General features: G+C 39.6%; 9 protein-coding genes and 1 long non-coding RNA gene across 40 annotated transcripts in view; 7 read left to right on the top strand and 3 right to left on the bottom strand.

Annotated features, from left to right (window-relative positions):
• The first annotated feature begins 9,108 nt into the window (after positions 1-9,108).
• On the top strand, positions 9,109-11,970 carry eIF6 (eukaryotic translation initiation factor 6). 2 transcript variants are annotated; one of them, XM_011146023.3, is made up of 6 exons: positions 9,109-9,396; positions 10,151-10,236; positions 11,009-11,184; positions 11,305-11,481; positions 11,556-11,737; positions 11,832-11,970. In XM_011146023.3, exons 1-6 carry the CDS (start codon positions 9,290-9,292, stop codon positions 11,839-11,841), a joined length of 738 nt encoding a protein of 245 aa, XP_011144325.1. In that variant the 5' UTR covers positions 9,109-9,289; the 3' UTR covers positions 11,842-11,970. The 2 variants fall into 2 exon arrangements, with proteins under 2 accessions (XP_011144325.1, XP_011144326.1); XM_011146024.3 differs by lacking the exon at positions 9,109-9,396 and adding an exon at positions 9,860-9,894.
• A 1,056-nt stretch (positions 11,971-13,026) lies between these two features.
• Positions 13,027-17,172, bottom strand: LOC105186072 (hypothetical protein). Of its 2 annotated transcripts, none has more exons than XM_011146026.3 (10): positions 16,673-16,858; positions 15,624-16,551; positions 15,277-15,528; positions 14,908-15,175; positions 14,527-14,804; positions 14,301-14,444; positions 13,985-14,228; positions 13,759-13,901; positions 13,534-13,669; positions 13,027-13,435 (listed from the first exon to the last, which is right to left on the bottom strand). In XM_011146026.3, the coding sequence occupies exons 2-10, from the start codon at positions 16,548-16,550 to the stop codon at positions 13,254-13,256; spliced, it is 2,574 nt and encodes an 857-aa protein (XP_011144328.1). In that variant the 5' UTR covers position 16,551; positions 16,673-16,858; the 3' UTR covers positions 13,027-13,253. The 2 variants fall into 2 exon arrangements, with proteins under 2 accessions (XP_011144328.1, XP_025156362.1); XM_025300577.1 differs by lacking the exon at positions 16,673-16,858 and adding an exon at positions 17,155-17,172 and having other exon boundaries at positions 13,248-13,435.
• Positions 17,173-17,332: 160 nt separating this feature from the next.
• amx (TM2 domain-containing protein 3 almondex) lies at positions 17,333-19,239 on the top strand. Of its 2 annotated transcripts, none has more exons than XM_011146028.3 (6): positions 17,333-17,838; positions 18,091-18,161; positions 18,277-18,420; positions 18,516-18,637; positions 18,714-18,857; positions 18,947-19,239. In XM_011146028.3, exons 1-6 carry the CDS (start codon positions 17,748-17,750, stop codon positions 19,080-19,082), a joined length of 708 nt encoding a protein of 235 aa, XP_011144330.1. In that variant the 5' UTR covers positions 17,333-17,747; the 3' UTR covers positions 19,083-19,239. The 2 variants fall into 2 exon arrangements, with proteins under 2 accessions (XP_011144330.1, XP_011144331.1); XM_011146029.3 differs by having other exon boundaries at positions 18,534-18,637.
• Positions 19,240-19,810: 571 nt separating this feature from the next.
• IntS14 (integrator complex subunit 14) lies at positions 19,811-22,302 on the top strand. Of its 2 annotated transcripts, XM_011146031.3 has the most exons (7): positions 19,811-20,342; positions 20,414-20,603; positions 20,703-20,738; positions 20,824-21,035; positions 21,101-21,349; positions 21,425-21,754; positions 21,869-22,301. In XM_011146031.3, exons 1-7 carry the CDS (start codon positions 20,166-20,168, stop codon positions 22,094-22,096), a joined length of 1,422 nt encoding a protein of 473 aa, XP_011144333.1. In that variant the 5' UTR covers positions 19,811-20,165; the 3' UTR covers positions 22,097-22,301. The 2 variants fall into 2 exon arrangements, with proteins under 2 accessions (XP_011144333.1, XP_011144332.1); XM_011146030.3 differs by having other exon boundaries at positions 20,166-20,342; positions 20,414-20,738; positions 21,869-22,302.
• A 96-nt stretch (positions 22,303-22,398) lies between these two features.
• On the bottom strand, positions 22,399-23,348 carry LOC105186092 (pyroglutamyl-peptidase 1). Of its 2 annotated transcripts, none has more exons than XM_011146064.3 (2): positions 22,873-23,348; positions 22,399-22,800 (listed from the first exon to the last, which is right to left on the bottom strand). In XM_011146064.3, exons 1-2 carry the CDS (start codon positions 23,089-23,091, stop codon positions 22,411-22,413), a joined length of 609 nt encoding a protein of 202 aa, XP_011144366.1. In that variant the 5' UTR covers positions 23,092-23,348; the 3' UTR covers positions 22,399-22,410. The 2 variants fall into 2 exon arrangements, with proteins under 2 accessions (XP_011144366.1, XP_025156361.1); XM_025300576.1 differs by having other exon boundaries at positions 22,573-22,784.
• A 949-nt stretch (positions 23,349-24,297) lies between these two features.
• LOC112589010 (uncharacterized) lies at positions 24,298-25,660 on the bottom strand. Of its 2 annotated transcripts, XR_003113186.1 has the most exons (3): positions 25,418-25,642; positions 25,184-25,333; positions 24,298-24,477 (listed from the first exon to the last, which is right to left on the bottom strand). It is a non-coding gene; the product is annotated as an uncharacterized LOC112589010 (long non-coding RNA). The 2 variants fall into 2 exon arrangements; XR_003113185.1 differs by lacking the exon at positions 24,298-24,477 and having other exon boundaries at positions 25,214-25,333; positions 25,418-25,660.
• Positions 25,661-26,997: 1,337 nt separating this feature from the next.
• On the top strand, positions 26,998-31,320 carry LOC105186076 (uncharacterized). Of its 2 annotated transcripts, XM_025300574.1 has the most exons (6): positions 26,998-27,140; positions 27,757-27,887; positions 28,971-29,175; positions 29,523-29,781; positions 29,948-29,963; positions 30,982-31,320. In XM_025300574.1, exons 1-4 carry the CDS (start codon positions 27,069-27,071, stop codon positions 29,754-29,756), a joined length of 642 nt encoding a protein of 213 aa, XP_025156359.1. In that variant the 5' UTR covers positions 26,998-27,068; the 3' UTR covers positions 29,757-29,781; positions 29,948-29,963; positions 30,982-31,320. The 2 variants fall into 2 exon arrangements, with proteins under 2 accessions (XP_025156359.1, XP_025156360.1); XM_025300575.1 differs by having other exon boundaries at positions 29,601-29,781; positions 29,948-31,320.
• A 56-nt stretch (positions 31,321-31,376) lies between these two features.
• On the top strand, positions 31,377-45,533 carry magu (SPARC related modular calcium binding-like protein magu). Of its 4 annotated transcripts, none has more exons than XM_011146034.3 (10): positions 31,378-32,379; positions 38,353-38,512; positions 39,142-39,516; positions 39,980-40,204; positions 41,826-41,906; positions 43,036-43,116; positions 43,397-43,627; positions 43,793-43,965; positions 44,292-44,457; positions 44,738-45,532. In XM_011146034.3, exons 1-10 carry the CDS (start codon positions 32,290-32,292, stop codon positions 44,818-44,820), a joined length of 1,665 nt encoding a protein of 554 aa, XP_011144336.1. In that variant the 5' UTR covers positions 31,378-32,289; the 3' UTR covers positions 44,821-45,532. The 4 variants fall into 4 exon arrangements, with proteins under 4 accessions (XP_025156358.1, XP_011144336.1, XP_011144337.1 ...); XM_011146035.3 differs by having other exon boundaries at positions 41,856-41,906; XM_011146036.3 differs by lacking the exon at positions 41,826-41,906.
• A 2,971-nt stretch (positions 45,534-48,504) lies between these two features.
• On the top strand, positions 48,505-58,315 carry DNApol-alpha73 (DNA polymerase alpha subunit B). Of its 2 annotated transcripts, XM_011146038.3 has the most exons (7): positions 48,505-48,652; positions 49,223-49,451; positions 49,564-49,618; positions 55,751-55,857; positions 56,506-57,297; positions 57,502-57,717; positions 57,861-58,315. In XM_011146038.3, exons 1-7 carry the CDS (start codon positions 48,574-48,576, stop codon positions 58,177-58,179), a joined length of 1,797 nt encoding a protein of 598 aa, XP_011144340.1. In that variant the 5' UTR covers positions 48,505-48,573; the 3' UTR covers positions 58,180-58,315. The 2 variants fall into 2 exon arrangements, with proteins under 2 accessions (XP_011144340.1, XP_011144341.1); XM_011146039.3 differs by lacking the exons at positions 48,505-48,652; positions 49,223-49,451; positions 49,564-49,618 and adding an exon at positions 51,544-52,421 and having other exon boundaries at positions 57,861-58,312.
• A 727-nt stretch (positions 58,316-59,042) lies between these two features.
• ERR (estrogen-related receptor) overlaps positions 59,043-68,297 on the top strand; it is a 24,708-nt gene continuing 15,453 nt past the window's right edge. For 12 of the 20 annotated variants that reach the window (XM_025300579.1, XM_025300580.1, XM_025300581.1 and 9 more), the window contains exon 1: positions 59,043-59,213. In XM_025300579.1, the coding sequence (XP_025156364.1) occupies positions 59,058-59,213 (156 nt within the window). In that variant the 5' untranslated portion in view covers positions 59,043-59,057. Of the gene's footprint in view, positions 59,214-60,048; positions 60,066-60,136; positions 60,194-62,618; positions 63,928-68,297 lie in introns of those variants that run through there. The other 8 variants (XM_025300589.1, XM_025300596.1, XM_025300590.1 and 5 more) reach the window with 7 other exon arrangements.

Below are 68,297 nucleotides of genomic sequence, written 5' to 3' on the forward strand. Positions count from 1 at the left end.
TGTCCAAAATGTAGGGTTTTGAAAGGCTTAATTGGTACCTGTCCGAAGCACCTGTATCTCTAAACCGTTAGAGAAGATATCGAAGGTTAAAGTTTTCCAACCTTTCTCGTCGATATCCAAGCCTTCATCGTCGATATCTCCGCTTCTACTGGGAGTAGAGGGTCGTCCATGTAGTCCAAAATGTAGGGTTTTGAAAGGGCTTTAATTTGAGTACCTGTCCGAAAGCCTGTATCTCTAACCGTTTAGGAGATATCGAAGGTTAAAGTTTTCCAACCTTTCTCCGTCGATATCCAGCTTCATCCGTCGATATATCTCCCGCTTCTACTGGGGAGTAGAGAGAGTCGTCCATGCAGTCCAAAATGTAGGGTTTGAAAGGCTTTAATTTGGTACCTGTTCGAAGCCTGTATCTCTAACCGTTTAGGAGATATCGAGGTTAAAGTTTTCCAACCTTTCTCCGTCGATATCCAGTCTTCATCCGTCGATATCTCCGCTTCTACTGGGAGTAGAGAGTCGTCCATGTAGTCCAAAATGTAGGGTTTTGAAAGGGCTTTCATTTGGTACCAGTCCGAAGCCTGTATCTCTAACAATTTAGGAGATATCGAAGGTTAAAATTTTCCAACCTTCTCCGTCGATATCTCCGCTTCTACTGGGAGTAGAGAGTCGTCCATGTAGTCCAAAATGTAGGGTTTTGAAAGGGCTTTAATTTGGTACCTGTCCGAATCCTGTATCTCTAACCGTTTAGGAGATATCGAAGGTTAAAGTTTTCCAACCTTTCTCCGTCGATATCTCCGCTTCCACTGGGAGTTGAGAGTCGTCCATGTAGTCCAAAATGTAGGGTTTTGAAAGGGCTTTAATTTGGTACCAGTCCGAAGCCTGTATCTCTAACCGTTTAGGATATATCGAAGGTTAAAATTTTCCAACCTTTCGTTGATATCTCCCGTTCTACTGGGAGTAGAGAGTCGTCATTTATGGCAAAATGTAGGGTTTTGAGAGAACTTTATTTTGGTGCCAGAAACATGCCTGTATCTCTAACCGTTTAAGATATATCGAAGGTTAAAGTTTTCCAGCCTTTCGTTGATATCTCCGCTTCTACTGGGAGTAGAGATTCGTCATTTGCGGCAAAATGTAGGGTTTTGAGAGGACTTTATTTTGGTGCCAGAAACAGGCCTGTATCTCTAGCCGTTTAGGAGATATCAAAGGTTAAAATTTTCCAACCTTTTACCGTTGATATCTCTGCTTCTACTAGTAGTTGAAAGTCGTAATTTACGGGAAAATGTAGTGTTTTGAGAGGACTATATTTTGGTGCAAGAAACAGGCCTGTATCTCTAGCCGTTTAGGAGATATCGAATGTTAAATTTTTCCAACTTTTTCCGTTCCAACAAATTAACTTGAATAAACGTATGATTAGTATCAATTTTTCTTCTCTTATAAAGAAATGAAAGAATAAATCAGTACCGAAAATTGAAGACCGATCAATATTTAATTGTATGTATACTTTGTTGATTCCCCTGGCGGGGTTACAATTTCCAATACAACTTCTCCTTACTTCCTATTACGCTCGCCCCTATCCTCTTGCACACGCACACACACACACACACACACACTCCCATCCCCTGCCCCTCCTTATAACTACTTTACAAATATCTTATATCTACTCGCTCGCTTATCTCTTATAATTAATTGTTCGCTTGTCATCTATTCTTATACATATGTATATATATATATTTCTATGCCGCTGTTACTCCTATAATTCTTATATCCTAACGCCGATTTTCGCTTTCCTCCATTCATTACATTCCTTCACAGTTTCTCCCTCGCTCTCTCTCTCTCTCATCCTTTTAATCCTCTTCGTCCTCCCTCTCGCCCCCTCCTTTCCTTCACCTCTCTCATCCCCCTCTCCCTCCCCCTCCTAGCAGCCTTTCTACCACCTATCCCCATCCCTCTCCCTCACCCCCCATCCCATAAACGAACGACCCGTCCACGATCAATATTTAATTTATTCAGCAAATTAACGCGGATAAATGAACGATTCGTATCAATTTTTTCTTTTCTTATACAGAAATGAAAGAGTAAAACAGTATCGAAAATTGAATATTGATTAATACCATAAATCAGTGTCAGAAAATTGTTTAAGTGCAATGACAATTTGTTCTTATTTTTCACGTACTTACCCCTCTAATTTAATCAACAAATTAACTCTGCTAACGAACGGTCCGTATCAATTTTTCTTTTCTTATAAAGAAATGAGAGAATAAATCAGTACCGAAAACCGAAGATCGATCAATACGTAATTTTTCCATCAAACTAACGCGGATAAATGAACGATTCGTGTTAATTTTCTGTTTTCTTAGAGAAATGAAAGAGTAAATCAGTACCGAATATCGAATATCGATTAATACCGTAAATCAGTGTCAGAAAATTGTCCAAGTGCAAAGACAATTTGCTCACATTTTTCAGGTACTTACCCGTCTAAACTTATTCAACAAATTAACGCGGATAAACGAACGATTGGTATCAATTTTTTTGTCTTATAAAAATGAGAAAATAAATCAGTACCGAAAACCGAAGACTGATTAATATCATAAATCAATGTCAAGAAAATTATCCAAGTGCAATGACAAGTTGTTTTCATCTTGCAGGTACTTACCCCACTAATTTATTCAACAAATTAAGTCGGATAAAAGAACGATTCGTATCAATTTTTATTCTCTTATAAAGAAATTAGAGAATCAGTCAGTACCGAAAATTGAAGACCGATCAATATTTAATTTATTCATCAAATTAACGCGGATAACTGAACAACGCTCCGTATGAATTTTTTTTTCTTATAGAGAAATGAAAGAGTAAATTAGTACCGAAAATCGCATATCGATTAATACCGTAAATCAGTGTCAGGAAATTGTCCAAGTGCAATGACAATTTGTTCTCATTTTCCAGGTACTTACCCCTCTAAACTTATTCAACAAATTAACTCGGATAAACGAACGATTCGTATCAATTTTTTTTGTCTTATAAAAAAATGAGAAAATAAATCAGTACCGAAAACCGAAGACTGATCAATACCATAAATCAATGTCGAGAAAATTGACCAAGTGCAATGACAATTTGTTCTCATTTTTCAGGTACTTACCCCTCTAATTTACTCAACAAATTAACTCGGTTAAACGAACGGTCCGTATCAATTTTTCTTTTCTTATAAAGAAATGAGAGAATAAATCAGTACCGAAAACCGAAGACTTATAAATACGTAATTTTTCCATCAAATTAACGCGGATAAATGAACGATTCGTATTAATTTTCTGTTTTCTTATAGAGCAATGAAAGAGTAAATCAGTACCGAAAATCGAATATCGATTACTACCGTAAATCGGTGTCAGAGAATTGTCCAAGTGCAATGACAATTTGTTCTTATTTTTCAGGTACTTACCCCTTTAATTTACTTAACAAATTAACTCTTTAAACGAACGATCCGTATCAATTTTTCTTTTCTTATAAAGAAATGAGAGAATAAATCAGTACCGAAAACCGAAGACCGATCAATACGTAATTTTTCCATCAAATTAACGCGGATAAATGAACGATTCGTATTAATTTTCTGTTTTCTTATAGAGAAATGAAAGAGTAAATCAGTACCGAAAATCGAATATCGATTAATACCGTAAATCAGTGTCAGAGAATTGTCCAAGTGCAATGACAATTTGTTCTTATTTTTCAGGTACTTACCCCTTTAATTTACTTAACAAATTAACTGTGTTAAACGCACGATCCGTATCAATTTTTCTTTTCTTATAAAGAAATGAGAGTATAAATCAGTACCGAAAACCGAAGACCGATCAATACGTAATTTTTCCATCAAATTAACGCGGATAAATGAACGATTCGTATTAATTTTCTGTTTTCTTATAGAGAAATGAAAGAGTAAATCAGTACCGAAAATCGAATATCGATTAATACCGTAAATCAGTGTCAGAGAATTGTCCAAGTGCAATGACAATTTGTTCTTATTTTTCAGGTACTTACCCCTTTAATTTACTTAACAAATTAATTCTGTTAAACGAACGATCCGTATCAATTTTTCTTCTCTTATAAAGAAATGAGAGAATAAATCAGTACCGAAAACCGAAGACCGATCAATACGTAATTTTTCCATCAAATTAACGCGGATAAATGAACGATTCGTATTAATTTTCTGTTTTCTTATAGAGAAATGAAAGATAAATCAGTACCGAAAATCGAATATCGATTAATACCGTAAATCAGTGTCAGAGAATTGTCCAAGTGCAATGACAATTTGTTCTTATTTTTCAGGTACTTACCCCTTTAATTTACTTAACAAATTAACTCTGTTAAACGAACGATCCGTATCAATTTTTCTTTTCTTATAAAGAAATGAGAGAATAAATCAGTACCGAAAACCGAAGACCGATCAATACGTAATTTTTCCATCAAATTAACGCGGATAAATGAACGATTCGTATTAATTTTCTGTTTTCTTATAGAGAAATGAAAGAGTAAATCAGTACCGAAAATCGAATATCGATTAATACCGTAAATCAGTGTCAGAGAATTGTCCAAGTGCAATGACAATTTGTTCTTATTTTTCAGGTACTTACCCCTTTAATTTATTAACAAATTAACTGTGTTAAACGAACGATCCGTATCAATTTTTCTTTTCTTATAAAGAAATGAGAGTATAAATCAGTATCGAAAACCGAAGACCGATCAATACGTAATTTTTCCATCAAATTAACGCGGATAAATGAACGATTCGTATTAATTTTCTGTTTTCTTATAGAGAAATGAAAGAGTAAATCAGTACCGAAAATCGAATATCGATTAATACCGTAAATCAGTGTCAGAGAATTGTCCAAGTGCAATGACAATTTGTTCTTATTTTTCAGGTACTTACCCCTTTAATTTATTTAACAAATTAACTGTGTTAAACGCACGATCCGTATCAATTTTTCTTTTCTTATAAAGAAATGAGAGTATAAATCAGTATCGAAAACCGAAGACCGATCAATACGTAATTTTTCCATCAAATTAACGCGGATAAATGAACGATTCGTATTAATTTTCTGTTTTCTTATAGAGAAATGAAAGAGTAAATCAATACCGAAAACCGAATATCGATTAATACCGTAAATCAGTGTCAGAGAATTGTCCAAGTGCAATGACAATTTGTTCTTATTTTTCAGGTACTTACCCCTTTAATTTACTTAACAAATTAACTGTGTTAAACGCACGATCCGTATCAATTTTTCTTTTCTTATAAAGAAATGAGAGTATAAATCAGTACCGAAAACCGAAGACCGATCAATACGTAATTTTTCCATCAAATTAACGCGGATAAATGAACGATTCGTATTAATTTTCTGTTTTCTTATAGAGAAATGAAAGAGTAAATCAGTACCGAAAATCGAATATCGATTAATACCGTAAATCAGTGTCAGAAAATAGTCCAAGTGCAATGACAATTTGTTCTTATTTTTCAGGTACTTACCCCTTTAATTTACTTAACAAATTAATTCTGTTAATCGAACGATCCGTATCAATTTTTCTTCTCTTATAAAGAAATAAGAGAATAAATCAGTACCGAAAACCGAAGACCGATCAATACGTAATTTTTCCATCAAATTAACGCGGATAAATGAACGATTCGTATTAATTTTCTGTTTTCTTATAGAGAAATGAAAGAGTAAATCAATACCGAAAACCGAATATCGATTAATACCGTAAATCAGTGTCAGAGAATTGTCCAAGTGCAATGACAATTTGTTCTTATTTTTCAGGTACTTACCCCTTTAATTTATTTAACAAATTAACTGTGTTAAACGCACGATCCGTATCAATTTTTCTTTTCTTATAAAGAAATGAGAGTATAAATCAGTATCGAAAACCGAAGACCGATCAATACGTAATTTTTCCATCAAATTAACGCGGATAAATGAACGATTCGTATTAATTTTCTGTTTTCTTATAGAGAAATGAAAGAGTAAATCAATACCGAAAACCGAATATCGATTAATACCGTAAATCAGTGTCAGAGAATTGTCCAAGTGCAATGACAATTTGTTCTTATTTTTCAGGTACTTACCCCTTTAATTTACTTAACAAATTAACTGTCTTAAACGCACGATCCGTATCAATTTTTCTTTTCTTATAAAGAAATGAGAGTATAAATCAGTACCGAAAACCGAAGACCGATCAATACGTAATTTTTCCATCAAATTAACGCGGATAAATGAACGATTCGTATTAATTTTCTGTTTTCTTATAGAGAAATGAAAGAGTAAATCAGTACCGAAAATCGAATATCGATTAATACCGTAAATCAGTGTCAGAGAATTGTCCAAGTGCAATGACAATTTGTTCTTATTTTTCAGGTACTTACCCCTTTAATTTACTTAACAAATGAATTCTGTTAATCGAACGATCCGTATCAATTTTTCTTCTCTTATAAAGAAATAAGAGAATAAATCAGTACCGAAAACCGAAGACCGATCAATACGTAATTTTTCCATCAAATTAACGCGGATAAATGAACGATTCGTATTAATTTTCTGTTTTCTTGTAGAGGAATGAAAGAGTAAATCAGTACTGAAAATCGAATATCGATCAATACCATAAATCAGTGTCAGAAGATTGTCCAAGTGCAATGACAATTCGTTCTCATTCCCGAGTCTTTCCCAAGTCGAAATATTAATTCTACATTGATCCTGCAAATTGCATCCAATTTGAAAAATCATTGCAGAATATCTAGATGCGCAATAGTGAACAAGCTTTGTCTTACCTGAACGTTACATCTGGCTACTCTCGCAGTCTCGCCCATGATGAGTCTTCAACAGCGACGTATTCCGCAGTTTAATACTCGTTTATCTCGATAATGTATATGTACTTAATCCTTATATTCTTAATTTAAATGAGCAATTTTTGTTGATATTGATTATATATTTGCTTAACAGCGCAAGAAAGAGAACAAAGATAAACACGTAAATAGAACTGTCTTTGTTAGAACTGCGCGTGAGATAAATATATAAGGATTAAATAATCATATAAGAATTAGAGGAAATGGGAGATGAAAAACACTTTTTATTCTCATCATTCTTAAAGTTCTTTTTTCTTTTTTCTTCTCTTTTTTTTTTCTTTTTTCTAATGAGAATGATGAGAATTGTAGCTCTCAAAAGAGCTGAAGCTGCAAAAAGACAACGGTTATGTCTAATAATGCTGTTTCACTAATAGAGATTTTAATTCTAATTCGGTACAATAAGAAAGATAAACAAGAATGAGAAACGGACATTCTAGCAGATTCTAAAGGGAAACAGCAATCTGAGCATTATTAGGCGAATAAAAATCAATACTTGTAAAATTTATATCAGATTCTAAGATCATTATTCATAGTTTTTTAAATTATGTGCAATTTTTCATTGAGAACATAATTATAAATTTGTATTCATAAACCTTAGCTTGCCTTAGCAACCTTGCTTGAATAGACATTCATATTTTATGAGAAAAGAAAAGTAGAACTCATGTTACGTGAAATTAGTTTAACGAATAATCAAATTTCAAACTATTTTTCAGATGATAAACTATGAATGATGATCTAATTTCGACTCGGGTATGTCCTTACTTCGAATAAGGTCCGTTAAAATCAGAAAAATCTTGAGTAATAATAATGACTCGAGATACCTCGAATACCATATATGATGTATCGCTGTCCACGTCTCTCGGCGCGCTCCAAGTCCTCTGCATCCTGACTTCTCGATCCGACGTCCTCCTTCTGGTTACTCCGTCGCAGCACCCCCGGATACTCCATCGTAGCACTGGCGACGACACTGACTCTAGCTCTAACACTCGCGCAAGTAAGATTCGGACAAAGAAACGCGTATTAACCGATACGACTACCGACACTCGTACTCTGCGTCGCGGTATGCGCGTCGTTCGTCGGCCCGAGGCGCAATGTCCTTTCCGCAATCACGGAGTCATGTATAAGCGTATGAAAACAAACAATCGGGAAGGCACGGTTACCCCCCACTTTGCCGATCAGTGTTGATGCCTGCGTCGTCCGTTAGCTGAAAATGAAAACAACTCGTATTTTCAAAGCATGCCTGTGAGAGATTCGCTTCAAACTTCGTAATACTTTACGTCTGTCCCAAGAATCATATTACGCCGAATTTAAACCGTCTCTATTGACATGCGAATTTTGTCTCGTTCTTATTAAATGTTAGATTATCCGCTGCGGACAATAAGTCTTCTACTTTTCATCTAATATTCAATGATAATAAATAACATTTAATTGCATTCGTTTGGCTTTTTTTATTTCGAAAATAAGAAAATATATACTGGGGTGAGATTTTTACCCATGACAACATTAACGTGATTTTCTTTGATGCTTTTTTTAAAAGTTCAAATATTTCGTCGACTCGCGGGATATTTATAATCGGAGTCTTGTCACGTTAATTACGTGAATAACACATGCTCCTCCAAGCGGATCGAATGCTCACCGACGGCCACTGTCAGTGTCACGAGTGAATGTCCGGAGCGGACGGGATGCTGAATTAAAAAACAAGACAAAGTGAACGGGACGCGGACAACGATACATCATGCGTCTCCATACATGTCAAATTGTTTATTATAGAAGAGACTTTGATACGGCAATATATATTCGAAGATTTAACATTTAATATGTACTTTTATTTTTTCTGCTCCTCCCCCCTCTCCCCCGCTCTTTTTAGACCACCGGGCATAGTCTGGCATAGGCCGGTATTCATAGTCAAGTCTTATATTTAAGACCGTCTTAAGTTCACGTTCAGATATTCTGTAGCCAATGAAATGATCTGTACAGCATCTGAAGATGAACTTAAGACGATCTTAAATATAAGACCGGACTATGAATACGGCCCATAGAGATGGCAACTGTCATTGTAGCACGGATATAAACCGCCTGAAAGTGGATGTAGCATGGACTTCCACCATATGCAGATTTTACCACCGAGACCTGAAAGTGGATGTACTATCGTAGTTCCCCTCTCAAAATGGATGCAGATGGCGTCCTTTCCCAGTGCGGAAAGTCGGTGTCGCAAAAAATGTCGTATTGGCCGCTCTCAGGTTACTCTCTGATACTAGCTTGACACTAACATCGTCGCGCATGCACGTCCAACCTACCCAATTTTCCATCACTGGTAATAACTAGACGTGGAAGTCTCGTGTTAACGGGTACCGCAAACACACCGAAACGTTTAAAGGTAAAACGCCGAAGTTTGAAGTAAAAGCTTGTCCATTTATAATCATGGCGGTACGTGTACAATTTGAGAATAATAATGAGATCGGTGTTTTTTCAAAATTGACAAATTCCTATTGCTTGGTAGCAATTGGTGGTTCCGAAAATTTTTACAGGTGAGCATGACGTAATTGATAACGTAATTTTACGAAATTGCTGTTAAGAATGACTCGTCTATTCGTATTGGATAATTTTTACATATATATAGATAATCTTCATGCACGTGGATATTTTCAATATAACCCTAAAGATACGTCTCTAAAGATATTAATCGTATAGTTAAGAAATATAAACCATGCGTTCATATAAAAGGCACGAAATGCAATGTAGGAAGATGAAGTCGACTTTCTAATTTAATTAGCGGAGGAAAACTTTCTTTTTTCCATTCTTGCTATCCCTATATTATTCCCTTTAAGAGCTTTATGGGACAAAAAGAATATTTAACCTCGTATACATTCGTCCTTCAGTTTAGTTATGATCTGACTGAAGCAGAGAGAGGAAGGTTATATTTTAATCTTTAATTTTTGGAAATATATTTCCAATAATTTTCATGTTCTGGACGATGTTTAACAAAACGAGTAGTTATGGACGAGAATGATTAATTGTCATAAAAGGTTTATAAGAATCCCGTGTCATAACCTTTTTATCCTGTAGGAATGGCGCGGCTGACTATGACAAAATCGCTAAACCTTAAAAAAAATCTTTCATGTTGTTTTATCAATTTTCGCATAATATATATATATATTTTTTAATTAGATGGATACAATTCTAATCATTGATTTAATATGAATATAAATTTCAATGTTATGTTCTTATCATCATTTGATTACAATTGCTAAGTATTTCACTGTTATATTAATATAATTGCAGTGTATTTGAAGCAGAATTATCGGAGACAATTCCAGTTATTCATGCATCAATTGCAGGGTGTCGTATTATTGGTCGACTATGTATTGGTAAGAATATAATAAAAATTTTTTCATGTAATCAAACTGGAGAGTTACTTTTTAAAAATGATTTTCTGATGTTATGCATTATTATATATAAACAAAAATTTATAAGACATAATGAAACAAAAAAAAATTATGCAATATATACACTGCTCAAAAGAATTATGGCATAGATAATTTATTGTTGAAAATTAGCCAACTTTGACTAGCGATTACTTAGCGGAAAATGATTGTAGACTAATTATTTTTTTCAAAAATGAAGCTTGAAGTCTCTACTTTAAGAATGTATCTCCATTTTTTGCATGCAATGTACCCCCACCCCTGTAATCCCTGACATCTGAGGGCATGTTTGCTACTGTTTGATACTGAAAATTGCAAAATTTGACGGAATGCACGGACATGGACAATTTTTTTTCGGGGACGCCGTTTGCATCGTCATAAAGTTCAAATCTTCCCGTTCAATATGAAAAAAAATGAAATCGCTACAATTTTTTTTCGCAAAGTTACAGCCCTTCAAAAATATCGTTGTTTTTAGCCTTCGGGTCAAGTGTGCACGCATGTGTGTGTGTGTCCGTGACAGAAGAGATAAGGACCCCGTGATTCGTCATTTCCACAGTCAATAATTACTGTGGAAGTGACGAACCACGGCGATCCGTCAGTCAAAGATCCGATCAGTCAAAGTTGGCCAATTTTCGGCAATAAATTATCTATGCCATAATTCTTTTGAGCAGTGTATATATACATAATATATATGAATATTTGATTAATTATAATACAGGAAACAAAAGTGGGCTGTTAGTACCAAATACTACAACAGACATAGAATTACAACATATTCGGAATTCTCTGCCAGATAATGTGAAAGTTCAAAGAGTAGAAGAGAGACTATCTGCTCTTGGAAATGTTATAGCATGCAACGATTATGTTGCTCTTGTTCATCCAGATTTGGATAGGGTAAATCTCCAATACATCTTTTTATATTGGATTTTATGTGAACAAGCAAATATTTATAACTAGAATATATATATATTAATTTAATAAGTTTAAACATATTTTTACAATTTTAACTCTTAGGAAACTGAGGAAATTTTAGCTGACACACTGAATGTAGAAGTATTTAGACAAACAATTGCGAGTAATGTTCTCGTCGGATCATATTCAGTTTTGTCAAATCAAGGTGGCATGGTACATCCAAAGACTTCTATACAGGACCAAGATGAGCTTTCATCTCTTTTACAAGTACCACTTGCGGTAAGATAAATTCAGCCTAACAATATGAAGAAGTTCAACAATACCCTGTTTCTTAATTGATAATTATATTTTAGGCTGGTACTGTAAACAGAGGTAGTAATGTAATTGCTGCTGGTATGGTTGTAAATGATTGGGTATCTTTCTGCGGTATGGAAACTACTTCAACAGAACTGTCGGTTATCGAAAGTGTTTTTAAACTTAACGAAGCTAATCCGGCTGCAATTACATCAAGTATGCGTGCGTCTCTTATAGAAAGGTATGATTCTGATAAAACAAATTTAGTAATGTAGTGTGACATACATAATTATATCGATATATTTTTATGTAACAAGACCTTTTTTATTCCTTAGTATGTCATAAAAATACAAAGACATCCCTGATAAACTGGAAAGTTTGTGCTGGACTCTAGATTGCATACATGTACATAAACCGAATATTTATTCAACATACACGATTGCACAAGATTTATGCCATGCTTACGTCTGACATCCAGAACAAGCACTTCACAATTCCGACATAGGACAGAGCTCGGCAAAATGTGCACGCGACGGCCGATTTTTGACTATCTCCGCCCACCGCTATTCCCTTTACCTCGCCGCTCTGCGCGCTGCCTGCAAGCCGCTCGAGCCTCAGGAACGTGTTTCCAATAGTTTTCACATCACCCATGAGGTACTATTGTTGGCATTTTTTTTAAGTGGTATCCCCAGAGGCCTCTTCATTTTTCAAAAATAAAGTTTATAAAAAATGAGAAGTGTTCTTCTTTAAGCGACGATTCCTTACCATGTCTTATGCGGCTCGCTACATACAATATCCAAATTGACGTTTCCACTCTTACCAATAAAAGACGCCGAAAATCGAATTGAATATTCTTCATTTAACATATTTTATTTCGCTTCTTCATTTAACATATTTTATTTCGCTTCTGTTCAATTACGTTAATAGTTACGGGTTGTTACAGTCATCAGTGGATTAGGCTTACTGGGCATACCACTTACAAAAAAACGCGTCAACAATAGTATTTCATGGGTGACGTGGAAAACTATTGGAAACATGCTCCTGAGACTCGAGCGGCTTGTAGGCAGCGCGCGGAGCGGCGAGGTAAAGGGAATAGCGGTGGGCGGAGATAGACGGAAATCGGCCGTCGCGTGCACATTTTGCCGAGCTCTGACATAGGATATACAACATATAGTGTAATAAAATATTGAAATTCATAAATATAGTGACATACTTTCTGTTTGTTACAGTTCAATTTCTAGAGTACTACTGTGAAAAAAATGTAATTGTATTTTTTTAAATAAAAATGTATATCCATTTTTATTAAAACAATAAATAGAAATAAGAGTAACAAAATGAATGGAAAACCAACCCAAAATTTTTAATGAATTTTACAATGCGAAATATCTCAAATCTCTTTATATTACCTCTTTGTAGACGTAATTATACACCCAAGTATTGCTACTGAAACACAAATGTAGAGAATTCGTAGAGAAAATTCAATACCTTTTTTCTTAATTAATAGATGTTGCTGTATATAAAACAGAAATACTCTATTGAAATATATTTTAATCAATATTTTCTGGAAATACAAACGTGTCTCGTATGTCGAAAATATAAATAATTTTTGTCCCGTTTCAAGTCTGTTTAACGTTCTGTCTGTACCGTAGTAAATAAACTATAAATATGATCATTACCGCGAGCCGGTCTGCTAATAAAATTCACTGTAGATCAAATCGACCGATCTATACTTGTTTATTGGTTTTAGATTAACAGGACTAGAGTAGTGGTAGTTGTTCGGCGTGTAACAACTCTGTGGCGGCGGCAGAATCCGCGCACATGACCAACGTAATGCCCGCTTGATAAGACGCCGGTATGCGAATGTGAGTGGTTCCTGTAGTCGTACTGTTAGGTTGCTGTCTCTCGCTCATTGCCCCACGCACCATATTTACAACTTGCCCTGTTACCCACGAATATTTTGTCAAAATTGTTGTAGAACAAATACTTTCAACGTTTAGACCGAAAAAGATGGAAGTGTATTACTTTATTTGTACGTACCGAGAACATTAAGTTTTCGCCATTTCTGATCCATCATTGCGAGTGGAGTTAGATCCGTATTTGCATTCCAATGTGCTAAAACATCTGTCCTTCGTATCAACAAGACGCTGGGGCTAATCAATTGATGCCATAAGAACTAAAAGAGCATCGTAATAAGATTTCACTCGAATCGACAAGACAATTGTACAAGTTAACGTGATTCGCGACGATCAACTGATACGATACCTCTTCGGGTAAGCATTCTAAAGGATTTGTTAAGTATATGCCAGCCTGTCCTACACCAAATATCATCTGATGATGCCAGGCATCCGGTATATCGCAACCTTCGCCGCAATGCTGCAGATTCAACGTTGCGATTGGCGCAGCACCTGAGAAAACGCGAAGATAAGCTTTCATGCTCGTTCTACACATATATTTGTTTAGTGAACCGAGTAATGTATTCCTCTCTCACCTTTGGAGATCCAATAATGCAACCAATGAGACAAAGACACTTTCCGTTCCGGATAAAATGCAAAGAACTTTGTTACAGCCGCGCCGTTCGTCGACAGAGATATTCCTCGCGCTATGTCCTTATGAGTTGCTCCCGCGACCGATCGGCTCAAGAGATATCTCGGCAACGAAACACCCAGTTCTCTCAATCTTGTATTTACACCTTTCACTAATACTTCTAGAGAAAATGACATGTTCAATGCCAACTGTAAACAGAGAACAAAAGTATGATGAACGACGGTGATAAGATTATATATATAAAAATCTTTTAATGTTACCAAAGCGTTAATCGCAGACGTAGCACCGCAGGCAGATGTGCCGATTTGTGTCACTTGTTTCATGGTAGCTTCCTGCTCGCTCCATAGCATCACTTTCTCAACTGGCGGTAGCCCGTCGATTCGTTCATTACACAATTCGCTCTCCTATACACAAATCAAGATAAAAATTTAGTCACACGACTCGCTAGACCTTCGAATTCATTGCATCAAACGGTTTTATACAAACCAGGTTAGAGTCACCGCTTTGATTGAACGCAGCCTGCTTATTGAGCATCAGTTTCTTGGCCATCATTCGATGGTAAAGCGTCGAACTGAGATTGACCCTTCTGGCATTCAAATTCGAATTGTCCTGGACGGCTGCTGTCGACGGTTCAGCCCATAATTCCGAATCAGAATCTCTATTATCGCCGGGTGAGATAAGGTCGCCGCTTGTGTTGTGATAACCGTATGATTCGCGTAATGGACAACCTGTGTTGCGATAGAGCGACGTGCTTTCCCATCTTCCTGTAAAGTTCGTACAGCGTTGAATATTTAGTAGAGACAGTACGATCAGTAACGTCACATTGTCGAAAGGAAGGTCGCAGCCAACGAAAAATTATATTAATACCGGAGCTGGTGCTAGGCATCCACGGAGCGGAGTAAGTTGACTTCACGCTCTGCTCTATTGCGGGTTGATTATTGATGCACTGTTGAAAAGCCGTGTGATTGACGTTCTGCGTGCTCTGCCTCGAATTCTGCGACACGGCAGTCATCGTTTGCCTAGACACCACCTTCCCGCTGCTAAGATCGTTCAGCATCGGATCCGGCTCTACATTATCTAAAGCTATGTTCTGTATATCTTCGTTTATAGAGGCCAAATCGCTGTCTCCGGTATCCTATGAGTAAGAAACAATCAGACCCAATTATGTATAGCTAGACCAACGGATATAGCTCGGAGACGTGAAATTAATTTCATGGCATAGTGAATATTTGATACCTGCTCGCAAGAAGGCCCAGGATCAAAGTCCATTTCCAAGAAATCCATCTCTGGACTTGATCTACCACTATGGTATTGGCCTGCTGCCCCGCGATCTTCTGCATGGCCTTGATTTAATTCCTCTTTCTGATCCAAATGAATCATATCGTCGTTTCCCTTATAAGTATAGATGCAATAATCCTCTCCGTCAGACATATCACCTTCATTTCCGGAACTAGAATCCATTCGTTCTACCTGCTCCCTCTGCGGAATCTATAAATAACACAGAATTTATTTTGTTATAAATCAAACTTTACTTTTTCTCAGTAAGATTTCTCGATGCTTTGTCACAATATCCTAAAACCTACCCACTGTAACCCACTAGGACCAGCGACTTCCCTACTTCCATTGATATTAGGTCTCAAGACACAACAAGTACCTTGACTTGTTGAACCTATACTACCACTTATATTATTCAGTATACGTTTAGATCCATAGGACTTTGATGTCCAGGAACAATCAGCCTCTGGACTAGAATCCGAGCTACAGGAAACTTTAGAAGGACATTTCTCTATCGCTGATGCATAGTCCACATTATTCTTCATATCTATATCATCATTTGGTTTGATTATTGGTAAATCAGGAGACATTAATGATGAGCTGGATATGGACACACTATAATGCGGCACTGCATTATTGGTGGCTGTACCAGAGTTGAGAGAAACTGATATCAAATTATGATTGTGGTGTGTATTTGCCTGAGTGGAAGATAGATTCAAGTGCATCTGAGGCTTAGGCAGATTCAAGTGCATCTGGGGTTTAGGCAGATTCAATGCGCTTATATTCACAACAGTCTTGTGCTTCAATTGACACGTAGCTTCAATTGACACAACATTGGTGTTCATAGTCTGAGACTTGATATTGCTGGTACTCATAAACATGGAAGATACGTTCGCATTCGAAGCATCCTGAGAAACATTCTGTTCCAGAGAATTGGCACAATCGGATGTGGCAGTCTGACTGGCTCTCATCCTGTTCGGAAATACAATGCTCATCTTGGATGGTATCAGCCTGACGTTATTCTCGCTGCCGTTGCTGCTCAATCTCAATTGTTCACCGGTGGCTCTGCTCTCTAACTGCGTCACTTTCGACGTCACAGCAGCCTGCTCGGCATTTTGATTGTCGTTCTTTAAACCATCCATCCTGACCTCCGCCTTATCCTGATCACTCGCACCGTTTTCCTCCGAATTCATGCTATTCCCGATGGGACCAACGGCGAACGCGTTACACTGCATCCTATAAACGAAGACACATGATAACCCCTCCTCAACATCAGCCTCACGGATGAAGGTAAAGACAAACAGAATTGATCTTTATATCTCTTGACGATACCGTCGTTGCGAGATCGCCAGCTTACCATGGAATGCGACACGAAATTATCCGCTAAAGATCGAATGCGAGAAGTAATGGACAAATTTCGTTTTACGAAGTTCTAAGAAATGCCTCAGCGAGGTGCGCGGGTTAGGCGGAGATTGACATCACGTTCCGGCCGGAACTAGGCTACGAAAAAGCCTGACGCCAACGACACTTCAGCTCGGCTTGCGAGGAGAAGACAGATGATGTCTCGTTCCTCTCGTGTATAAAAAATACACAACCTTTCGTGTCAGGCGAAACTACCGCGGAAACACCTTACATTCTACTGTCTCGTATTAGTACCGGAAGTCAGCTGATTCTACAGAGGAATGAGAGTATATACGAATCTTACATTTTTTTTTCCATTACTTTTGTTCCTTTGCTATTTGCTACTTCATTTCTTTTTCTTTGATTGAATAAATAGGTATGCTTTGCATGTACGTATAATCGCTAGTAAAAAAACGCGGATCTTTTGTCGCAAGTTACCTCGAGGCAGTTAATAGGAACGTATTGTTTTTGTAGTACTACAGATCACAGGTATGGCTGACCCACTCTTGAGTTGTACTACGATTTTGAATTTTCGATAAACTGACTAATTATTACTAGCGGAGATCTTGAAAGTAACGTGGGTGATAGTAATGAGTCATTTAGGCAGGAAATCAAAGTACACTGCTTAACAGCGATAGTGAAACAGGCATTTGTTATCAAGAAGTACAATTTAATAGCCGACTATTATTGCTTAAGTAGTGTAACTTGAATGTTAGTCAGCCGAATTATGTATCTGTAAGTCTGTTCTTTTTAGCCGAACCAATGCTGCATTGAAACTTTGTTCCTTTTCCCTTCGACGCAAATTTATATGTTTGTTTCACTTTAACGACAAAAAGCAACCTACTTCAGCTAAAAAGAACAAACCTACTGAAGTAAGTAATTGTATGCATGTGTTGGAAATACATACACTTGGTGTATGGGACGCGTATCGTATTTTTTGATTTCATGTGTGCGATAAAACCTCGGGAATTGGGACGGCAAAGTCTTCGGCGGGTGTAGTGTCCAGCCGGTGAAACGAATTTTCTCGCACGATGAATGTTGTGCGAATCAATTCGAGAAACATAATATTTCTCCTCATAGCACTCTTGTCAACCTCCACTCAAGAGGTTCACATGGGTTATGGTCAGTAAAATTGACTCTACGGCTGTATATTACTTAACTACAGTGTATATCACATACACAAAATTATTTCTATTTTAAATACCATTTTTCATATTTGCAACGCATTTGATATTGAACATTTATGTCATTATATCTATGTATAATTAACTTTCATGGAGGTTTTTATAGATTGCAATAATTGTAAAAAATAAATGTAAATAAATAATCTTATTATGAGACATTTGTGATAAATAAACAATATATTAATTGCAGAAAGTATGGTCAGTTATGCCATGAAAGATATTAATGTAAATTCTACACCAGCCTATAGTAGTAGTAAAAAGGTAAGATTTATTGAATTTATATGTACAATAGATTTAAAAAAAATATATATATACATTATATATATATACACATACATATTTACATATATATATAATTTGGATCATTAAATTGCAGGAAGAACTGACTAACTTATGTCCAAGTGGAACATCCTGCACAGAATTGAATAGCGAATGCTTAAAATGTAATTTAAACTATAATTGTATATATGGTACAACATATGTTGCTAACTGTTCTGTGTTGGAACATGTTGATTGTATAGTATGTAAAACTTCTGGTTATTTATTAAATTCAACAATGCTTTAATAGATTTAGATATATTTTCATGATTAAATTAAAATGCTCTGTGATTATAGGGAGAACAATCTTTCCAGAAAAAGTATATATGTCGGTTTTGTTATCAAACTGAGCACTGGGAACATCAGTGCCAGCAAAAAAATTCTTGTAGCTCAGTGGCATCTCCACAACAATATTATAGGTTTATAATATTATCAAGTCAGTTAAGTTATTTATAACGGCATTAGCATGAATAATGGTTTAATCAAATATTGTAGGACAAATTGTACAGTAAATGATGATATATTATGTCTGGGAAGACGGAGATTTATGAAAAATTTGCAGTGTAACTGGACAGTTGGCTATCGATGGTCTACAGCTCTAATTTTAAGTATTATTCTTGGAGGATTTGGAGCAGATAGGTATAATTTTTTAAATATTATATGAATTGCAGATATTTGCTTGTTTCATTATTGAATTTGAATTTCATGAAATGTTTATTGAAATGCAGATTTTATTTGGGACATTGGCAAGAAGGAATTGGAAAGCTCTTCAGTTTTGGTGGACTAGGTGTATGGACCTTGATCGATGTGATATTAATTTCTATGAGATATTTAGGTCCTGCTGATGGCTCTTTGTACATTTAAATGTTCATAAATTATTATATTATATTCATAGACATTATTAGTCCAATTGTTCAATTCTTTTTCTAATTTATTTTACTATTTATTTATTTCTAAGAGAAAAATGTATGCAATATTTTTTAGTAAGTATTATATAAGTAAAATGAATAATACAAGCAACGTGACATATACATATGTACATATATATACATATGTATACATATATATATAAATTAAATGTATTATATATATATATATATATAAATTATATATTATATATATAAATATATAAATACGAGGTCTTTTATAGAAATAGAGTTTATATTGGTATTGTTATATAATAGAATTTATGTGAGACATATCTTAATATATTTATCCTTTGTGAATTGTTATAATATACTACTAGAAGAATGTGCAATGTAATATAAAATATATACATATATTTGTATAGTACATATTCTCCCTGCATTTTATACACAAAAATTATAGATACTATATGTAACATCTTTTAAATGTTACTTTTAAATGTTACTTTACAAATTTTCCATATTTGAATACTGAATTCAATGGCATATGAAATTGTATCAAATTTTTTTATTAATTAATAGAATGAAATGGAAATAGAATATTAAAAAGGTCACAATTCTCATTGTGACTTTGAAATTGATAAAAATCTGTAGAGAAGAAAGAAGAAAAAGAGAGACATATTGATCTATCAATTTTCTAATCTATCGAATATCGATTAGTCAGGTTAGAGTTCCGACAGTATGAACCGGCGTATGTAATAGCATTTGCGATGAATACAACACAACAAACGTGTTCTCACTAAAACTATTACTTAAAATTACTTATTAATGAATTATAAAAGAGATTATGTCTTATATAACGGAAAATTAATCTATTAAAATACATACATTTCTATCTCTTAATAAATATAGAAGCAACATTATCACAAATCTTCGCATAACCTGCGTGAAATCTGTTATGAAATATATGAAGTTTCAATTACGGAAATTTGAGAACTGTGAATTTGATTTGTGAATATTTTATAAAATATTCGAATATTTCTGTTATTTAATTTTATTAGAATTTGGTTCAACCGTCAAGATGCCTACGGTAATAGCACTAGATGTTTCTTTATCAATGAGAAGAATTGTATTAAGTAATGGTATGAATGATGGTTTACCAACTGAACAATCAACGCGACATCATTTAGCAATACACGGTATAAGTGCTTTGTTACATTATTTGCAAGTCAATTCAAAGTTGGAATTTGTGTCATTGGTAAATATATTACTATATATTTCACTGATAAAGTAGTGTATATATACTTTACAAATAATTTAAACTTTTAGATTGTGTTTTCATCACTGTATGAAGTGATTTGTCCTTTTACTCGGGACTACGACAGCATACGTGCCAAATTACAGACTATTGAAGAATGCGATAAAACTTGCATTGAATCAGCACTGCGTGGTGTTAATAATGTTATAATGGCAGAATGGGGTAATACAACAGCTTGCCAAGTAATACTGATTACAGATGGTAATACTGGCATAGGACCAATGTCTTTAGCCCATTCTTTAAATACTTTAAATATTGTACAAGATGTAAATCCCTTTCCATTACCTTTTCCATATCCAGGAAAGTTAAGTGTTGTTTGTATTGCACCACAACAAGGTAAGATTTGAGAGATGAAAGCACTATATACATTTTATTGCACACTTTTGAATATATATTGAATATATTCATGTTAAATTTTCAGATCTTGCTTTGCAGAGAGGCTTACCTTTATATCAACGTTTAATTGATCTAGCCGGTGGTGATAGCATTGTATTAGTTCCAGATTCACCGCTTAGCAAATATTCAGTCGCAACTTGCTTTCAAAAATTAGCTGAAACAAATTATGTTTCATTCCAAGGATATCTAAAATGTGGCCATTTAGGTTCTCGTATTTCATTATCACCCCCACCTATGGTAATAACAAGTATGCAGTGTAGATCATTATGTTGGCATTCGTATAAAGACTTTAGATGTTTCAGCCTTACACAAAGAAGACGGACTTTGAATTGGTCCCAGGCTTGGTAATATCAAATACCATAGAAATCTGTGGATTCATATCCGTAGGAGATGTTGGTAGCCCAAGTGCTGTTTCCAGACATCTGGTGTTACCATTGTCGACAGAGAAAACTGCGAGTATGCAAGGTATACCGTTAGAAGATGACTCGGACGACGAAAATGATGAGGGAAAAATACCGTCCTTCTGTGTGTTGCTTCACGGAGCGTTGAAGGTGGTGCCTTCAGGTGTTCAACAATCCATTCTTTTCCAATATTGAGATACCTCTGATATAAAACATATTTTGCAGGTGGAAAATATGGCAGCCCTTTGTTTATTGAATAATGATTGGTATGGTTTCATATACTCTTGGGCAGATACCAAAAAAAAGTCCAATTTAATGTTGACGGTATTAGAACAGGGATGTGACGTTATACCATGGCTAGGTACTTTTGGCAATTTAGGACCTACAGATGCAACTGATGCTGCTGGAGCTAGTTTTCCAGTTAGACCTACCGAAAAAAGGAGTTATACACAGAATTCACCTTCCTGGATTCGTCAGGTTGGCTTGCAATCGGACATTCAAAAGATATTAAGACATGCGCGGAAATTGCCCGAGAAAACTCAAAATTTCTACAAGGTAAATCGGTGATGTCATGAACAAGCATTACATGTATTCAATCTATGTATTAGAGACGATGTATCACCCATGTTAGACATGATCTTGAAGTAATCATTCCTGATGATTACACAGGAGGTAAACAGATTACGACGCGCGGCAGCATCGATCGGTTTCGTTGAATTATTGGAAGGATTGGCGTGCATTTTGGAGCGAGAATGTACGTTACTACCACCAAATCTGAATCCCGACTGTACGATCCAAATGGGACACGTAGCATCGATGATCAGAAAACCAGAATACCTCGAGCTTAGATACAATATACCACCCGCACGAACGAAGTTTCAACACGGCGGATCTTAAGTTATGACACATCAATTATTTTATTGCATTTATATCGCATATTGGACGTTTATATATTTAGCAAAAATATATTTGTACATGTTTTATTCTATAGGCTACATGTGTTTTACAACACAAATATCACATCCTTTACATATATATTCTTTGACTTTACTTTCTAACTTAATCTTATATTTCCTAGTCTAACTTTTTACATTTAGAATCATATATATTACTAGACAGGGTAAATATTTAAATTTAAGTACAATATGTATATATATATATATATACAAAATTTTAGAATATAATAATATTAACATGTTAAATCAAAATTATTATCTATATTTAGAATTTCTTAGTAAATTACATAAAATATCATATAAACCTTTAGCAGTCTGTGCACTTGTATATTTGTTAAAATCAGGTACATGAACAAATAAGGTCTTTGTTGGATTAATCAAAAGAGATTGATAGAATATATATTCACACAGGTATCTGCCAGCGTCACATGAAATACAGGCTTTATAGCCACTTTTTGTGGAATTTTTATTTATGTTATTGCAAAGTTCATTCGTATCTATTCCAGTTTCCAAAATTTTGCACTCCATATCTGTTTCATCAGGATATTTGGCATGTATATCAATCCTTTGATAGCCATTATTGTGAGCTCGACATTCTATCGTCAAACATTCAGCCTTGTGTGATACACCTACATGTACAACAATCTGAAATGAAATCTTTTTTAGCTGAAATACTAAAAAATTGTACAAGTCAAAATAGATTGTAATGCTGTTTACCATAGGATTATGTTTCTTCCAAAGCAGAGGAATATGTGTGGATACATAATTGTATGAGACTGGGATCTCTTCAGTGATTAATTTAACATCAGAGAATTCATTGGCATTTATCCATAATTTTTCTAATTCCTTCACTGCTTCCCAACTAGCGTTCACCACGTGTATATCAAATGGACCGAAACCGGTCACTAAAACTGTACACTTAGAATCGACACACATTTCGTAGACGCTACTTGGATCATACGAATTAATCGAGCGACGTTCGGCCTTATTTACAATCCACTTATCAGTGAATCGTTATCACGAGATAGATACGAAATATGTTGTAATAAAGTACCAAGTATTCAGATCTCCCCGGGTGAGATCTATTAATTTAACAAACTGCAGCGAGAATTTGCGCAATGATTGCGGAATGACGAATGAACCTCGTTCGAATATACAGGGTGCACGATTTATCTGAAGACATTGAAATATCTCGAGAACTATGCATTGGATAAAAAAAAGTGGTTAATGAAAGTTGTTAGTCTCGAAGGGGGACATCCAATGATACCAAACTCGACCTCCCACCCCACCCCCTGGGGGTGGGGGTTGGGGGCAACTTTGAAATCTTAAATGGAAACCCCCATTTTTTATTGCAGAATTAGATTGTACGTGAAATTTTTATTGAAACAATTTTTTTCATTCGTGATAGATAGCGTTGAATTTTTCCGAGAAACTACTTTTAACGTTACACAGTTACACAGTTTAGCGTTACACAGTCGAGCAGTTCCCTCTTCGATTCGGGTTCCCATTTGAGATTTGAACGTTACCACCCACCCTACCCCGAGAGGATGGGGGGGGGAATAACTTTTATTATGTTCTTTAAAAATATTGAACAGGTATTTTTTATTTCTCAATCCAATGATCATTTCTGGAAAATTGCGGAAAATATAATTTTTTGCGATTACAGCGCCATCTATCACGAATCAAAAAAAAAGTTTCCGACAAAATTTACGTATTTTATGGCGTAAATCCGTATCTGCAATAAAAAATGGGGGTTTCCATTTAAGATTTCAAAGTTGCCCCCAACTCCCACCCCCAGGGGGTGGGGTGGGAGGTCGAGTTTGGTATCATTGGATGTCCCCCTTCGAGACTAACAACTTTCATTAACCACTTTTTTTATCCAATGCATAGTTCTCGAGATATTTCAATGTCTTCAGATAAATTGTGCACCCTGTATATAAGAATATATTCGCGTCAGTTGCAGATTTGGAAATACGCAAAGATCGCGCGTGGGACATTTGTTGACCAGGGTCCAATTTATTGACCAGTTTATTTGAGCTACATTTGTCCTACAACGTAATATCGTATATATTCCTTAACAAAAATAAAAATTGGGAACGGTTAGGAAATAAAAACGTTCTTTTTATCTGACAAAATAGAATATGATGTTTATTAATATTTTTTGTTGAGCACTAAATATTATACTGTTATTTATATCTGCTTCACACGTGATCATGGGTTTGTTCTTTTCAGCTGAACTGGTGTTGCACTTGAACTGCAGTGCAGTTCAGAGGTCACTGGAATTGACGAGGAGTACAGCAGAAGTTTATAGGTGCAGAAATGCTAGATAGGATGGAAAAGAATGTCATAATGCAGGAAACAACATGGCGCAATACGTATGTTATTCCAACTAATAATTCTTTAGATGAAGATGATTGTATTTTTATTTATTTTAGCAAGCTCCCTGAACACATACACATAGTTTAGACTAAAGCGAGAAGCAGGGTTGTTAAACTTCCATGTAAAATTTCTGACCAGTGTTTTAACGCCATCTAAAAGATGACCCCCAATAATATATGAACTACGTAGCAAAGTAACTTATCGATCGATAAAGATGAGCTCTTATTCGTTTTAGTATATTTAATTTTATATTTAAATTTTAATCAATTTATTGGATTTGGAACAAAATGAATAACTAAAAAACAATTTTAAAAAATAAACAATTTAAAACAATGTATACTCATTCTTTATTTTATTTTTTTCACTGTTTTTTTTTTGCATATTTTGTTGATATTCGCATTGCTGCTTTATACATATAATTATCGCTATCTGTTGTTATCTTTTTACATAAAATGTTGTTGATATGTGTACACCAAGCATCTATACTTGTATTATGTATAAACAATACAGGAACCGCAACATTTAATAAAACACATTTATGCAAACATGGACTATAGTCTTCTGGACGAAAATGTTTATGGCACACTTTATTTTTTTGTATCTCATTGCTTGGATAATTTTCTAAATGTTTCAATTTCAAACTTTGTACCCATTTTAAGCATCTTTCAGGATCTTTGGGAAATCGATGTGAAGGCACTTCTTTCCCAGACTTGCATCCAGGAACACAACATGTCCTCCCCATATCTATGCTCAAATATCTTAGAGGGACGTTCTTTTAAAATCTATGACGCAACGTACGCTGAAAACATTTTCGATGCTACAAATAAAAAGTAACGTAACAAATACTTACGTCTAAATAACAAGTGTGTTAATATGTCTTTACCTTCACCGTATATATGGTAGTTTGGAGCGAGCGACGATGACCACACAAAAAAAATTCCTTTAATTACGAGAAGTGTTAAACAACGTTCAAATATTTATTATAGAAATATAGTTGGCTGCGTTCAGCGAACATAAGTAACATATACACGCACCAGTCTTATAACAGACGCCATATTGAATTTTTGGCATCGTAGTTCACATTTCCTGGGGGCTATCTTTTAGATGGCGTTAAAACACTGGTCAGAATTTTCCCATAATAGTTTATCAAGCCTGGCGAGAAGCACTTTTGCATAAAGGCATAATACACAACACATAAGAAAATGCACCAATCAGAGTCTTCAATTTTCAGCATGGCAATAGAAATAAAGATTCTAATTGGTTGATTTCATTGCGCATTGTGCATTATGCCTTTATGCAAGAGTGTGTGTTTCCCGCTTTACTGTATATACTGTGACTTTGCTTTAAGCTATAAGTCATAAGCAAATTGACCAATCACAATTGATTATTAAAAATAGCTGACTATGGTTGGTCAATTTGCTTATAGCAGAGTTGTGAACCAGAGTTTAGTGGTAATGTTGTCCTTTTCGGCGGGATGTCTGGTATATTTTTTCAGAATTTCGAGTTACTTAGACGGTCTCTTTTTTCAAGAATATAATTTAGTTAACGAAAGTGATTGAAACGTAATACGTGTTATGAATGATAACTTTAATTATTTCATGTGTATATATTATATGTTTATATTCTTCTTCTTCTGTGAAAAACGATACACATATGAAACCGTCGTTTTCCTAACCTGTTAAGATTTTTATACGTGTTGTATGTGGTATATCTGTAATGTCCGTGTATCAGAAAACATAGAATGGTAAGTGATTTAATGTTGTTAGTAAGATCGTGGGAATATTTCGCAAAAAAGCACTCCAAATGAATTTATCGCACGCTTTGTTTTGACACTGGCATCGTTTAAGTAATTGTCCCACATATGAATTGTCCTTCGAAATTTACTTATGTTACACTTATGTTTATCTTGCTTACTTCCTCTCTCTATTACAAGGAAACTTCATAAAATAGCAATGCGCATTCCATCTCATGAGATACGTCCTCGATTTACGCTTTTGACAATAAAGTGGGGATGAAGTTCAAGTAATGTAAAAATATGCGGGACTGACGACTCCCAGTCGTACCATAATCAGCGACATGAATAATTAATGTATGTCGATTTTATAGTTTTATGTAAGTTTGATATATAGTACTCTATGCAACTTGTGTATATCTCATTAAATATATCCAAAATCGTTGCGGCCAAATCCGCGGAAAAGTTCCTCCACTCTTGAAATTTTAACAAAATTTCTCAATTGGTATACCTGTGAAATTCAGAAATCCCTCTGAAATCACGAGTTTAAGAACTTTTCATTTAATTTGGATATTGCAGTATAATGGTCAATAAGAAATTATAAGATAAGAATAAGAAATAATTCAATCGTCATTGTTTTCTTACAATTTATTTATAAACTACAATTGTTCACAGAAATCGAATTCAAACTTAAAATTCAAGGAGTTTCTGCGAATTTCGAATATTTTGTTGCGAATCCAGCGACAAACGTAACATCGAACTGTCGTCAAAATTTGCGCATATCTCGGGTCACCATATAGTTATGTTCTGGAAGAATATCAAGACCACATTATTGTGTGGCCCGAAAGAACTGAGCAAGTCTTTCATGTTCGAGGTACGTAGACAAAATGCGAACAGTAGCGACATAAATTCGCCATGAAGACCGATGCGCGAGCAAATCTGACAAACTTCAATAAACTGTAGAAATTGGTGAACTAACATGCGTCTAATCCTCGCGAAACGTTTATACAGGATTTGCCCGCGTGTTTCAATAACGTAAATCTCGCTTTTCTACGTAAAGCAACACGGCCCGTTTGCTTTCTTTAAGATCGGTCGTTTGAAGAGTTCATCTTGTTTACTATTCTATTTAAAACATTAATAACGAACACTCTCGGCGCAGACGAACCTTTACAGCGCACGGTCCTCGTTTATTACCAATTATAATCACCGGATCCCCGCCGATAGACTCGTTGTCGCCAACTGCTACGCGACTCGTTTCTTTCTCTTCTCTCTTTCTTCTCTCCGCACGTTCCCGCGTCCACCGCCACCACCGTCGCTGGGGTTAATACGAGAGCTATCAAACTGTCAACGCGTGTCGACACCGTTAATCGGCTCGTTACGCATCCGTCTCTCAATCTCTCTCGTTCTCTCTTCGCGGGCCCCACTTGCTGCGTAAAATACCTGTCGGCAGTATGGCGTTTCTTGAAACACAGCTTTTCCCGGCTGCGCAGGCCGCGATATATTGGGCCGAGGAAGGACGACGTGTCGTTTATATTGCGCCAGCACCACTGGAGAGACAGCCGGCGGCCTGTCACGACAGAGGCAATCCAGCAGTCGCGGCTCTCAAGCTGATGAGATTTATGTAAGCGGAACATTTTTCTTCCTATCACGAGCGCGAACGCGCGCGTGCACTTTGTTGCACGTGTGCGCAGTTCGCGCGCCGCATGAAGAATCGATGGCCGAGAGTCGCCGTGCGGAGTTTACGGCCGCTGCCGACGCGGATTTACGCATCGGACTTTCCGCTCGCATGCGCGCGAGCGAGCTAGTGCGAGCGCGTGTGTGTCTCAAAAATGCGTAACGTTCCAAACCGATGTGGAAGGCCGCATACCGCGTTCTACCACGACTTGACAAATCGAGCCGTGTGGCTCTTTCTTTCTCTTTGACTCTCTTTATCCGCCTCCACTCGGGAATGCTTTCGCATTCGATCACCGTGATCGCTGCATTCTCGCTTTAATTCATCACTAACGTGTGTATACGCTAATTATGCGTTATTAATAACGTTATTCCGCGAAAGGTGTTATGAAGAAGTTACAATTGCCTCAATTGTCGCACGCAAGAGCCGATGCTTAATATTCCACGCCCGTGTAAGCATATGCGAGCTGCTTTACGAGCTCGTGTATCCTCTTTTTTTTTTTTTCACCAGCGGACAGGCATAGATCATGTCGAGGGAAATTAATCAGTCAGGCGCGTCGAAGATGAATGTATTTTTCATTTATCACTTTATTATAGTATACAGGAAACGCGCGTACTGTGCATACCAATGCCCCATGTAAAGCGATGTTTCTGCGAAAGAAATAAGTTTGCAAGGCAACGATGGAATGCGGAAATCGCGTGAATATCATCCCAAAATAATGCGAATGGTATCGCTGAAAAATGTGCTGTTCGAAAATAGACGTACGGGCGTTCGATCGAGTAAGAAGTGCTGAATTGATTCCCCATCGTCGTTTCGTCTCTTTTTATCTCTCTTCCCCGTTCTCTCTCTCTCTCTCTCTCTCTCTCTCTCTCTCTCTCTCTCTCTCTCTCTTTTTCTCAACGAGATCACACTGAATCTCTCGCTTGAGATTCACTTGATTAAGACGCAATCTCGGAATGATTCGGACGTTGCTAATGTGAAATCCGCGCTCGCGCTCTTTCATCTCATCCATGCGTTAATATCTGCTCTTAGCTACCTGTCGGATTACGAGAGTCTCGCGGAGCAACTCGTCAAGTTGCACACCTATGCGGCCGTGCCGTCCGTACTTCTGATAGACGACTTGGACAATTACCTTAATGACGACGCTGCCGGAAATGATGCGAGCGCGCACATTGCCAAAACCTGCGCCCTCATACACCACTCGATGAAATCATGCGCGCGGGCTCTGAAAATAAACGTAAGTGAAGCACAGCATATGCGCAATAAAAAGCGCGAAGTTTGTTTCTTCAAGCAGAAAAGCCGCCTTCGGCTGTACGATACGTATCTCTTAAGTTCGATAGAAATTCTTGTTTATCGTTGCGCAAACCGAGACGCACTTGGCGTTCGGAGTATCGCAAAGCACTGCTGCGATACTCGAAGAGAATAGCTTCCTCCGACGTATTCGGCTGATTAAAGCTCGGCTGGTCTCCGCTGCTTCAGCGAGAAAGTGTCGCAAGCTTTAATCAGCCGACTATACGCACGTCGCAATATTGCACGTCGAATGGCTTCTCGCACTCGCACTCATAAAATCTGATGGTCGTACAGGTGCATGTGTGTGCGTGGAGCAGCTCGGTTCTGATCGACGGTTTTCTTCACACTATTTACTTTCGCAATGTCTGGAAGTTGTCAGAAGTGGAAGACGGAAAGGCGATACTGTTGGAAGGATCCACGGTCGGATCACCGTCGAAACAATCGTACAAGTATCTGAAATTCGAGGACGGAATGCGCGTTCTTCAACAAGTGCTGTGCGATCCGGTGGAGACCAATGATACGCAGTGACGTTTTTGCCCGGTAAGATTTACCGGTAAGAAACAACCATTATTGTTACTCTGACTTATTTTTATATTTCATCTTTTATATCTTTTATTTTATTTGCCAACTTTTTCAAATCTCTTTCTTATTTTTTATCTTTCTTACCTTCAATCTTCTCTTTTTAACTCTTCAGTTTTTTCTTCTCTTTTGTGTCGTAGCTTCTGCAATAAGAACGTAAGGAGGATTTCTGAGGAATCATTATGCGTATACTGTTGACCGCGGCAAAAGTGTTACCACGCGACTTCGTGTGTGTATGTATGTGTGTGTGTGTGTGTGTTTATGCATGCTGTTGATAAGGAATATTCGCGGCATTCTCAGATATATATTTCGTCGTGATCGCTGTTGCTTAGCGCCTGCAACCGTGGCAACCCGGTTGTTACACAATCCGTGAGTGTAGGTCCACCAGCCTAATGAGGCAAGCATTTCATTCACGAAAAATTCGTTCTGCACGAGATATACACCCGCGAACAATGATTCTAATCGTGCTCTTCTAATTGGCACGAATCAAGTTTAAAGTGTCGCTTACACACTTGGATGTGTTTGTGCAAATTCATGCGGACGATTCTGGCGATTCGCTCGAGTGTGCGAAGCGGCGTGTAAACGCCAGCAATTTGAGCTTGGTGCGAAAATCTTGCGTTTAAGGAAAACTCGGTTCGTGTAAATCTCGTCAAAGTGTCAGAGAAGGATACATCAGTGGATAGCACAAACGCTCTTGAACACGCGCGAACACGTGTGAACGGATATGTTTGCCATCAACCTCGGATGTAATGCATACGTAGATGATGATGCATCGCTTCTATCGCTCGATTCTATTTTAAGTATATTTCTAATTGACGCGACACACACACACACACACAGAGAGAGAGAGAGAGAGAGAGAGAGAAAACTTTTTTTTCAACGGGCGCTAGAGTCTACATCTTTTGCGCTCTTTTTAATTCTCCGAGTCCGCTCGGCGTCTTCTTAACATTCTTAATGTAAATCGCGGCTAATGACGGCGCAAAAATAGTCGTACCGTCTCTATATTTAGCATAACCGAGAAAAGTAGAGACAGAGAGATGACTCGAAAACACTCGAGGTGTTTTCAAACAAATAGGCCAGGGTAAAGAGACTACGCTGATCCCAGAAGAATAGCTCCAATTAGTGTGAGCTGATGCTGAGGAAGAAAGAGCTCATAATACACGTTTACACGCAGCCTGAAACCATGTTTGCGCCCGTATACGATGTACATTCACGGCAACGTCAGAGGGGACGACAAGACGAGTGCGGACTGAGGCTGATTTTGATTTTTGTAATGGGCCGTTCAATTCACGCGATATCGAGCGCGGACGAATTACGCGTGAGCTCATAGTGCGCGAGCCGAGTGCAAGGTGAAAGTGCAAAGTTTGTATGAAGTGACTGGATTCGATCGTTCGGTCCTGCGAAGCAACGGTAAACCATCTCAGCGGGTGATGAAGCGAAGGGAAGCGGTGGCAGCGAGGGAACGCAGGAGAGAGAGAGAGAGAGAGAGAGAGAGAGAGAGAGAGAGAGAGAGAGAGAGAGAGAGAGAGAGAGAGAGTGTGTGTGTGTGTGTGAGAAAGAAAGAAAGAGAGAAAAAGAGAGAAGGAACGGAGAGCGAGTGCGAGGGAGAGGTGAAAATCGCCGCATACCTGAGTGAACAGGTGTGCTGGAGTGGACGACGGTCGAGCGTGCGGCGGTGCCCGAGTGAATCGAAATACGAGCCCTTGCTCGATTAATTATCGAAAGTATAAAGTATCGCCGATACACGTACCAGCGTGTCGACGGAGACGATAAGAACGAGACGACAACGAGCAACGACGTCGATGAAGTACTTCGTACTTGAGAGTACTTATATTATGAAGCATCGCGGGCATCCCTACTCCCCCGGCGTAGAGATCGCGGGGCACCGGAGTGTCCGTTGTCGTCGGAAGAGGAGTGCAGCGGCGGAGTGCCCCGGCGAATATCGGGCCGTGGCCAGAGGCTGTTCCAGCGGCCAAGCAAGTGGCAAGTGCCAGTTGCTCCGCAGCATTCGCCACGGTTGGTCGCGATCGCCGAACGCTCGGTGGTGTTGTGTACTGTTCTCTCTTTCTCTCTCTCTCTCTCTCTCTCTCTCTTTCTTTTTCGCAAGGGATCTTGCGCGCACGGACGAGCTCTCTCCTTCCACCTTCAGCCTCCTCTGGATACTCTGGATCGGCGACGCGCATTCTCGACCATTCGCACAACCGTCCGTGGCAGGTAGTCGTAGTAATCGTAGGAGCTGAGAGCGGTCCCATCGGGACTCACGCTGTCAAATGAAATAAGCGGGGAAACATGCTGCGCCGTGTCGGGAACGCAGCAGCGGGAACGAGTGGGTGCATATGAACACACGGAGTGTGCTCTTGCGTGTCGTGCTCGTGCGTGTGTGCGTTTCTTTTAGTTCCTCCCTTTCCTCCGTGAACTTCAGTGATTTCGATCTCTTTTATCATTGACCGAAAACGCAAAGTGTTGACGAGAACGTGAGACGATGATACTCCCGACGATACGCGTCGTCGTGTGCCTGTCGCTCGTCGTCGCCGATATCCACGCCGTGGCCAACACCGTCACAACGGCTAAGGTAATTAATGATAATTTTTTCTTTCTTTAATTCTTTACTTTATTTCCAGTTATTAGCAGCTTCTTTAATACTCGATTTCATCCGTCGCGTTTCGAAGATTCCGCGAGTTCGAGCTTTTAGGTCAGATCCGGACTAGATGATTACGACTTCGTATGATTGAAACTGGAATAAAGTAATGGAAGTTTTATCTTGGAAATTTTATTATATTATGTTTCATTGGATTCTCTTAAATTCTTCGATTTCTATTCTCCTCTTTGAGTTTTTATCGTTCTCAATTGATAATCAACTAGATAGACCCATCAGATTCTCTGCGTTCCTACTGTCAGATAGTAGTTAATTCTTTTATCTTTAGATGCTTCCTTGTTTGATTAGTTATTTATTGATATTCCAGATACTTGTGTTTATATGTATATATTCTATTACATATTTTCAAATAAATGTATGTATATATTTTTCATTTTTACTTTTAGTACATTTTTTATGCATTTTATACTTTTGACAATTTGCATCGTTAAATTCTATAATTCTTAAATATTTTTAATTGATTAACGTCTGCAAAAATTTGCACTAAAGTTGTTAATTTATGTTTCCTTGATAGTTATTTTCATCAAAAATAAAAAGAATTTACATAAATAAAAAGTTGTAGTGACCGTAGGCAGATATTAATTCTCATAAGACGTTTAGAGACAATCTTACGGCTTCAATTTTGAATACATGACAGGATATCTGAGTTATTTTATGTGCGTAAGATTTATTCGTTTCAGCGTTCTAGGGTTAATAATGCACGCGCTCAGGTTTGTACAAAACGATTTGTATGGCTTTTCACTCGAATATTTGAGATTTGCTGTTTGTAGTGAAAGTGGAAATAATTGAGAGATAATTTTTGTCTCTTCTTAGACAAATATAAATGGGAGTAAAGATAAGATAGCATAACTTTGAGTCGCACACGGAGATTAGTATCATACAATAAATTTGTTGTTACACATTTTTGAGAAATCGATAGTTTGGATTTACGTCATGCAACACGACTGAAATACACATGCATCAAGTTGTTGCGCGTCAAAGATAAACTGTACACTAACACATTCCATGTGCCATTTTAAGAGAAATTAAATACGCCTCATCGAAATAATCCTGTAAATGCAGTAAGTAATTTCGAATGTAAATCAGCACGTCACGACTCTCAACTGCCACTAGAGTCGGTACTGACTCCAGTGACTTGCCTAGTACACTGACTCACTTTAAGACTAGACATTTGCACATTAGGAACGATGAAGAGATATAATTGAGAGAGGATGCTGTGAGAACATATTAAAAATAACGGAAATAACAGAGGGAAGTACGTTGCTCTTGGCGTCGCTGTAAATATTACTCGGGACATTCAACTGGCGCATTCAACTAAAACCGGCGAAGGCGATTTCAGGAAATCCGAGATATCTCAGCCAACCTTAATATCATCCCATCTCTGGCTTCTTCTTCGTTGTTAGCGCATGAAAACGATTACAGTTTTGTGCTCGATGTAAATGTTTCTCTTTATCCCGCACTTGAGCAGCCCTGGCTGCGATACAAGTAGTCTTTTGTTTGCGTTGAGTAAAGAAGAAAGGTAAACCGCGGTGTGTCTAATGTCATAATTAAAGTTGCAGCGAGCGTTACGATTTTTTCTAGTCAATTATAAGCACGGCTTATCGCCGCGCCGATGATTGCTCACGGCTTTGCCGTAACGTATCCGTGGCTAACTTGGTTACAATTAGCAAGGTAGTGCCGCAAGTAACAAGAGATTCCGAAATTAATTGACGATCGAGCGTCCGAGAGCGGAACTTTGTTGAATTCAATTATTTTGATATCGTCGGTTACAATGATTTTTTTTTCTTGTTTTTCCTCTCTCTTTTTTGACAGAGTCAAATCATGTTGAAGCCCCATGATATCAAAAATTGGCAAACAACATTTGTGCTACCTGCTTGTAGTTAACAAGACAAAGAGAGGACAATGTCCCGTCGAATCCACAGGCAAAGCGAAATATACGATTCGAGGTACACAAGGAGGCACACATTTTGTAACGACAATTATCAGCAATAAATACACACACACACACACATATGTATATATATATATATATATATATATATTTAACACATAATAACGAGGTAAAAGTACTTTCTCGCGTTATAGCCGCAAGATGAGGTATCGTTCTCGATGCTGCACGAGGGAATGCGTATGCGCGAGATTACATGCGAATAAGAAATCGTGCGGTCCAATCAATTTCCGCGGCGATAGCGACGGCGTGTGTAGTCGTCGGTCGGAATCGCATGTATGCGCGACTCTAGTTGCACAGCCGTTAAGGGAGAAAATCGTTTTTATTTATATCGCGGTCATTCGTTTCTTCCTTATCGAATTAATTACGATAAAGGCGGCCGAGTAACCGTCGAACTTATTCCCTTCCCGTCTAGGTTCTCGTCAACGAGAGAGAGAGAGAGAGAGAGAGGGGGGGAGAGAGAGAGAGAGAGAGAGAGAGAGAGAGAGAGAGAGAGAGAGAGAGAGAGAAAAAGACATCTCATCTCGCCACATTGTGCCGCAATAGTGTCGTGTATCGAACAACGAGACTACAATTAGGCGGCTTTGACGTACAAGGAACCGAGCGTCTGCACGTTAAAACCATTGTTATCGCACTCGGTAGACGCTCGACGTCTCCGCTAAAAGCCGGCCATTGAAACCGGTGCAGTCTCGGAGCGGTGGATTCAATTTGCGACGCTATAAACGAGACGCAATGTGAGATCGCGCGGGAATAAAATAAGGATATACTTTGTATTTTATGGGTACATATCCGTGACATTTATGGCGCTGTATTTTTACTCTTAATGTTGCCAAAAGTTTCATAAGACTTACCAATAAATGTGAAGGCTAGTTAGAGAACTGATCTTTGACGTGTTATCCTTCACATTTCATTATTATTATTAACATTATTACTATTTCTTTGATCAGTCGAAGAGAATTTTCAAAACGAGGAGCAAAATATTCTAAATATATTACATTGCGAATATTTGTTGTTCTTTTACGATAAAATTTTGCGCGCGACCAACAACCACTGAATTCTAATTCAGCTTTCGTATTTACACTTCGATTTTTTTCAGATATCAGAAAATGTCTGATAAAACTTACAATTGAAAAGGTTAAGAACAGAAACAAATTGAAGATGTATAAAAGAGAATAAATTTCTCCAAAACAAGGAATGAACACAAAGGATCATTTACGAGATTGATAGAAATTGTTTCCAAAATCTCATTTAAAATCACAGCGGTAGGCGAACGAATTAAATAAAAAATCTCATGTCGATATCTCAAACTTCCTTCGCGTAAAAGTTCTCTTCTATGTAAATACGTACGCGAAGAAATATTCGCAAAGGAACTTGGCTGTTTCGAATCGCTTTTCTTTTATTGTTCCGGTTGCGTGCCAGAGCGACTGATCGCCGATAAATTATCGCGCCATACCGTTTTGCGGTTCTCATCATCATTCTTTTTTCTTTTTTATCTCAACCGCATTTTTTCGCCCGCATGCCGACCTTCGAGATTTGACGCACGCATCTCATTAATAACGCATGATTCCTGCCGTATAAATGTCTCACGGTTCCAGCAGAAATGTAATCGGGATGACTAGACGAAGTACCGAGAAACAAGAGATACATTTTGATAATTTTCTATGAAATGCTGCTCGATTTTGCTTCCTGATACACATTCTTTTATTCTGATAAATTTTTTATTCCCTCCCTTCCCCCCTTTTCTTCCACCATCTCCACCGTCTCGTTGCTGCATTTGTTGTTCTTGTATCTTGCCACTGCTCTTTTTTCTGATATTCGCGTCACTTCGTCAAGGGCGATCGTTAATTATTAACTTGCGTGCGCGGTAAACGTCACGTTGTCATCGAGCACAAAGACGTCAATTATCGCGCCGTAACTTCCATGATAGCCCGGCGCTAATTGCGGGTTTCGTGCGAGTGTCACGATCAAGATGTATGACGGAACGGCAGGAATTGGAGCAAAAAATAGTGAAGCCGGCGCCACACGGCCGCAATTGATTCGCGGCTTGACAATTGACGCAACGGACAATTGACCGCGGTGTAGCGTGATCGATTCTAAGCACGAGATGACGGCGGTTTATTAGCGGGCCGGCTTATAAGGAGAGACTAATAAACCGCGCGTTGCAAAAATAAATTTCCTTCTCGCGTCTGCGCTTAAATGGGATCCTCGGGCGTGAAAAATAGGAAGGGTGAATACTTGGGCTCACGTTACGTCGACGTGGAAAGGACTTTGTGACGTGAGATCAACCGTGAGATTCCTTTCTCCCGTTAGTGTTACAACGCCAATTGCAATCTAAGGAGATAGATTGAGGAGGAGAGAAGAAGTAGCTCTAGCCGTCTAGTTAGTCTAGTTATAGCTAATTCAAATGACCGATATTCTTCGGTCCCGACGAAGGTGAGCGAGGAATATCTACCGGTTGGAGACCGAGAGCTTTCGGGGAGAATTTCTGTGCGTGTGCGCGACGTGACTGTTGGCCGTGAGTAACGCGGAGAGTTAGTTTCGCAGGAGGGGGGCGGGGGAGGGAGTAGAGACGACGAGCAGGAGGGCGAAGAAGAGAGGGCCCGGTAAGACATCGGCTCTCCCCAAACAGGTTTCTTAAACACATTCTTTCGGTGCTTTCTCGGTGCTTGCCGTTCACGAGCAGCCGCGTTTATCTCGTTACGTTAAAAAATATATATTCTTAAGCGCGCGCTGTCATACCGAGAACGATTACGGAATATTACACACACCTCCCGGCGACGACGTCAGCCGCGTACAAGTCGCCTATTACTAATTACAGGAGAGACGAGGAGAGACGGAAGTGAGAGACAAAGAGGACGAGAGGGAGAGGCGATTCGTCGCGCGGAAATTGATGAAAGATAGCCAACGCGGTATCGGCGGTATCGGCGGTATCGGCCGTCGCGTGCTCGGGATTTAATTTCATTCGCGGGCTGATCAGCTCTCCGTACCGGAGAGTCGAGCGTACAGAGAACCGAGAGAAATTTCACGGCGCGCACGAGGAAACATCGTCGCTCTTCCGGCTATCTAACATCAATGCCACAATGCGTGTATCACTCGTGGCAATGAGGAGCGAACGGGGGAGGGGAGCGGAGGAGAGGGCGGCACTCCAATAAATCAGGAAGAGAGGCTGAGTGATTGTTGCGGCACGACGCATCCGTGGCGCCCGGAATGCGTCACGCATGCGGCGATGCGCACCGGTGCTACATGGCGCATTGCCACGCGATGCATTGCAACCCGGCGCGTTACACCGACACGCTGAATGCCAATGATTGATAATGCATGCCTAATGCAGCTGGGTTGGCGCCACCTCGGACACGATCGGACGTCGCTCGGACGTCGCTGACGCGGGAGCAGAACAGAAAGCGCGATTTGTTGGCGCGCGCCTCGTTATTGCCGCCCGAGATTTTTCGCGATACCGCGCGCGCGCGCTCGGTTATATATAGGCGTCGGAACAGTAGACGTTGTTTAATCCTGCTATGCTCCGTTCGTTTCCTGTACGCGGCTTCAGATCCGCGGCTCCGAGACGTCTCGAGAGACGTCCGCGCGTTCCAATGAGCTCTCTCTCTCTCTCTCTCTCTCTCTCTCTCTCTCTCTCTCTCTCTCTCTCTCTCTCTCTCTCTCTCTCTCTCTCTCTCTCGATCGATCGGACGTGAATCGCGCTTGTTCTCTCGTCTCGCCTCTAAAAATATCCTCCGTCGAAAACCAAAGCGCGGAAAATCAAAGAGGCTACAGGATCGAGAACAGTTTCAAAGATAATATTCCAGGCGTCGCGTCGTTCCGGAGGTAGAAAGCACTCGAAAACACCGCGCGGGATGGTTCGTTGGTGAACCGCTCTGAAATTGATCGGCGATCGATTTGCCATTTAATACTTGTGCGATTTCTTTTCTTTTTTGTCGTTGCAGGAGGAGTGTAGAAAGAGGATAGCCGAATGCATGATGAACGGCGGTGGAAGTACACCCGTTTGCGGAAGTGACGGAGTCACATACCCCAGTCAGTGTCAGGCTATCTCTAAGCAATGCCAAGGCGTGTCTATCCTTATTAAACATACCGGGCCTTGTCCAGGTAGGTGCTTTAATGTCTTAAGCCGAGTATCTTTGAATAGAATCCCGCAGACCTTGTGATATAGGAAATTTTGCGACTATAACACTCGTAGTGGGCATGGGAAATCTTCCGTTTTAGATTGAACCGAGTCCCTTTATTTATCTTCTTTTCTCTCTTTTTCTCGGTACAATAGAAAATTTCAGATTCAAAAGTCCTTTTATATTCATAAATTATAAATTTTTCGATCATCCTCTAATAACGATCTTAATGAACTTGCTTGAATATTCGCGGATCTACGCGGATCCATTTATGGATCCCTTCTTCCTTTCTAAGACCGCAATATGTACAGTCGTAAATTATTTACGATCTTTGACTGAGAGTGCGTAATTAAGTTATAAAGTTGTATTGTATTTACAGATCGCAATCTCGGGCTATTTGAATCTCAATATATCTCGTATGAAATAAGTACAAATTGGTGATGATAATCGGATGATAACTCACGCGCGAGAAGTCACAAGTATTCCTTCAGAATAGCACAAAGAAGCCATCTTTATTCTCTTTCAATTACGATTCTCTCGATTATGTGTTATCGTGAATGATAATAATAATAATAATAATAATAACTTGGTGATTTTTGCCGAATTATTCAGAGACACCGGCGTGCTTCTCGGCGAAGCTGACCGCTCGACCGGGCGCGGAGCCCACTTGTCGGCCGGACGGTACGTACGCGCCGGTCCAGTGTCACACGGAAACCGGGTACTGCTGGTGCGTGACGCCGCAAGGTCGGCCGTTGCCCGACACGTCGGTAAGACACGACAGACCACGATGTTTGAGACCCGGTTCCAGATCTGCTGCTTCCATTAGGAGCGGCCAAAGACGGCGCTCGCCGAATTGGAAACAACGCAGGCAGTACGACAGCAACAGGCACCGGAATACCTGCGATCGCAACGAGAAGTCCAAGTTCAACGCGAACCTCATCGAGAACTTCAAGATCGAGTACAGGCGGACGAATATATCCGCTGATGGTAAGCTACGTACAATTTCGCTACGTGCGATTTCGTCGAGAGGAGCACGATGGGTCGAGCTAGATGATTCGCGTTTACGTTTCTCCTTCGTTCCCTGCGACTTGTAGGCCGATAATCATTAATCTTCCTCACATCTCTTAGAACAACAGGATCAAATGCGAATCTCCGAGTAGTATAGAGATTGTGTAGGAAAAAGCTGAATGTTTAGCGACAGCATATGGTCCTCATTAAACTCGATAGTAGAGTCACTTGTATTACGACGTAATTCGAAGGATCGATTTCGTTCAAAGTTAAAATAACAATTTTCGCCTTTGCGATAGTACAGAGTGAACGATTTGTTCGTAACTCGGCTTGTAACTCGACGAATAACGATAAGGCACGCAAACTGCAATATTCATACCTTCGGTATGAACTGGACGGATGTAATGTCAAGAGATACTGAGATATATGTGTCGCTCGTTAGGCGATAAGGATGTCGGGCGGGTGCTGTCGTGGAAATTCGTGACTCTGGACAAGGACGGGGACGGCTACTTGAACAGAGCGGAGTACAAGGAGCTTAGAAGACTCGCTAAGAAGGCGGTGAGACCGAAGAAGTGCGCACGCACGTTCGCCCGCACGTGCGACCTAAATCGAGATTTAAAGCTATCCAAGCAGGAATGGGGTGCTTGCCTCGTGAATGATTTTACTCGTAAGTTTAACACATATCGCATCCTTCGGTTTTTTTCTGACGATGATGACGATGATGATGACGATGATGATGATGATGGTGATGGTGATGGTGATGGTGATGATGATGATGATGATGGCGGTGGCAGTGGTGGTGGCGATGTTGGTGGTGATAGTGATGGTGATGGTGATGGTGGTGGGCGACGGCGTAAAATTATTGCGGCAAGCATGCAGACGCGCGGGGAACGGCGGTAGCAATTTTCTGCGTTAAGCGTAATGCCGGAAGAGCAACGTCATTTCGGTGTCTAAATCGCTGCTTGAATTAAAGCAACGACTACGACGAAAGAGACAGCGACGGCGACGACGACGACGACGAAGACGACGACGGCGACGTCGACAGGATGTCACGCGCGTTAAGGAGCACATGCGCCGCGATCCGTATGCTTAACATTTGCGAATCCTGCCGGAAGTTTGCCCACACGAACGGCGACCGGTCGCCGTGAAATTGAAGCAATTGACCTCGTGTATGGAGCTAAATCCTCGCCCACGCGTCGCGACGACAAAGATTATTTGCTATTTGCGACCATCTAATGACGTGTAAACCGCCGGTGTCTGCGTGAAATCCTGAATCCTGAACGTGATGTTAGATATTCGTGCAATCTGTACGAGGAGTGCAAGTCCTCAGACGAAGTAAAATTGCTTGATTCGCAAAAAACGCACGTAACTATGAGAGCAAGCTGAAAAGTATGATCACGATAATTTCGGCATCATGATTTAACGATCGTTTGCTTTTCTTTTATCGGAGCATTCTTGGAGGAACATTCCGCGGTTATCAGTATTACTATATGTTATAAAACAATGGAACATAAACTTGGAGGAAAAGAATTACACTAAACCGAAGTAAAAACAAATACTGCTTTTTTTTTATGTAATTGTATTATACGAATAGTTTGCATGCAAACCTTTTGCACCAATTTAACGGCCACAAGAGCAATTACACGTTTTCTTCGGATGAAAAAAAGGAGTTAAAATGCGCTCTCATGTTACAAAAAAATGCATTCCTTTTCTCTATGCTGAATGGCTTGTTAATTTGAAATTTTCTGCAATAGGGAAACTTGTAACGGACAAGAAAAACGAAAATAAATCATGTTCCGCAAGAGAGAAGTCACACAATGTTCATGTGAAATCTAACTTAAAAAAATCCGCAGAAATAACAATCAATAAAATCAGTATGTGTATAAATTTGCAGAAATATTCTTTATACGATAAAGAATCAGTAAATGCTTGGAGAAGATCTGCTGAAAACTATTTCACACACTACGAGTTTCGACATTCCACATTCCACAAAGTTTTCTTTCTTCCTAGCCACCGTTACACTAATTGCACTATTTTAATCACATCGCACACATGAGAATCAAGCGGACGCAGTACATCTGATATGCGAGTGCAAAGAGTTGACATGAACGTGCATGTGTTGTTTTGCGCGCGCACGTGGAATTTTCTGTCGTTGCTGAATTATTATCCGTGTTCGCTCGCTCGTTGCTGTGCTAAAATAAACCTGCGATGCGTGAATGACACAAAACAAAAATTGTACATATATAGGTAAGGCCGGTCGGCTGAGTGACATCATTGTTATCATTTAGTACATTTGTTCTTGTCGCTGAACCCCGCAGACGAGCGCCCCGAGGTCCCTGAGGCCCAAAGGACACGGGCCACGGACCAAGGTGAGTCCCAGTCTTGCAAGTCGAAAGCACTGTCACGTTTATATCTTTCCATTTTTTTATATAAGCGACAATTCTTTATATGACCCAATATGTGTTATATTAAATATGTTATTTACTGGTTTCTAATAGAAGACACACACAATAGAGTCAATTGTAAATTAATATCCTTTTCTCGCAAGAATTATTTAATATAATTTGGAAAATATAAAGAGAGAGAGAGAGAGAGAGAGAGAGAGAGAGAGAGAGAGAGAGAGAGAGAGAGAGAGAGAGAGAGATGAAAGAGAGAGAGAGATGTTTTGATAACGATAAATTTAATAATTAATTGTAACATGTTCTTATTCTTATTATCATTATTTAGATGACTTATGTAGTAAATAGTTAAGGACCTGAGAAATACAAAGTTGTGTCTTAGATTCGTGAATGGTAAGTTAATGGACTCTTACGTGACAGCGCTTTCTCTGTGAATATATACTCTGTGATATACGAAAACTTTGATGTCAATAACATAGATTTGCAAAATTACCTTGCAAACTGTACATATATACATCATGTTTTGTTTATAAACCGCTGCAATTAACAATTTGTTTTAAACCTTACAAGCTGTACAAAATATATATGCTGAGTAAAATATTTCGACCATGTACTAAACAAAGACACATTTTTAACTTCTACGATATTTCTTTTGTAAATTATCGCGATACCGATCTGTCAAATATGTTTCTTTTTTTATTTCTTATCTTCATACGTAACGCCTCGTTTTTACGAAATATCTCAGATTTTGCAGTAGCGTTTTATTAAAGAGATATAAACCGTTTATTATTCATTCTCAATCCCGATATTCAGTCGTATTTTGCACGATTTGTATATTGTTTCTGTTTGTATTTGTATTTTGGTTTTTTGTAATTGTATTCTGTCCTCAATCTCAGTTAGTAATAAAATAATAACATCATGTACAACAATTGATAAATGGCGATTTCGTTTGAAGCATTTCACGATGATAAAGGTAATATGTATTCGAGCGTATTATATAATATTCTGAAGTTTTGGGGATCAAAAATTCGGTGGTTGCATTTTAAATTAAATTCACAGAGAAGAGTGGCGCTACATTAACTTTAAATATCTTTCGCAGTTTTGAAAGGTAGCCCTGCACCTGTTCATTCGAAATCAACGTTTACCGACGAACTCACAGATACTAAGGAGGAAAATGAAGGTAAGTTCTATTTCTATTTGTGCGTTTAACTTGTAATTTTTATGTAATTGTTTCATGTAATTGTGTTATGTGTTGCATATAACTTCATTTAACAGACATTGTTAATTCAACGCATGTTAATTGATTTACTATGTAGATCCCTTGCAATCCTTTGGTCGTTACTATAACACGGCATTTGCTTGTTTATTGTTTCATATCGTAATAATTGTTTTTTTCTTCAGCAACGATTTACTATTTATTTAGTTATACTAAATAATAATTAATTCTAATGTTTTTGCAGCGATCGATTGTACGACGGACAGGAAAACGGCGATGGAAGGTCAAATGCATATGGAAGAAAAGTTTTACGTTCCACAATGCACACCCGATGGGAGATACCTCCGAATACAATGTTACTCGGGTTATTGCTGGTGCGTATATCAAGATACGGGCAAACCTATACCAGGAACATCCGGTAAAAGTCCCGTTCCGAATTGCAACCCAGTCCCAACTCCTAGCAGACCTATGAAAGGCAAGTATATCGAAGTTCCATTACTATTTTGTTGCTTTTTTAAAAATTATACATTACAATTATTTTGAACTAGATATTACAAAACGGACTTCTCGTCCCGTATCTTACAATCTTTATCTGGCATGTATGTTTTATATACCGACTTTAATTATGTAATACCGACAGGATGCCCAGAGTCGAAAAAACAACTATTTCTCCGAGATCTAATGGACCTTATGCAAACGAAGATGAGGGCATCGAACACCGATTCCGATGAGACTACCGCCAAGTGGCCAGCTTCTAAAGAGGAGAGGATAGCTACGTGGCATTTTGTGATGCTTGATAAGAATAAAAATAAGGTGGGATACTGAACGACAAAATTATTTAACGAAAGGCAATTGTGCCTGCATTTCTTTATCTTTAAGAATACGTTTAGATAATCGTTTAAGAGCTAGAGAGCTAGAGATCTCAAAGCTCTCTCTTTATTATATTTTAAACAAATGCTTGTAAATAAAATCATACGGAATTAAGTATATCGTTTATCCTTAATCGGTTGCATTAGAAAAAAAGAAATGTGTAGAAGAAATATAGATCAGCATTTTGTAAAGCAACAGTTGGCCGATGGAATATTAAACTAATCACTTGGGATGTAAGAATTAATTTGTATAATTGTCATATTGCGTAGGTCTTAGAGAGAAAAGAATGGAAGAGTTTTCGCGTGATGGTGGCAAGTAACAGGCAGCTTCGGAGATGTGGTAAGAAGTTGCCGAGATACTGCGACATCAACAACGACAGAAGGATCAGCATGACAGAGTGGCTCAGCTGTCTAAATGCTCAACGTCCAACAACAAGTAATCTATTACGTTACTTCATTTTTCTACTTCACTTATTTCTATCTTCTTGTTTAGTTACAGTTTTTATATATAGCATACATATTATAGGGATCTCTGTGAATTCAGTTGATAAAGGAATTATAACTTTTTTATAAATCATCCGCAGTGTAAAAAACGGCGTTAATTTAATTTACTTATATCCTGCGATATGTATATTTTTTGAATGCATATTGATTTGAATCTATGTATATTCAACTGTCGTACTACTGATTTTTAATAAGTTTCAAACGCGTTTCAGGCGACATGGAGAAAGCATCGACGAGTAAACCGAAGAGGACGGGTCCAAATCCATTAGACAAGTTTCTCAATGGCGATGATTAGCAGCATAATGTGATAATAAAGTGTGTTCGTGATTTTGTAAAGGGACGATAATCCTTTTCGCTGTTGAACTCTAAATCAGTTGCTGTTGAAGACTCTGGTTTATAATGTATTTTGTAACCATTAATGTGGATATAACTGATATGTCATACAGTGAAATAACATAACGACGAATTTGATCGTAAGACAAACATGTAAGCATAATTTTCTAGATTTTATCAATCGTTATTATAAACATAAATAAACATGTTGTAGCACATGTTGAACTATTTGCACATCAGCGTACCAGCGTATCGAATATCGATATAATAATTGACATAAAATTTCTAAGATAGCTGAAATGTATCTATAATACGACATACGAAGTATTCGGCTGACCATGCTACAATAATGCGTAAATATCAGGTGAATCGACAAACTCACCTGGTTTGCTTACAACTACGCGATGTATTAGACAAATTAGTTATGCAGCTTATAAACTCACATATTGACGTAATTATACGATAAGTAATTAACTGCCATTTTGAGAGGTTTTGATTTTGTATTGCAAGATTTTTTTTGGTTTGAAATTAAAATCAGAAAGAAATCTTGTATGTTATTTTAAGCAGAAATTAGAGAAATACTTAGTTGAATGATTATTTTTGCTTAAATATCAGAGTAGAATTTTGTTTATATATTTTTTTAAGAAGACTGTAATCCTTACTTTATCAGTGCCAATTTTTTGTTAATAAATTGACATTTCTATATTGATATAAAATAAAAATGAATTACAAACAGAATGAATCCAAAAAGGAAATGAGGATTGAAAATATTTCCATTACATTTGACAAAAAAATTGATAATCTAATTTATATTCGTAAGACCTACAAAATTACTGTATAAATGTATATAATTAACAATAATAAAATAAAAAAAACGAAATTATTAATTTTCATTAAATATAGAAATACGAGATAATAGAATTTTTTAATTTATATATATAATAAATATGGAATTTATTTTTACAGCTTTATTTTTGCATATGCATATAAATATTAATGTTATAAAAATTAATGTTAAAGAAAATAAATTATAAGAAATCCTGAGATCTTTGAATTTTTAATACGTCATCATGACAATACTTCCTCTATCTTGATGATTTATAAAATTAATAAGTTTAAATATTTTTTTCTGGCATACGACAGATATTTTAGAAAATAGGTTCTTCCAAATGTTTTCACCAAATACAGATTCAAAAAAATAAATATACTTAGTTCTAATTTTAATAGCTCAGAGATACTGACTTTTGACGATCTAACAATAATTTGTATGAAAAACTCCTTCAATAGATGAAAAGTGTGAAGCATAGTTATTTGAGTTTTGAGCAGCCATAATACGACATGGCCGATATTTTATTCGACATTTCCAGTTACTAAATATTTATTTTCGATAGTTTTCTAATAATATTGAGTATGAGACTAAGTTTTAATCGTTTTTTTATGTAGACATAAAACATAGCTTAAATATGAAAATATTAAATAATTTTATTCAAAATATTTTCCATCTGAAGCGACAACCTTCGCCCATCTTTCGGACAATAAACAGATTCCTCGAGTGAAGAATTCTATTTCTATTTCTTTCGAGGCGATCCAGTCATTGACTCATTTTTGTATGCTGTCATATGAGGTGAAGCGCTTTCCAGTAAGTGCCGACTGCATCGACCGGAACGAATGATAGTGTGAAGGGGCAATGTCTGGTGAATACGGCGGGTGGGGTAGGACCTCCCATTTCACCCCTTCTAGGTATGTCCGGACGGATTGACCAATGTGGCCTAGCGTTGTCGTGCTGCAAAATCAGCTTCTCGTGTCTATCGCGCCATTTCGGCCGTTTTTCTTGAATAGCTTGTTTCAAACGTATTAGTTGAAGTCGGTAACGTTGGGAATTGATAGTTTCGGACGGTTTCAGCAGCTCATAGTAGACTACATCCTGCATATCCCACCAGATACAGAGTATGACCTTTGACCCGTGAATATTGCGCTTTGGCGTTGATGGACCTGGTTCACCTGGCTTCACCCATGCTAGTTTGCGTTTAGGATTGTCGTAGTGAATCCATTTTTCATCGCCAGTGATGATCTGATGCAAAAAACTCTTTCTTTCTTGTCGTTGAAGCAACATTTCGCACGTGACCAAGCGCCTTTCAATGTCCCTTTCCTTCAACTCGTGTGGTACCCAATTTCCTGCCTTCTGAACTATTCCCAGCGCATGTAGGCATTTTCCAACGGTGGATCGATCAACATCCAATGCTGCAGACAATTTTTCAAGTGTCTGACATGGATCAATATCAAGCAATTTCTCAAGCTCCTCAATTTGGAACCTTTTTGAGGCACCATCGCCTTCTTTGTCGTTGACATCGAAATCACCTCTTTTGAAGCGTTGGAACCAATATCTGCAAGTTGGCTCCGATGGAGCATGGTCGCCGTAAACATCCACAAGCAAACGGCACGTTTCCGCAGCACTTTTCTTCAAAAGATAGTAGTGGAGAAGAACTTCCCGCAAATGCTGCTTTTTTGGAACAAATTCCGACATTTTCGATGCGATATGAATACTTGCTGTTTGCACTCCAAACAAAAGTCTTATACTGCGTTTAACAGCTTACATATACACCTTTTAAATCCATGTATCGAAAGGTTAGAAAAGATGCAAGCGATACTATTAATGCCATCTATGGGGAAACGATTAAAACTTATTCCCATACCCATATTTCTTTATGATGAACGTGCAAATCTTATGGTCTGTTCTTTGTAGCTGCACTGCTGAACTGGTGCAATAAGCTAGAGTGAGAAAACCTATATTTGTCTCACTTTAACTTATTGCACCAGTTCAACAGTGCAGCTACAAAGAACGGACCATTATTTTCGGCACTCCCGATGGTAATTCAGACGTGAGACATTTTTGATAAGCTAAAATCGTGAGAAATATGAAATGGCTTGTTGTGTGTGTATAAATCATTGCACCTCGACCGTCCCACAATTACTTGAACATTATAGCAATTGAGTTTTTCGAAACATATCGATACATTTGATGTAGAGCAATTTGGCCAATCATATTGCTTTATTTAATTTTTAAAAGCATCAAATACATCAAAATACCCGAGAGGTCTGATATTTGAAAAATATTAAAAATTTTACTGTAACAAATTTATAAAATTTTATAACAAATCCATGAAGACTACATTCGATATTATTAATAACGGTCGCTCGCGAGGTGTTTTTTCTGTAAGCCGAAAGCGTAAAGTGCAGCACTCAATCATAGAATATTTATATCTAAACATGACTTGATATGATATTTTATCATTACAAATACTACGAAACTTATCTTCCCTATTTCCGACGATAATTTGTATGTAAACCTTTGTTGAATTTTGCATTATAAATTAATCGCTGCGAAATTCTCACGTAATAAATCGAATATTGCAACGAATGAGCCGAATATTGCAACGATTAAGATTCTCGAAGTAATGATATACTTGTTAATTATGATTATTTATTTGTTCATTATATTCGTACAATCCCATGTACAAGTGATTTATATAATCTTAATGTCCAAAATGCTAAATTAATTACGGAGTCAAAGAATTACGGCATCATATAAGTAGTTAAATGTGAAAACAACGTCTAATGTCACTGCGCTTGCGTTGAATTTATTCCTTCGTCCGAAAACATCATGTTCGACAGTTTTGGCGCCAAGAGCAACTAGGAATACCCAGGCGTATGTAAGATGGAAAAAAAAGAGTCTTTGTTGGAGCTGTTTCAGGATTTAGGCTGCACAGTTGAAAGCCCAGCTATTCTTGAGAAATGTGAGTATTATTTCGATTCTATTCATAAGGATGTATGCGTCGAAGATTTCTCGTCAAAATAATAGTCCTCATATGTCGCGAACTGCGTTGCAATTTAGGTTTATCATTTTACGAGAAATGTGAGATTTCTTGATATTTTTAATTTAATTACGTTAAAAATAAAATCATTGTATTTTGTGTGATCGATTGGACATATCTTTTATAGAATAACAGTCACTAAATGTGCATATAAAGAGGTTATTTCTCTTTCGTTATAACCTTAATGTTACATTGATCAACATATATACACAATATTGAAAAGAATTGTTAGTTAACTTTGATTATATTTAGGGATTTACTTTATGTATTAATATTGATCCTACAGTAATGCAAAGGATTAAATTGTAATCAGAATTACAATGTTAATACAATTCTTTTTGTCCTTCGCATTGATAGGAAAATTATATTTCTTTATTTGTATATTATAAAAATCATTTATATCGAAAATATTAAAAAATGAATGGATAATATTATTGGGAAACAAAGGTAATATTTTCATTGGAATTAATTATTGTAACGTTTATCTTGCAGGCTTTGAGCTATGTGAATCATACAATGTGGATGTGGAAAAGCTTACTGAATTGTGGCTCACATTTTGTGTCAATAATGACAACAATATTGATCCTACTATCGATGCTCTTATTGAATTGGAAAATACAGTATTGAAAAAAGATTACAAGTCAGATAACTTAACCAAGGAAAATTGTGTGGAACCACAACAAGATGCAAAGGATGAACATTTTATTGAGAATGAAGCTTTGTATCCTTTAATATTTTTCAATTTTTTGTTTCATCCTGAAACAGACAACTATAATATTTCTTTGTCTATAATCATTAATATAACTATAGAACCTTACATATGATTATTATAGTGAAAGCGATGATGTACTTAGCATGTATGGCTGTTCTGAGATCCAACCATCGAAGGTAAGTTTTCATATGTGCTTTTCTCTATTAATTCATATAAAAAATAGTGATACAATTTCAACCAAAGTCTCTCCAAATCCCATATTGACAAAACTAATCTACCAAATTATAAATATATTTTTAGAGATCTAAATTTTATTTTAGAGATCTAAATTTTATTTAGAGATAATATATGCAACATATTTATATAGTATCTATAATTCATTTAATCTTATATTTTAAATCTTTAATCTCTTCTATTTATAGATTATAAATTTATATAGAGATCTAAATTTTATTTAAAAATAATATATATGCAACATATACTTACATACAGTGTCTACCTATAATTCATTTAATCTTATATTTTAAATCTTTAATCTCTTTGAATATGAACTACAAATATTCCATATAGCAGAAATATATCATAGGGATATTCTAAGAATATCACAATATCTTTAGAACATCTCTGTGATATATTTTGAATATTTCTGCTGTGTGAGATATTTCTCTAATTCTTCTATTTCAGTAATATACTCAATGAATTATAATTAAATTAGCAATTAAGTAAGAAAGAATAGTACAAGATTGTCAGATGTCGGTATGTTAATATATAATTAAAAATTAATTTTTATATTTGTTTTCTATATAAATCACAGGTGATAGCTTTATAAAGATATATTCTTTTTCATATTATGTAATATGTACATATATGTTTATAGTGATTTATATTGAATCTTTATATTTCTCTTTCGTGGTATTATATGCTGAATCACTTAATATATACGTTGCAGTTGACGCAAACATCTCTATTAAAACTCGTTACTTTTTTTCTATGTGCATAATTGCGAGTGTTGTATTATTACGGCAGAATCAACTGCGTAGATCTCTGCATTTCAGTAAATCTTTATTAACAAAACGCAATGATAATGCTTTATCTGTTGAATTTTCGCGATTTTTATCTTGATTCGTATTTTTATGTTTTAATCATCTCTCTTTCCAATGCTACTCCGTTTTAGGCATAAATTTTTTTTAGAATACAGAGTATTCACATATATGATATTCCTTGGAAGTTGATGACTGTCTATTTTAACTTAAATAAATGACTTCGTATCCTTTCGTAGAAACGCCGTGACGGAGTAGCATTGTTCCGGCAGGCAGTTCGGTACGAGGATGATTTACGTCGTTCTGGCAACACTGCCTCGCATTCTTCGCGCGGTCGATCCTCGGTCGATCTATAGTATGCCTGTTGTCTTTCTCCAACTCGCTTGTTGTATACGACCTCATGTTCTTTTCGCAACACCACGCTGCGTTCGCAAAAAGAACGTGCCTCTGTGCGAATTTTTTCTGTTAGCCATCCGTGTTGGAAATTTTGTTCGATCGTAGCAACGAAATTTTCGAAACATCGCATCGCGCGCATTCCATTTGCCAGCAGGTGATCTCTCTCTCTCTCTCTCTCTCTCTCTCTCTCTCTCTCTCTCTCTCTCTCTCTCTCTCTCTCTCTCTCTCTCTCTCTCTCTCTCTCTCTCTCTCTCTCTCTCTCTCTCTCTCTCTCTCTCTCTCTCTCTCTCTCTCTCCCTCCCCCCTCTCTCCCTCTCTCTCTCTCTCTCTCTTTCTCTCTTTCTCTCTTTCTCCCTCTCGTTCTTCGGGGGGCATAGAAAGAAGAAGCAGCGGCGTCGTTATAAGATCTCGCGTGTTGGTACTGTAATTCCCGCCACAAAAATCACCCAGGTAGATTACCCCGCCGTTATCCCCACCGCGCTGTCGCCCCGCTTTCTCTCTTACAAAGGATACTCGGGAGGTCGGGGAGGGAAGGGAGCGACTCGTTTCTATTGGCGGAACGAGGACAGAGTGTGTTGCTCCGACGGGAGAGGGATCTCCCTCTCCTTCCCTCCCCGATCACTGAGAGAGCCGAGCAGATTTCTTTCGAAGGGCACGATTTCAGTTTTCAAGGACCCCGTTGTACTGTCTGTTGTAGCTCGTCGTTCGTGTTCACGCGCACGTCACTTCGGCGGACAAAGCATCGGATAATCCGCCGGGGTGGCCGCATCTCGTTTCTCATTTAACGCTCGTCTTGCTGATGTACATCGTAATTGTATCTTTATCGTCACGGTGATACAAGCTCGGCTCGGTATCTCGATGGCGTCGCCGACGCGACGCCACCATCGGCGACTGTGATCGAGAACGACCGCCAGTTTTCTTCCGATTTCCATCACGTTTGATCAAAATATGGTCCTGATCGACTCGCAGATCACGAAATCTCGGATATTCTACCGGTCGTGTGTTCTCGTTAAGGAGATTTGCGGAGAAGAGTGTAGACGGTGGTTACGTGGTTGAGAGAGGGAGAGAGAGGAAGAACGATGTAGAAAGAGAGAGAGAGCGCCAAGCGAGCGGCGACGTTGGCGGCCATGATGGATTTCGGCGCGAGTGAAGCTCGAGAACGCGAGTCGTTTCCGTTGCCGATCGTGCGGCGATTTGTTCGGTATCGTTCGGCGAGGAGTCGGCCGGATATCGCGTTCGTTCACGATAAATGGGATACGCGTCATCGTGAACATGGAGACCAATGGGTCAGCAGATGATACAATGGGTACGCTGGAGAAATACGGTTCCTCCAACGATTAACCTCGCTTTCACGCGAGCGTTACGCGACCTGAGCGCGCATGCGCGGTCGTGGGAAAGGAAGCTGCGGCGCAGCGTGCAGCGCGCAGGCATACGAGTGCGTCGACCGTTCGTTCGGTGAATCCTGGATCGCGCTGCCTGTTGCTGCAACCTGTTGCACCGACGATGAATGGTATCACGCGACAATAGGAATGCAATAATTAACGTAAGATTCTTTCCGGTGTATCTGTGGTATTACTGAAAGTTAAACTGACGGATATTGCATCAGTTTTGATTTTAGTATCTAAATCTCTTCAATTATACATTGCGTTTTACAGAAAATAAGCTCTTACCGGGAAATTTGTAAATGAAATTTGACTATAATGAATTTTGCGAACGTCATATGCACGTGTCTTTTAAAAAATAGAATATTTATAGTAAAAATGTTTTTTCGATCTCCATTTTATTCCTAAAGATCATTCTACAATGCGTGTCGTAAGTTGTAAGCCGTAAGAACTGACCAATTATAGCCAATTATTTTTGTAATAATCGACTTTGATTCGCCAATTCTTACGGCTTACAACTTACGACATATATTGTAGAATTACCTTAAGATTAAAAATTTTTGGAGATTAATTGTTCACTCAGGATTGAAGATTCTTATGATTTATTTCTGTAAAATCAGTGATTATCTTATTACAACTAATGGAAGATAATATTGTTCTGCAAACTTCCAGCTCGAATTTCTGAGGTATGTAAATTTTCCAATAGATAAACTTAGATTATATTTGATACTTTGGTTTTTAAAGCTTGTCACAGTTTCTAGATATTAATCGTTCAATGTCAAAATTTAATTGTTTTATCTAAAATCAAGAAGCTCGATACTGTCATCTTCACTTTTAGTTTTTCTGTGAATGCATCAAGTCTTTCTGAGCATACTGAGTAAAAGTCGTAAATGTAAATTAAGATTGCAAAACTTGACTGTTTCAACGTGTGACGTTAAAAAAAGTAAATTTTTTTGTCCGAAATCTTTCACCATGTTAGACCTGCTTTCCTTGCGTTACTATTTGTTCGTTCGTTCGTTCGTTCGTCCGTCGACCGCTGCCCCTACATAACTTTCTTTGATCGGGGAATCGACAGCTGTCTGTACGTACTGCATTCCTGCCGATAAGCAATATGAATAACTCACATTCCATATTAGATATCGCGTTCTTCGAGCACACGGTTTCCTCGTGCACCCGTCCGCCCGTTCGTGGTGTCTCCGCCAATTAAGTGCAATTGAACAACAACTGTTACCAATCTCTTCCCTCGCCCGCACGGCTTTCGGTCCGTCACGCTTTTCTTTCATCTCTATTCTTCGTATCATGTGGTGCGTGACTCAGATGAGACAGATCAATATATATATATATCTATATATATATATATATATATTTGTGTGCATTCTCTGAACGAACGAACGCGGTTGCTCGGTCGACTGGTCGTGGCGGTTAGCAGTAGCCCCCTTCTTCGTCGGTGGCGAAGCACGAGTGTAACTGGCCAAAATCGAACGTACTTTCCCACGGTTCGGGAACAACCGAACGAAAGGTGTCAAGGATGGTCGAAACAAGTCGGATACAGCAGAGGAGTGAAATGACAAGGAAGGGAAAGGACAGCGCCGTATCATTCGACGTTGGATACCTCTCGTTCCGTAAATAACGATAGGATTGATCTGACTACATGACAAACGGCGCGAGTCGTTTTGGAAGTCGCGCAAGTACCGAAATTGGAAAATTCTTACTCCTTCGGAAGGTTTCAAATGTCTGGAACTTATGCTTGAAGCTTCAAGAATCTTCAAGTTCAAATATAGTATACAGAAGTTTTGACGTCGATTATACACTTGAATCTTGAGATAAATTCAAACCAGATAAACATTGATACAGCTGTGATTAAACTTAACTTCCGAAACTATAGATAAATACGGGACAGAGACGAGGAATCTCGCTAGAGGAAAAACCCTGATTGTCATGTTTCGTTTGTCACGGATAGACACAGAGGTCGTTTTCGCATATTGTAGCATCGAAATCTGATCTCACCGGGGTAATACCGGTTTCAACTTCTCTCTTTTGAAGTACCGAAATATATCTCGTCAGCAATCCAAGATTCTTTTTGTCGAGAGGCTGAAATATATTTTTGTCAGGGGATCCAGGGGTCTCTTGCCAGGTACGTTTTGGGTCCGGGTGAGAGAGCACGCAAGATATGTTTCCGCCGGGGATAAAAAGTTTGTTGCTTCGCTGTTGGCACGAAACCTTCGCAGTTCGTTGCGTGTCCATAGCAAGAGACAGTGAAAAGGAATGAGAGGTAGGGACATGTCACGTGCGAAGCGACGTTACTCGTAACGTGCACGACTGTGGAGGCATGCTGCAGCAGGAGCGAAACGGTCAACTGGATCTCGAATGGATCGGATAGCTTCGGACGCGCGCGAGTTGGGACCTTCTCCGAACTTGATTGAAACAATGCGTAATAAAGCGGGCGTTAAGAGCGGCCAGGTTAATCGCAGTTGACCTTTCTCATGTAGAGTCGCTCGTCAGCAACGTCCACTGCTGTCTGCGGAGCTAACGTGTATCTGTGAAATCGAGCATGCCACATGCGCCGGAAAGAACCACGAAGAAGAGGAACGACAATGGGAGAAGACAGAGCCGAGCGGAACGAATCCGTCCGAATTTGCCGAATGAGTGGTGGTCTAGTGCACGGTTCGTTAAAGTTGTGACTAGATCCACACTCATTAAGCACGCTCGGGCACCGCGTCGCAGCACGCGTAACAATCATCAAGATCGAGACGTCGTATAATGCTGTACGACGATACGGCGATAGTGATTCTCGACTCTCGAGTCAAGTGTGTTTTCGAGCATTCGCTCTTCTTGTAAGTCGAGATGTTTTATTTGTAGAATGCATCGAGAATCTTTCGGTGTTTTTTAAATGCAGAACAAGGATTCTGCACGACATCCGATCCGATTGCTGTTATCGACTAAACGTACGACGCGTGTTGTATATAATAGAGGAGGAAGAAAGCAATTCCATAGACGAGTATGAATGTGGTGCACGTTCTTGTTATGTCATTTCGTGACTAGATACATACTCGTCTACGGTATCTGTCTTGGTATCGGGATTTCGTAAGATCAAATCTTGGGATTTGAGTTTCACCGACTACGAGAAGCTCTTGTTTAGCTACAGGATTGATATAATGATAATCGCTTAAAATTGTAACGATTCTATTCTTATTGTAATTAAGAAGTCTTGTAAAAAATTGAAATATGATGCTTTAAAGTAATAAAGTAATAAGTAGTAAATTCGACAAAGTAAACTTGCTTGCTTGTAATTTTTCCAATTCGATCCAATAAGGTCATATAAGATTTTTTGATTAAACCTGTAATAAATCAATTTTCATCAAGAATCATATGCGTGTTAGAAAAAGCATTTATTTATATTGGCGTCAGTCACAATAGCGATAATTTTCGTAGATCCACTTGAGCGTTCGTTTGAGGTGTGTAACGTATCGGTTTCTTTGTTTCATTGTAGCACACGAAAGTACAAAAAAATGTGGAAGTAGAGACAAACGTGGATATTCGGACTAGTAACACAACGAAAACTGCAGAGTTTTTACCAGCTAGTCACGCCGAGAACTCGTAAGCAAGCTAAAGAAGTAAATTTTATCTTTAATGTCAAAAAATTCGGGTGTCATTCTAAAATAAAAAAATTAGAAACATTGGTTACATAGGGTGAGGAAAAAATACCGGAACAGCGAAATATCTCGAAAACCAGGCATTTCAGAAAAAAAGTTTCGAATTAAAGTTGTATGATTTCAAAGGGGACGTAAAACAATATATCATTTTGTTTACAAATGGCACTACTTTCTAGATATTCTGATCATTATTTTTTTTTAATGGAAATCTAATTTTTTATTACACCGTCTTTTTCTACCAATTAATTTGAACAACTTTTGTCTGAAACATTCCTTTATTTGCCTAATATTTTTTTAGATATTTAAAGGAAATTTAATAACTTTTTAAATATTTAACTTACGATACCTCGCCATTTGTCGGAAAAAAGTGGTACTAGACTTTTTTGCTCTATTTGGTCTCAAGAATATATTGTTACAATAGCGCCCTGACTTTTATCCTTAATTTGAAATTTCCAAAAGTCAGTAAGTTAACAACATAACGCTTAATATAAAAATTGTAATATAAAATGTCATTTCGCATACCTAGCGAATATATTGCACATGTTTACAAACGTATTCTCGCAAAGTCGCTTTATTGTTGTATACTCAAAAGCGCAGCGCTCAGCCAGCGCAATGCAACAGACAAAGGGAAGATTTTACTCTCCACCAATGAGAAGAAAATTGCGGTGTCTTGGAAAAGGACAGGAAATTACGATGTTGAAGTCACGAAGTCCGACGAGCCGCACATTCCCAGCGACGCCAGATACATGTACGAGATCCTGTCGAAGCAAGGGAATCTCCTCACCTTCGTCTGCCGCAATCTGGGCAACAAACTGTTCAAGACGTGGTCGGCGACGAAGGGCAAGGACGTATCAGCTGATCTGAGATATGTGAAAAACGTACGAAGCGTGAATCAGACGTATTTCCGCACCTTCGGCCGCATCAGCACGAACAAGCAATCTGCGAATATGGTGACGTTGGAAGGTTGCACGAGGCGAAAGGGTACCTCAGTGGCCGACTCGATCGAGCTAGACTTTCGGAACGTCAAGCATTATTCCGTGTTTTCCGGCCAGATCGTGGCTGTCGAGGCTACGAATCCAGTGGGCGATGTGCTCTACGTAAAGGAGATTTTCGCGAAAGCGTACGCGCCGCCGGCATGCGCGCCTAGGATCGAGGCAAACGTCAACATTTTCGTCGCGGCGGGCCCATTCACCGCATCGAACAATATGCATTATCAGCCATTGTGGGACTTGATGGAGAAGGTCGCATCTGATGAGCCGCATATCCTAGTGCTCGTTGGGCCTTTTCTCGAATACACTCATCCTGAGATACAGGACGGTCTCGTTAAGGACACGCATCAGGAACTCTTTGAGAAGACTCTCACGAGGATAATGGAATCGGCAAAGTAAGACGCAGGATATTTAATTTATTCATATCTGCTTTTGATAGCGAATCCTTAAAATTTTTTAGCTAATTTTTTTCTTTACGGAAGTGTCGCGACATTATTTGCAGATGATAAACAACCGGAAATAATAACTAATATCACTCTTCGTGACATCTTTTGAGTAAGCAGGTTCTAAGCATAATTTTCTATTGTGTGATATTACAGGAGGAGCACGCAAGTTGTGTTGGTGACTTCTAATCGCGATGCGCACCATGAGCCTATTTTTCCAACTCCGCAGTACACAGTTTTTGACAAAAAGTTGCTTCAAAATTATTCAAACTTAAAGTTGATGCCGGATCCCTGTATATTGGATATCTTTGGCTTAAAAATTGGTGTTACATCAGTTGATGTTATTAAACATATTGGCAAAGAAGAGATTTCGTAAGTATCTTTTTATTTACATAAGTAATTTGACGAAACCAAAGCGTGAATTATAGGAGAAAAAATTCAATTAGTAAGAAATTCAATAAAAACATGTTTGTACAAGATTTCTTTTAAAACAAATGAATGAATGTTATTTTCAGTAACATATCTGGCATGGATAGGCTCAGTCGCCTAGCTGATCATGTGCTGGCACAAACATGCTTCTATCCTGTTTATCCTTCGTCTGAAGATCTGAACGTAGACACGGAACTGTGGGAGAAATATGCGTTTTTTGATCAACAACCGCACATATTAATTCTGCCGTCTGACATGCGATGTTACTGCAAAGTAATCCACGAGTGCGTGATTCTTAATCCAGAACGCATGCATAAAAACACATACGCTAGGTTATGCGTAAAACCTGTTTTTCACGGCAAATGGAGTTCTGATAACATCTTGTGCGAGATTGTTAAAGTTTGATGACTCTAAGGTACACCATAGAAACGATATCTCGACTGAGTATCTTTTAAATGAAGGGTTCATTGTAACAGTGTTTAACGAAATTTTTCGAACAGCCGATTTTACTTTTTTAAAAATCGAAGAAAATAAATTCGAATTTAGAAATTACGATGAAATATTGAAAAATAAAAGCTGAATGTAGAAATTAATTTGATTCGATCTTAGAAATAATTTTCTTAAATTTTGACAAAGTTGATTAGGCTATATAGATATATTGTTACATTGAACCGTTTCGATTGTTCGATAGTTGATTGAAAAATATATCCGATATATCATAACGCGAACGTGATTGAGTATTTTTATATTGATCGAAGATTCATACGAAGTGATGTTTTAGGATCATATGTTAGGCATGTTAAGATAAACATACGTTGTTTAGTTCTTCCATCTTCACATCGTATATTTTTTTAACAAACGTCAAAGTACATACATTTTTCCTGAATTATTAAATTTAATTTGTTCTTAAATAGAATCCGTTTCTTAATTATTTCCTCATGGCATCTATCATTTATATGAGGACGCAATCAATCGATGTTTATTTATCCTCATTTACCTTCGATGTCCTTTCTTTAAATGTTTTCATTAAAATAGAATAATTAAAAAGAAAGAAAGGAAATAAAAATGCATGGGATGTCAGGTCTGTTTTAATTACTTCAATAAATTTATGTACCTCAATAAATTGAAGTATAGAGGGAGGTGCGTATTTTGTCACGGTTCCGATAGAAAGATATTCTACACGACGAAGTGTAGAGAGTACAAGTAGAACGAACAGACCTCTTATCCCGTCGACTTCAGACATCTTCCGATCGGTCTCAGCATCTCGCGCGCGATGGCGCCACATGCTCGATAACGCTCTCCCCCCGCGCAGTTCTCCCGGAGTTTCGGTCGCTGGTGGACGGCAGAGGCGGCCATTAATCGAGTATTTTGCCGTGAATACGAACGGCCGCAGCTCGCAGCGCAATGGGGAAATCGCGATCGAGCTGGTGAGCATTCCGGTAAGTAAGAATAGTCTGCAATGATAAGCTCACGCGTGTTTGGAATCGTGAGAACATCGTCGTCGCACGACGGCCAATATATCGACGATCTGCCAAATCGTCGACCGCCATCTTTCCTGCGAGCTCGTTTACACATGTACACTGTGTGTGCGCGCGTGTGTGACCCTTACGCATTATTTTTATTTCCTTTTTTTCCTTAATCATTCGCCTTATTTCGCTCTTGCGTCACGGAATATTCGAAGCATGCACGAGAGAGTTGGCCTTGATCCCCTCGGGGATCGCTCTCTGAAGTTAGCCGCGTTACGAGCGCGATCGCCATCGATCGAATCAGCAGTGCATGCCTCGTGAAACATCTCCCGGAAGAGTCTCCTATGACGAATAACCGAGAAAATATTTCCCGACGCTTATCCTTGAAACTATTGATTGTGTTGAAGATGCATTTCGATGCGATTTCATCGTTGCTCGAGATATATCGGCGAAATTTCCATAGCAATGTATTATGAAACAATTACGTAGGCGTTACATATGAAACTATCGGTCGCGCTGATACATCAGCTGGCATATCACCCGCGAAAATCGCATCGTGAAAATTGCGTTTCGATTCGAAATTTCGATACCTAGTATCGACAGATGGCCGCGTGAATATCTTCATTACCGACAGCTACTTCAGCATGCAATGGCAGTGCATTATTTACTCGATTCCAGCAAGTTGTTGCACACGTGACAAATATTGAAGAAAGGTACATGGTATTTATCGCTTCTCCCTATGCTACTCGTTATAATTGTATATTGAGACATGAATATTCAAAAGAACGAAATCCTGTATGCGTTGCAGGATTAATAGTAGAAGAGGTACGCTAGGACTCGATAGATCCTAAACCTTTAACCCACGAGAACGATGACACATATTTTCATACTTTAAGGCTGACGCAGGGTATGCTGCGCTTATCGGAATAGACTGATGGGAGTGAAAAGACGGGGTAAGTGCGAAAAAAATTCCTTTCGCGCATGTTCGATGATTTCATAACTTTGGTATAAGAAATCATTCAAGACGGATCCTCGAAAATTTTACCCATCCTAATCTCTATCTCTCGTGCAATAACATCTGCAAAAAATAATCTAGTTTTTTTATATTACTTTATGTCCATATAGCTGAGTGAATGAAAATTGCTCGTCGCGTGCTTCAATGTATTTTATTACAGATCGTGTGTGTGTGTGTGTGTGTGTGTGTGTGTGTGTGTGTGTGTGTGTGTGTGTGTGTGTATGAAGCAGTTTCTAATTTATTATATTATGTAACATATTTTCGTACATGTATTTGATAATACTTATCGCGACAATATTTTATAGATTTGTTTTATTGATTATTTTATTGATTATTATTCTTGGTCATCGTATCTCGTTTCAGATCAGAAATCGGGACCGGTATAATTTGACAGAATACAAAGTACAATGCCACGCACATGCGACGGCATGTTTACATTTATTATTTACGAGTAAACGAAACGCGGCGATTATCACGCGGTTTGCTCCTTTCTCGCGCGTTGTCCGTTGCATCAGAAATCGAACTCGTCGAAATTACGCCAGTTTCAGTCTCTGTTTTAGACGTGGCAGGCACGTGTGTGCGTCTACATCGGGAATGCGAGAAAGTGAGAGTGCTATATCGATCCGGTTTGCGCGAAGTCTACCTACCTCAACCCTAGCATCGCGCATACATCGGCCGATAGTCTGGTGCCACTGGCACCGACTCTGTTATTCTTTCTTTTTTCATATCGGTAAAACTTTCGCGTAAACGCGAATGTCCTGTCTCCCTTTCCTCGATGTTTTCCACACCGCGATATCGAGCTGTTCTTTGCCGTACCGTACTCTTCGAGTACGATAAATTCTCCAAGTCCTCGCGTTTGGTATTCGTAAGTTGTCGTGATAAACATACGTTACGGGCACTCGATTGCCGATTTATCTGTTGAGATTTACGTATTTTAGGTTAATTCGAGAGTAGAACGTCCCGTCTCGTCAAGACACTCAGGACTCTGTTCGTTTAGATTACATGTCTCTGCATTCTCCGCGTGGGTGGTTAAACGAACAAGTATGCATCCGAATGTTTGGAAGAAGGTACGAAGAAAAAACCGGGCACAGAAAGCAATATGTGGTTGAGTCGAACAGAGCCCCAAAGTAATCGCGTGGTTATCCGATCAGTCGCTTTAGTTCGCTACGTGGATGAGAGAAGGATCATTTATGACGACGACGACAACAACGACGACGACAACGACGCCGACGACGACGACGACGCCGACGACGACGACGACGACGACGACGATGACGACGACGACGACGACGACGACGACGACGACGACGATAACCGACGTCGCCACTTCCGCCGCCACCACCAGTACCACCACTATCGCCGCCATCGTCGTCGCAGTCGCCGTCGTCATCGTCTCGTCATCATCGTCGTCTGTAGACGAGAGTCCGATATGTCTACGCCGGTGGGCTGTTTTGGGTGGGCGACGCCGCGGTGGCTGTGCGCAAAAACGGCGACAGTCAAGTTCAAGGCCACCGACGTTTTCCCTCTTCCCGCCTTGCCCTCCTCCTCCTCCTCCTCCTCCTCCTCCTCCTCCTCCTGAACTCACTCTTTCTTCCCCGCCAGCCGCGACTCTCGTCGCGCCCGCCGTCGCGTTTACCGCCCCCGCCGCCCGCTCAACCAACCGACAGACCGACAACCAACCAACCAACCAACCAACTATCCAACCAACTAACCAACCAACCAACCAATCATCCAACCATCCACTCACTCACTCACCTACTCGTGATATACACTCGGTGTGTCTAACGTCAGTAGCGTATCGAGTCGGGGCCTCTTCGCGCTCACTTCGTGATGAGGCTTGCGACGGCGAAGCCGAAACACGAAAGCAGCGGCTCAACGCGACAGGATGGGAGTGTTTCGCTCGATCGATCTATACCCGCCCGCACGCCCACTTTATCCGCGAAGGAAAATTCAATTCATTCGTACGTACGCAAATGCGGTTCGGCATGGTGCTCGGAATACGTGGAATAGACAGGGAGCGTCACGAGACAGCGCGTTACGTGATCGTCGTCGAGAGAGAGAGAGAGAGAGAGAGAGAGAGAGAGAGAGAGAGAGAGAGAGAGAGAGAGAGAGAGAGAGAGAGAGAGAGAGAGAGAGAGAGGGTGAGGGGGTGGGGATACGTCTTTGAGATACCGTTCCTTTCCTAGGCAAGATCTACGGATCTATTCTTCTGTAGGTCGAGGACAACGATGATGGTTGTTGAGCCGTTAACGAGTCCGCTCTGGGGGGTAATAAAGTAGTGCAACGTGTGTTTAATGCTTTAATAATTATTGAAGCTATTTTTTTTATTTACGTGGGGTTAAGTCCCTGGTGGTTTTTTAATTAAATTAAAAAAGTCGATGGTTCCGACGTTTCCTGTAGTTTGGTATGGTTCAATTTGTACGCTAAACGCTGATATGTGTGAAGTAATTGTACAAAAACGAGTTGTTTATAGTGCGTCGAGTTTTCTATTACTGATAAGGCTCATTCACGTATCACTAGCGGGTTAGGGTAGGTCATTGAGCGGTGATCCTTAATACGTATCACGAACATTGTAGAAAAATACTTTACGAACATGCTGCTTCCTTATTTCTTGAAAAGAATGAAGCATGACACAACGACGAAGGGGGGCGAAAGAAAGAGAAGGAGAGGATGTATAAATCAGTGTATGTAGATACGAAAAGCCGCTCGAAGTTGAAGTGATAAAATTGGAGCCGTATCAAGGTGATACGGCAGTCGTAATGTCAATGACCGATTGGCGGCCATGATTCCTCCCGAAATGACATTGCACGCCGGCCTTCGCCGGAGACGGTAACATCTGTGTTTCAGATTGGGAACAGTCGCTGCGTTTTATCAGCGATAAGTGCGATAACGCGGCGAGATATCTTCCAGCGTTGCCTAATTCGATGCAACTGCAACGGTAGAATATTACTGTGGATCTTGGCGAGGCCGTTGCTTTTCGTACAGCGAAACGTAACGTAATCACCGGCGGCGGCGGCGCGGCGTATCGCAGCTTTCTCGTCCGGCACGCGACGAAAGTCGGAGCGATTATAAAAGTCGCGGGATGGTCTTGCGAGCTAATAATCGAGTACGAGGTAACTTCGTGCCCGTTGCGAACAACTTGGCGACAAACTGCACGAACATTTCGTCCCGATCTGATAACGTCAGACTTACCGTCCAGTGGCGCGGCTCGATTTCTGTCCTCCGAGCTCCGATAGTATGCAAAACGCGAGGATAATCAACGCAGATCTGAAATCAGACTTTCTGATATTGTATACATCGATACGAACGCAGCTGCGCGGCATCGACTTGTCTCGCGCGTCGAGTTGCGTCGCGTCGCGGCGCGGCGCGGCGGTTCGCCGTGCAGCCGTCGGATTCACTTAGCGCGCCGATGTTAGCGCCTTCAGTCGCGTCTGGTCCGCGGTGGTGTAAACGTCGTCGGGTGCGGAGGTGCGTTCGAGTTCACGCGAGAGCGAGAACGCGCGCGTTCGTACATTCGTTCGCGTTGTCGCAAGCAGACGGAATTGCCGGGCGACTAATTAGTGCCGAATGTCGCGACCGCACTGTCGGCTCCGCTCGTGACGCGTACGCGCATCCGTTTTTTCGCTATCGTGGTGGCACGAGACAGTCATGGACGCGTGGATGTACGACGTGGTAAGTGTGGCGTGCATGTGTACGTGTGTTACGGCACGTAATATCTCTCTCTCTCTCTCTCTCTCTCTCTCTCTCTCTTTCTCTTTCCTCTCTCTTTCCAGTCCTCTGCACCGTCGCTGCGATCTCGTGGCTTTGTTTACGTGCTTCGCTGCTGCGCCGCCCTCGCATCCTGCGTTCAGCTTCCGCGAAGCGAGGACGCAGAGGCTGTCGTGAATTCGTCTTCTCGCTGCGAAAATATAACGCACCTCGAATCGGCGATTATATGATCGGCGAGTTGTATTTTGACGATATAATGCGAGCCGCGGTTATCGAGCGCGCGTGATTTCGAAGATTTTCTTCGTGCGATTTCGCGTTACGACGATCGCGTATCTCTCTCGATTTTATCTCGCTTTACGGCCCGGTTTTCGTCTTCACGATCGCTTTACGTTCCTCGCCGGAGAAACGTAGGAAAATATATATTTTTACACACATATACATAAATATATATACACATGTATAGTCGCGCGTAGAGCGACGTCGATATCGGAGCAAAGATCGAGCAGCAGGGTCCTTTCGTTCAGCATAGATTCGGATGCGCGCGCGCGCGCGCGCGTCGTTGATTCCTCACGTTTGTCCTTCTCTTCTGCAATTTTACGAAACACGACGATTTTTCATTCTCGAGTAAACGAAACGTGACGGTGGCCGATTGAACATTCGCCCACGAGCTGTCGTCGGTCTCCGTGACGGGTCGAGCAGCATCGGAAATCGTCGAGCTCACCGAAATTGCATTCCGGCTTCGATCCATACGTCGGCGCAGTCGTTTATCTCGCGACAAGTCGGTCATTATTACGTTACGGCGAGTCGGGCTGTTAGGTAATCTATCCCGTAGCTCGCGACTAATTCCTCCGTCGCTTGGCGATTCGCGCCGGGCCGCCGGGAAATGTGTCGCGGAGCGGAAAATCGCGAACGCGCACACGTTCTGCGAAAGATCTCAGCCGACATTTGCGCTCGTACTTGCGACTTCATACGTCGTACGAAGCCACGAGCAAACGGAGCTTCTCCACGTTCTCGAAATTTTATACGGAGTATTAGGAGGAGAAAAACTGTTTGTTATGATCGCGCTCGAGCGAGCGCGCGTTTGGCCGCTAGTATTTATTGTGCCCGGACGAGAGAGAGACGAGCTTTCGCTGGCTCGAGTGGCTCTTTTTTGCTTCCTAGCTTCTTTGCTCTCGTTCGCTCGCGCACGCGCGCGCGCGCGCGCGTGCGTTGTTCCACAGCGCTTTTCTCGACGGCGTATTGGTAATTGGAAGATAGCAATTACGACAATTGTGATCAAGTGTTAATACGGCTCGAGGTGTCGATAATTGGTCGATTGGCTGGACAGTTCGCGAGAGCAGAAGAGCGAATGTGGGGCCTCTTTGCAGAGCGTATCGCGGAGTCGCGCGAACCAGTGCGGAGCACGAAGAAGCGCCGACGCAAAATTGCGATCCGAAATCAGCCCGAGAGTGTTTGCGGCCCGAATATCCGGCGCATCTTGGGACGAGTGTCGCTGGAGTCCGCAGCGTGTTTTCGCTGAGTACGAGTGCACTCGTGAGAGTGCGCTGATACTCGCGCGACGATTTCGCATTTCGTCCCGCGATAAAGAAAGATTCGCGCAGCCGCTGATACACGCGTCTTCTCGGGCGAAAAGCGTGAAAGAGCGCGCCTGATGTCGGATGTGGATCAATTGCGTTGCTTGCGTGCGTGCGTGCGTGCGCCGAAATTTACGATTGTCGATGACACATGTTTATGCGTACGCGTGTGTGCGCTGCGTTTTCCTCCCCTCTTATCTTCGACTGATTACCGAATTTTTCTGTAACATAATAGCTGTAAGATAAACAACACACATCGTCGATTGTATAATTGGTGAGACACCGTGTGGTGTTATTTGGCAAGCGTTATTCTCTCTGAAAACAAAGAAGCGGGAAAATCCGACAAATCCGATGCGTCACAAGAGATCCCCGAATGCCGAATAATGTTAACAACTATTCCACTTTTTACCAGTCGAGGTGGTTGACGCTCAATCTCTCTTTCTCTCTCTCTCGATAGACTTTCCCCGATACCCTTTTCAAACAATATGCTGATCGATAGTATTATTTGTCTGCGGAGATGATAGAAATCGGCTTCGTTTGCCGCTCCGTAGCTATCGGCTAGCCCAAACTTGAGCACAATTCGTGTCCACTTGAGAGAAGCATCCGTGCCATATATTTACTTTCGAGTTATTACTCTTCCGATGGTGCTCTCGGGCGACTTGAGGGTGCTGCTCTCGTTCGCAGGGGACTCTCTCGCGGATGATTCTCGACAGTGTTTCTCTCAAATGGACAATGGTCGCGCGCGACGATGGTTGGTGCGTCGTGTTCGCATGCACGCACTCACGTACGCGTACTCGCGCACACCCATACCCATGCGATTCTTACGCAACGCCACGTGCCTGACCATAGAGAGCGGGAAGGAAGCCACCACGAAGAGCGACGTGGCGGAATACCGCGTTTACGCTATCATCGCCGATATTACTTAGCGTGTCTCGTCTATGCTTCTATTCTATACGACGTGCTAACGTAGCTTAACCTTCACGGCCACGTACTTGAACTCTGTCGTCTCGATGTTTTCAGCATCTATAATGACCCTATAACCATGCATATTATTCGTCTCGTGATTCGTCTCGAGACACTTCGCGCCTCCGGCCTGAATTGACGATGGGTTAACGAGGAATTTATGCCGGCGCTCGTGTATTTGGAACATGAGCGTATAATTGAGAGAGATCTCGCGACGCGATCCGCCGCCGTCGAGCGATCAAAAACGAGCGAGAAAGCGCGTCTCCGTCTTAATCGTTAACGTAATCGCGAATATGAATTCTCGATAACCAGAGGATGTTCTTAGCGCTTCGACAGCCGACACTTGAAATTCAGCGACGGGAACAATTTCTATTATCTATTTGTATCACTGATGCCCGTTTCTACCACTCTTTGCTTGATTTAACCGGCTAGTTGTTGTAATCGGAATTAACTAATCACATTTGTCAATTTTAATTAACGACAAATGCGATTGGTCAATTCCGTTGGAATAACTAGCCGGTTAGTTTAACCAAGGTTGGTAAAAACGGGCATGAGACTCGCACGCGGGAAGCTCCTCATCCTCGGTCGCTTGTAATTCTGAAAGTACTTGGGCAGTTTTGTCAAAGAAAGATCGATTTCAAAGGCGTAACTAAAGACATATCGTTGCTTTTTTCAATTCTTCGGATCAAAATACCGACCTGAATTTTTTGAGAGAGAAACTTTCGCGAAACTTGTTTCTTCAGTAATCTCGATTATTCGACAATCTAATATATAATCTATAGGATCTATTAATAATAAGAATCTATAAGAATTAATACTTAAGAGTCGCTTCGAAATCACGCGAGCTTCAGTTTCCAATCTGGAATGAGCGAAATCAACTTTTTGCAGCCAATGATGTAATATCAATTCAGAGATCAATGTAACGAATCAAGCGGAAAGAGGCGATATTGGATGTTTAGTGCGAATTCTCGCTAGATTATTGAAAAAAGTATTACGACACACCGCTAGTTGCGCATAAACAAGTACTCGCGGGTAGGAAGCGGAACGTGGCCGTGATAGAGTAGCAATGCGAAGGTCGCCGCTTACACGCGCTACACGTACATATGGCGATCAGCGGTGATCGCCGATGCATTTCTTCTATGCGTCTGACATCGACGGGCGAATCTCTCGAGTCACGAGATATCTCGAGTACCATATCGTCGCGTCTGTCGCAGGGGTGTTGTCGATCGATCGACGTCGTCGTCGTCGTGAAAGGTACAAAACAAAAGAAAAAAGAAAAACTGTTCACGGGAACGAGCAAGAAGCTTTTGCCATGAAAGAAGGAGAGCGTACTAGGTGGCGACGGGACGCCGTGCTTTCGGGACCTGCATCTTATTTTTGTTCCGAAGAGAGAAAAACATCGAGAGCGCGGTAATCGCTTGACCGGGAACCGAACCTGGGTCTTTCGCTTGCCGGACGACTGTTCTAAACCACTGAGCTACCTGACGTTCCACGCTCACGACACTCTCCTCTCCCTAGATAACGTTAAGAGATGTCGTTCGGAAGCGACATCTCTAGTGCTATCCCGAGCGATTGTTCTTGTTATTAATCGCACTCCATTCTGCAAGGATCGTCGCGAATAAAATACGAGAGGCGCATATCGCGCAGTGTCTCGTTGGCGATCAGTAGTAATATTCGCGATACCATTTGCATTTATTGCACCATCGTGAGTGCCGTGATGAAAAGGCACTCGGCGGGCGCATCTCAAGAGAACACCCTGTATAAACGGAGCGATCTATGTTATCGGAAGGTTTGGCC

The sequence above is a fragment of the Harpegnathos saltator genome, unplaced genomic scaffold (genome assembly GCF_003227715.2).
Source record: "Harpegnathos saltator strain DR-91 unplaced genomic scaffold, Hsal_v8.6 scaffold379, whole genome shotgun sequence".
Taxonomy (NCBI): Eukaryota; Metazoa; Arthropoda; class Insecta; order Hymenoptera; family Formicidae; genus Harpegnathos; species Harpegnathos saltator.

Bases quoted from the DNA above. Each gene is read 5' to 3' on its own strand.
- magu (XM_011146034.3), top strand. From the start codon at position 32,290: ATGATACTCCCGACGATACGCGTCGTCGTGTGCCTGTCGCTCGTCGTC. The intron at 38,513-39,141 runs GTAGGTGCTTTA...CGAATTATTCAG, and splicing joins ACATACCGGGCCTTGTCCAG to AGACACCGGCGTGCTTCTCG. The intron at 39,517-39,979 runs GTAAGCTACGTA...GTCGCTCGTTAG, and splicing joins GACGAATATATCCGCTGATG to GCGATAAGGATGTCGGGCGG.
- DNApol-alpha73 (XM_011146038.3), top strand. From the start codon at position 48,574: ATGGAAAAAAAAGAGTCTTTGTTGGAGCTGTTTCAGGATTTAGGCTGC. The intron at 49,452-49,563 runs GTATCCTTTAAT...TGATTATTATAG, and splicing joins TTTATTGAGAATGAAGCTTT to TGAAAGCGATGATGTACTTA. The intron at 57,298-57,501 runs GTAAGACGCAGG...GTGATATTACAG, and splicing joins AGGATAATGGAATCGGCAAA to GAGGAGCACGCAAGTTGTGT.
- LOC105186072 (XM_011146026.3), bottom strand. From the start codon at position 16,550: ATGCAGTGTAACGCGTTCGCCGTTGGTCCCATCGGGAATAGCATGAAT. The intron at 15,176-15,276 runs GTATCAAATATT...TCTTACTCATAG, and splicing joins CTGGGCCTTCTTGCGAGCAG to GATACCGGAGACAGCGATTT. The intron at 13,436-13,533 runs GTACGTACAAAT...CGTGGGTAACAG, and splicing joins GCGAAAACTTAATGTTCTCG to GGCAAGTTGTAAATATGGTG.
- eIF6 (XM_011146023.3), top strand. From the start codon at position 9,290: ATGGCGGTACGTGTACAATTTGAGAATAATAATGAGATCGGTGTTTTT. The intron at 10,237-11,008 runs GTAAGAATATAA...ATTATAATACAG, and splicing joins TATTGGTCGACTATGTATTG to GAAACAAAAGTGGGCTGTTA. The intron at 11,482-11,555 runs GTAAGATAAATT...ATTATATTTTAG, and splicing joins TTTTACAAGTACCACTTGCG to GCTGGTACTGTAAACAGAGG.
- IntS14 (XM_011146030.3), top strand. From the start codon at position 20,166: ATGCCTACGGTAATAGCACTAGATGTTTCTTTATCAATGAGAAGAATT. The intron at 21,036-21,100 runs GTAATAACAAGT...TAGATGTTTCAG, and splicing joins CATTATCACCCCCACCTATG to CCTTACACAAAGAAGACGGA. The intron at 21,350-21,424 runs GTGGTGCCTTCA...CATATTTTGCAG, and splicing joins TGCTTCACGGAGCGTTGAAG to GTGGAAAATATGGCAGCCCT.
- LOC105186076 (XM_025300574.1), top strand. From the start codon at position 27,069: ATGTTCTGGAAGAATATCAAGACCACATTATTGTGTGGCCCGAAAGAA. The intron at 27,888-28,970 runs GTAAGCGGAACA...ATCTGCTCTTAG, and splicing joins CTCAAGCTGATGAGATTTAT to CTACCTGTCGGATTACGAGA. The intron at 29,176-29,522 runs GTAAGTGAAGCA...ATGGTCGTACAG, and splicing joins CGCGGGCTCTGAAAATAAAC to GTGCATGTGTGTGCGTGGAG.
- LOC105186092 (XM_011146064.3), bottom strand. From the start codon at position 23,091: ATGTGTGTCGATTCTAAGTGTACAGTTTTAGTGACCGGTTTCGGTCCA. The intron at 22,801-22,872 runs GTAAACAGCATT...ATTTCATTTCAG, and splicing joins GGAAGAAACATAATCCTATG to ATTGTTGTACATGTAGGTGT.
- amx (XM_011146028.3), top strand. From the start codon at position 17,748: ATGAATGTTGTGCGAATCAATTCGAGAAACATAATATTTCTCCTCATA. The intron at 17,839-18,090 runs GTCAGTAAAATT...TATTAATTGCAG, and splicing joins AGAGGTTCACATGGGTTATG to AAAGTATGGTCAGTTATGCC. The intron at 18,421-18,515 runs GTATGTAAAACT...CTGTGATTATAG, and splicing joins TGGAACATGTTGATTGTATA to GGAGAACAATCTTTCCAGAA.